At 38.7% G+C, this 62,178-nt stretch overlaps 1 long non-coding RNA gene across 1 annotated transcript; it reads right to left on the bottom strand.

Annotated features, from left to right (window-relative positions):
- Positions 1-10,894: 10,894 nt before the first annotated feature.
- LOC103884722 lies at positions 10,895-24,738 on the bottom strand. Its single transcript, XR_647459.3, has 2 exons — positions 22,605-24,738; positions 10,895-11,068 (listed from the first exon to the last, which is right to left on the bottom strand). It is a non-coding gene; the product is annotated as an uncharacterized LOC103884722 (long non-coding RNA).
- Between the last annotated feature and the right edge of the window lie 37,440 nt (positions 24,739-62,178).

The raw sequence follows: 62,178 nt of genomic DNA, 5'->3' as shown, positions 1-62,178 counted from the left end.
GAGTCACTACTGGCAGAGAGCAGTCCATGGATTAGGACCATTATTTTGGACTGTACATGTGCAAGCAATAACTTTCGTTGTGTCAAGCCACTAAGATTTTCAGTGGTCATTTATTACAGCAGTTGTCATAATCCTGATAAAATAGGAATGTCACCAGATAACACAGGGGGAAAAGGGACAAATTTTTTTGGGGGGAGAAATATATTGGTTCAATGTTTTTGATGTCAGCTGGGAATTCAGATCAGGATCTCCAGAGAGAAAAAAATGAGAAGGACACAAACTTAAAGAATGTCTACTTTTAAGGAGTTAGAAAAGTAGGGGGACCCAACCAGAGAGATTGAGGAGAAACAGAGAGATGAGAAGAAAGCCTAACCAATTAAAGCACTTTAGGAGATGAGGAGGGAAAGAGATTCAGGTGAGAGGTGAATAATATGTCAGTTCCCAGGAGGATGAGGATGAATTTGCAGAGAAATGAATCTGTGGGTGAAGCCCTTGCTCTGAGAAGCTTGGCAGTGGAAGAAATGATACATAGGGAGCAGCACCTTGAGGAAAAACGACTGCCAAGGATTTGTTTGTTTTTTCTTGTTTGTTACAGCAGAGAATACTTGGGCATGTTTATTTATCAGGAAGAAAGAATTATTGGTGGGGACAGGGGTTTGAAATTTTGAGGGAGAAAAGGATTCACAGAGAAAAACAGATTCTTGAGGAGACAGAATTGCCTGCACAATTTCTAGTGAATACTTCCTTACTGAATTTGGAGCCTCTCCGCTTTCACATTTGCAGAAAGGTAAATTTCATCCTACTTATCATCCTTTAATTTTTTTCTAACTCATTCAAATTTGAACAGATGAATCTTTCCTTGCTTCTTTTTCTAAGCAAATAACGGGTTGCTATGAGTGAAAAAATATTTTGTAGGTATATTTCATACTAACTACCATTATTTCTTGTTTTATCTTATTTGAGGCTTATAAATTACTTTGACTAAGTCTGGATTTAGAAGACTGTGTATTTAAATCTGGAGCTTCACTTTATGTGTTTCAAAATATGAGTAGTATAACTTGTTCCTCTATGTCCAGATTTTTAGAACTTTATCTGCTTTTTTATTGTTCAAAGGTCAGAGAAAGAATGACTGTAACATCTACTGTCTATTGGAAAGAGAAGGAGAGCAGAAGAGAGTGATGGCAGAAAGAGCAGTGAGAGAGAGAGAGAGAGAGAGAGAGAGAGAGAGAGCGAGCTAGAGAACTTCTGAAGATTTCAACTCTATTATTTCAAGTGTAACACCCACTGTTGAAGAGAAAATTAGCAAGCAGTGGCTTGGGGTCAATCAGGCCTATCTTGAATTACCTATTTCTGTAAAAATGGGGGGAAAATGAGATGTAGGTCTCTGTGAGAATTAGGAGTGAAAAATTATGTGAGATAACATAAACATTGTATGTGAAACTTCTTAATAGCAGAGCACATTGTAGGGGGATCAATAGGCATTAAGTTGTAGATATTAATAGACTTTTTCATAATTTTAAATTCTATTTTTCTAAGTCCATGATTAAAAAATATTTTCCAGTGTTTTGCATATTAACTACTGCTTTTTAATCCTAATGTCCTTTGAAAAATGGTTGGTCATTGAAGTAAATGTACTAGTATCTCTAACTTCTGGTCTGAAGATATGCTTAAAATAAATCCCATGTTGTAAGAATAGTCTTAATACTTCAGTGAATCAGCACCTTTAGAAGTTATGATAGGGGAACAATGAACTATCAATAATTTCACATTTAATTGTCTGTTTTTTTTAAGAAAAAAAACAGTAATAGCCTAATTTTGATAGCTATCTGATAGCTATTTATTATGATAACCAAATTTAACCAATTTAGTTTCACAATGCCAGATTTCAATCTTACAAAATGATAGAATGTCTGTTCATGGGATCAATAGGTTTTCACATGATTGAGTCTTAATATAAAGATTAGATATAAATTTTCAAAATGGCTTTTAATCTTTGCAGTTAGATACATATCTATCTCCATCTCCATCTTCATCTCTATCTTTACATGTAGATCTTCCTATTATAGATCTCACATGTATCTGTGGCATTAATATAAGAGATATGACCTAGCAACTTTCAGAAAAGGGAAATGTTAGCAGAGAATTGTATTTAAAACAAAAATGAGCTAACATTAACCTTTTCAGAATGATATGTATTTTTTGGTGAGAAATAAAACAAAACAAGAGAAATGACCACATCACTAAAATTTAATTTCATCAAAGACATACAGGCAAAGACCAAGGTCATGATCAATTCAGTTGTTTTCTTTGCATTAGGAATATGCCCACTTGAAAAGGAGATTTAAACGGACTACTTTAGTTTAAAACAAAAGAAATATCTGGCACAAATCTATTTTTCAACATTTCCATGTGAAAATTTTCTGCTAAGTTGCACTCTAATAAATATTCAAAGGATTTAGGATTCATTTACCATTAGGAAGGTCACTAATTTTTCAAATTTTTTAAATATCTTGAAGCATTTCTGTTTCAGTTTTGAAAGCAACAGCTGTGTATTTTCTCCCTAGATACTCACTTTAATGATTCCCTGAACACCCACCCTAATGAATGTACTAAGTCTCTCTAGGTTTCTTGTTTCTTCACTTTGGCCTCCTCCTGATGTTTAATGACTCATAACACATAGTTTGGTGATATGACTAAATAAGCATATTATCAAGGGGTGACATTTGGATGACTTCTGAAAGGACACTGAAACCAAGATACATTTATAGTGAAGGCACCCTTGGGAAACCCAGGCATTTAAGTTTCTGTGAACATTGTTAAGTCTCCTTTGTTCGTTTCAGGTTGTATTTGTAGAACCAGTTGAAGTCATTCAACCCAATACTTTGATGGAACTAGACTTCCTGGGAAAGAGTTTAGGACAGATGATCACAATTCCTTTGAAGTCCTACAGATAAGCTGTGCAAGGTTTCCTGGATTTTCCTTACATCCTGCATTCGGTTCTGAATCCTGACACCATGATCAGAGTAACAGAGAAATGACAACTTGGGTGAAGTTACTTGCAAAATCTAAAATGAGTGATGGAATAATATTTATAATAAACAAGGAATACTTCCAAATTACTGAGAAGGAGAGAGAAAAAAAAAAAAGAATGTTAATGAGCGATTAAGAGAAGATGAAACCCAAAAGAGAAATTCTCACATAGATCCACAAAGGAACATGTTTACAGATGTTCACCATAGGCGCATTTATGATAACAGTGAGCTGAAGGTAATCTAGTATCCATTCAGGGGATGGAGTGGGTAGATGAGTAATCAAAAGCTGGGAGCTTCCCACTAGGAACTACTATGCTACAGTTTGAAGCTAGGTTTTCATATAGCAACATGAATTGATGGTAATAACAGAATTATTTGAAAAATTATGTAAGAATCAGGATACAACATGTACCTTAAGAGTATTTATGAAAACTTAAAATATATATTCATGGAGCAGCACTGCATGTTTTGCAAGAGGTGGAATGGGAAGAAAGTAAATAGTTAATAATTATATAGAGCATCTCTGAAGCTTTCCTAAAATAAGGTACACAGGACTGTGTTGGCTGTATTCTAGCTCTTTGGGGTGGAGAAGTTAAATTTGATGCCATATTGGAATACAGCTCCTCACCAGCTGAACTGGAAATGAAAATAATTGTGTTTTCCCCAATTATCTGAAATTGAAATGCTATGGCATGAAATCTACCTTTGTAACAAGCAGCATGGAAACCCAAAGGCATTCCTGGTAAAAATATGGGTGGTATCAGTGGTGGCCACAATGGCATTGTAAGTAGAGGACCCTAACTCTGTGGTTACACTAGTCAGTCATATAGAGTGATAGCTGATAACTCCATAGCCATTTCATTAAGCCCTGGACCAATTGGAGAAGTAGAACAAATAGCTTTTAAGAAATTCTTCCGGGTTATCACTTTGTATTTTATCCTCCAAAACTTCCTAGCATGGAATCCCCTTGGGGATTTAGAGGCATTGAATGGTACTGTAGTCTAGGTCCTAATTCAGGGGACCCAGTTTTTTAAGGTTTTTACTGTCACAAATCTACCAGTAGACCAGTTATAGGGTGAGACCATCCTCTCCATACACCACTTGGGCAAACATGTCAAAAAGCTGGTACTGCCTCTCATAACTTCTTTGGCTAAAAATTAAAAATATCACGACCTGTATCTTATATCATAATCCTATTACCAATACTGCCAATGCCATTCTCTTCCTTCCTTTCTTACTGGACAAGTCCATTAACTTTAAGGAGACAGGGAAGAAGGTAAGTTTTCCCATCATCACATGTCAGGTCTGTGCTTGGCTAGTACCCAGGTTGCAGCAGAGTTTTATTAGGTTACCTCTTTTGGTATAGGGTTCTTTATAAAGCATAAAAATGGAGATACATCTAACTTTTTCTCAGTGTTATCAGAATTTCAAAGCAGACATTATCATGTTAGACTGCTTTTAGATATCTCTGATAGATAGCCAATCTTATCAATTTCTTGGGGGCATGAGTATGAAAATAGACTTCTTATGAGCCTACAATCTGGTCTCGTAGATGTTCCTCAATCAGTTCTAATATTCTATGGTGTCATTAGGCATGTGAAAAGATTAGTAAACTAGAAAACACAGCACAAGAGATTATTCAAAAGTACACAGAGAAGAAAAGAATAAAAAAAAAAAAAAGAAAAAGAACCAAGCATTGGAAAAATTCAATTGTCCTAATGTATATAATGACATTGAAGAAATATCTTTATAATACTGAAAGAAAACATCTGTCAACCTAGAATTCTATAACCAAGAAAAATATCTGCAAAAACAAAACCAAATGAAGTTTAAAATCCCCTCCTTTAGCCTTTTTCTTTCTCATAACTTCCTGTTTCATAGACCCTCTGCCAATTAGCATACGCAAATAGGTACTCGGGTGTATCAACTTTGATGTTCACTTAACAACAACATCCAACCTGAAAGTGCTGCCATATGAATTATCCCCCAGAACTTAATTGGGTGGTTACTTAATTTTTATTTTGCATAACCAAAAGAGCCTACTGTTGTAGTGCTTCTTCAAACAAAGGGAGAGTATGCTCCAAAGGCAAATTCCAGTCTCTATTTAAGAAGATAGTGAAGCTTAGGCAGGTGATCACTTGAGCCCAGCAGTTTAAGAGCAGCGTGGGCAACAAGGTGAAACCCTGTCTCTACAAAAAAATACAAAAATTAGCTGTGCATGGTGGTGTGCACTTGTAATTCCAGCTACCTTAGAGGCTGACATGAGAGAATTGCTTGAGCCTAGGAGGCAGAGGTTGCAGTGAGCCAAGATTATGTCACAATACTCCAGCCTCAGTGACAGAATGAGACCCTATCTCAAAAAAGTGTGTGTGTGTGTGTGTGTGTGTGTGTGTATGCTAGCAAGTACATTCCTATTTTTTGGTTAGAAATGTTTCTAGGATCAAAAACTTTAAAAAATTGTTCAGAATAGGCAAATACATAGAAACAAACTATACAAGTGATTACTTAGGGCTGGAAGATGGAGGGATAGAATAGTGAGAGTGAGAGAGAGAAAATGAGAAATAACTAGTAATGATTATGAAGTTTCTTTATTGGATGACAAAAATGTTCTAAAGTTGATCGTGGTGATGGTTGTACAGTTCTGTGAATGTACTACAAGCTACTGGATTGCAATTTTAAATGGGTAAATTGTACAATATATGAACTATGTCCCAATAAAGCTGAAAAAAATTTATATGGTTTTGGGAAAACATTTATAGTAAAAAAGGGTGAACAACAACAACAAAAATTTTATTCATTCTCCACTGGGCCCTTGGTTTGTTTGTCAACTCTGTTGTACTTTTTTCTGACTTTCCATGGCATATTAGTCCATTTTCACACTGCTGATAAAGACGTACTTGAGACTGGGCAATTTACAAAAGAAAGAGATTTATTGGACTTACAGTTCCATCTGGTTGGGAGGCTCACAATCATGGTGGAAGGTGAAAGGCATGTCTCACATGGTGGCAGAAAAAAGAAGAGAACTTTTGCAGGGAAATTCCTCTTTTGAAACCATCATATCTCATACGTCTCATCAGTCTTATTCACTATCATGAGAACAGCATGGGAAAGACTTGCTGCCATGATTCAATTACCTCCCACTGGGTCCCTCCCACAACACGTGGGAATTCAAAATGAGATTTGGGTAGGGACACATCCAAACCTTATCATTCTGCCCCTGGCCTATCCTAAATCTCATGCACTCACATTTCAGAACCAATTATGCCTTCCCAACAGTCCCCCAAAGTCTTAACTCATTTCAGCATTAACTCAAAACTCCAGAGTTCCAAAGTCTCATCCAAGACAAGGCAAGCCTCTTCTACCTATGAGCCTGTAAAATAAAAAACAGGTTAGTTACTTCCTAAATAAAATGGGGGTACAGACATTGGGTAAATAAAGCTGTTCCAAATGGGAGAAATTGGTCAAAACAAAGGGGATACAGGCCTCATGCAAGTCCAAAATCCAGCAGGGCAGTCAAATCTTAAAGCTCCAAAATGATCTCCTTTGACTCCATGTCTCACATCCAGGTCATGCTGATGCCAGAGGTAGTTTCCTATGGTCTTGGACAACTCCGCCCCTGTGGCTTTGCAGGGTACAGCCCTCCTTCCCTGTTGCTTTCATGGATTGGCTTTGCTTCTCTGTGGCTTTTCCAGGTGCATGATGTAAGCTGTCAGTGGACGTACCATTCTGGGGTCTGAAGGACTGTGGTCCTCTTCTCACAGCTCCACTAAGCAGTGCCCCAGTAGGGACTTTGTATGGGGGCTCCAACCCCACATTTCCCTTCTGTATTGCCCTAGCAGAGGTTCTCCACGCAAGTCTTGCCTCTGCAGCAAACATCTGCCTATACATTCAGGTGTTTCCATTCGTTTTCTAAAATCTAGGCAGAGGTTCCCAAACCCCAGTTCTTGACTTTTGTGTACAGGCAGGCTCAACACCAAATGCAAGCTGCCCAGGCTTGAGTCTTGCACCCTCTGAAGCCATGGCCTGAGCTCTACATTGACCCCTTTCAGCCACAACTGGAGTGGCTGGGACACAGGTCACCAAGTCTCTAGGCTGCACACAGCATGGGGACCCTGGGCCCAGCCCATGAAACCACTTTTTTGTCTTAGGTGTCCACTGCTGTGAAGACCTCTGACATTCCCTGAAGATATTTTCCCCATTGTCTTAGGGATTAGCATTATTTGGCTCCTCATTACTTATGCAAATTTCTGCAGCCAGCTTGAATTTCTCCTCAGAAAATGAGTTTTTCTTTTCTATCACATAGTCAGGCTGTAAGTTTTCTAAACTTTTTTTTTTTTTTTTTTTTTTTTGAGACGGAGTCTCGCTCTGTAGCCCAGGCTGGAGTGCAGTGGCCGGATCTCAGCTCACTGCAAGCTCCGCCTCCCAGGTTCACGCCATTCTCTGGCCTCAGCCTCCCGAGTAGCTGGGACTACAGGCGCCCGCCACCTCACCCGGCTATTTTTTGTATTTCTTAGTAGAGACGGGGTTTCACCGTGTTAGCCAGGATGGTCTCGATCTCCTGACCTCGTGATCCGCCCATCTCGGCCTCCCAAAGTGCTGGGATTACAGGCTTGAGCCACCGCGCCCGGCCAGTTTTCTAAACTTTTATGCTTTGATTCCCTTATAAAACTGAGTGCCTTTAACAGCACCCAAGTCACCTCTTAAATGCTTTGCTGTTCAAAAATTTCTTCTGCCAGATACCCTAAATCATCTCTCCCAAGTTCAAAGTTCCACAAATCTCTAGGGCAGGGGCAAAATGCTGCCAGTCTCTTTGCTAAAACATAACAAGAGTCATCTTTGCTCCAGTTCCCAACAAGTTCTTCATCTCCATCTCAGACCACCTCAGCCTGGATTTCATTGCCCATTTTGGGCAAAGCTACTCAACAAGTCTCTAGGAAGTTCCAAACTTTCCAACATTTTTCTTTCTTCTTCTGAGCCCTCCAAACTGTTCCAACCTGCCTGTTAACCAGTTCCAAAGTCACTTCCACATTTTTGAGTATCTTTTCAACAACACCCACATTCTACAGGAACCAGTTTACTGTATTAGTTCATTTTCATGCTGCTGATAAAGATGTACTTGAGACTGGACAATTTACAAAAGAAAGAGTTTTATTGGACTTACAGTTCCACTCACAATCATGGCAGAAGGTGAAAGGCAAGTTTCAAGTGGCAGCAGACAAGAGAAGAGAACTTTTGCAGGGGAACTTCTCTTTTTGAAACCATCAGACCTCATGAGACTTATTCACTACCATGAGAACAGCATAGGAAAGGCTTGCCCCCATGATTCAATTACCTCCCACTGGGTCCCTCCCAGAACATGTGGGAATTCAAGATAAAATTGATAAAATTTGGGTGGGGACACAGCCAAACCATATCAGATGGCATCGCTCTATTGTTGCACTGTCTCCTTTTCCCCATTTTTCTGCCTGATTTTTATGACTGGAAATCTTGTTCCTGCATTTAACTTCCTATTACCATGTTTTTGTTTTTCTGTATTGATCCACATGTACTCACTGGCTTTGTGTGTGCTGTAAATTTAAGACTTGTTTAAATTATGAGGGAGAGAGTGGGCTTGATAGGGTGGGGAAGCAAGACTACCTGGGATTTCTTCCTTCCCCTTGGAGATATTTAAACCACATTCCAACAATCATTTGTCTGGTTTCTTTGATCCTTCCATTACTTCTAATGAATGTATTTATTTTGCAGTACCAAGGATTAGCAATCATTCTGCAAAGGACTCAAGGTAACATTTGAATTACATTTGGTCTAAATGCATAAATTTATCTTCATTCTCTTTCTCTCCCCAGTTTTGTTTACTTTTACTGTTTACTCTTTCAATAATGTCGTGTTTTTGAGGCAAGGGATTTTCAAGCTCATTGAAATTTGATTTGGCATTTTTCTGCTTTGATGATGACCATTAGCTTCTGAAGATGGGACTCTGTGCTTTCATTTCACTTACAATGCCTAGTCTTATTTTTCTCTTCTTTCTTTCCTCCTCAGGCCTCAGATTGGCAGCATAATGGAGTGTGTAATGTTCTTTTTATGTTGTAAGTGTCCAAAGGCAACTTGTAGTCATTCAAATTGACCAATACATCCTGTGAAGGCAGGAACCCTCAAGGTCCAAATTTTCACTCTGAATTTCATAGTAGACAATTTTGAATGAAGCATTAGTTGCCAGCTGGGCAATAAAATCTATGTTTATGAACATTGGTCATAATTAACTAGTATTTAATTGAATACAATATTAAAGTTTAGGTGATGGGGAGAAAGAACAATGCATGTATTTATTTTGCATTGTATTATATTTATGTATCTGTTTGCCTTATTTGTCTGTGAGTTTTCTGATATGCTCAAAGCCTTCTATGGTGTGTGGCAAATAGTAAGTGCTAAATAAATATTTGTTGAATGAAAATGAACAGGCAAGACTATAGGAACTTCAGGCATAGAGGTTTTCAGTGAACTTGTGGGTAGTAACTATTGCCTTCTTTTGCTAGTTTTTTGAAAAGCCACATTAAAGAAAGTGATGAAAGTGCCTGGCTTTTTCTAGTTCTGATGTTGAGTTTTATATAAATTCTTATTTTTTTCTTCAATGATGGAATTCTTTACCTTGCCTTTGTTTTAATGTAATACCCTATCAAGTTTTAACAATTCCAGAAATAGAAGGTTGTTCAATTCCAGTAACAGTATGTATCTGCTTGGCCATACTATTTACAGGTCTTTACTTTGCTGCAGTAATATAGGTGAATAGTCTGAAAACTGATGAAAAGTGATTCATATGAGACCTTTTCTAAGTAATTTGTTTACTGTATCTGCCAGATGAAGACATTTCCATTTTAAGCAAGCTTCAGTCACTCAATGTATGCTGTAGTTTAAATGGCAAAAACAAACAAAAAATCATATTTTCTCTCGTTTCTATATTTTTTAGAATGATTTTCATATCTTAACACATAGGTATCTAATGTCAGTGTAACTCATCCATTCATTTGTTGATCTCTTCATTCAGCACTGGGAATATAAGAGATGAATAAGACAGAGTCCCTTGCTCTTGAAATGTTTCTTAATTAGTTCCTGTATTTCAAAGTTAATTTAACTGTTAACCATTTTGTTTTATAAAAGGAGTCTTTTACTGTGGAATTAAAGGACTCAAGCCCACTGGTTTGCCACTGGGCAAATAACACTCACTACTTATGTAGGATGATTGATTTGGGTAAATCCAGACTGGAATTATCCCAGTGAGGTACACATTTGAATTCCACTACAAAGCAGAAGGAACCTACAATTTATTTGACTTTCAATTTCATCAGACAGGACATCCCGATTGTCTATTCCACTGACAATGACTAAAATACTGGATTAAATAATTTAAACTAATCTTTTCAAGTACATCAACCAGCTGGTTAGCTCGTTAGGAGTGTAGAGAAGTAAGCATTGAAACCCCATTAACTTAAAATTTGTTTTACTTTTCCTGAAGGACTCAACATTTGCTTAAAGTGAGAATCGAGTACAATGTTTAAGAAGAAGTTTCTATTTGCAAAACCCCTACCCAGGAGAAATCAAAACTGAACGCTGATGTATATATATATCTTTGTTTGTTTTTACCACAATAGTTTTAAGCAGTTGATGTTGATAACACTTAGAGCAACCCACCAGCCAAAGCTAATAAATGCTTGGGAATATTAGCAACCCCAATAAGCCAAAGTAAAAACTCATTCCTGAATGCACACAACAAATCAACTGGCTAAAATTTATGGACTCATCCTGCCTAATCTAGGACACAACTTCACCCACAATTGGCATAAGTACAATTGACCTTCTAGAATATATAAACTTCAGACTTTCATCTTTTATGGAGCCATTCGCTGAAGGTTTTCTCTTGTCATTGTCTACTTGTGTGGTATAATAAACTCAGAACTCATTTTGTAGGTAGCTGTGTTGGTCTTTTTCTTTCTTTGATCACAGAGACCTCATACATAAAGCCAGGATGTTGAAAAAGCAGCCTGTAAGTGCAAAGATGAAGTAGAAATAAATTTGCATGTTCAACCCTCTCCATGTTAAGTTGGGAAAGACTTGCATGTCTCAAACATGGTTGTTGGATGGAAGTAAAACAATATTCCATGAGATTTTGTAAACACACATTGGCTTTTCCATGGATTTACAATCCAAATTTATACTATCTGGGTAGTACAAAATCTTCAAGATAGATATTAAAATGGTCCTAGGTTGCCGTGGCTCTAGGTACATAGGAGAAGAAAACACCAATCCTCTCTGAAATACTGGCCCTAAAAAAATTCTACAGATAAAGAAATTGTCTATAGTACTGGCTGCAAAAATATCCTATAGATAAAGTTACGAGAAGCATGAACCCATGTCATCCTCTTAAAGAAATAAAGAAAACAAAACACAGAATTCCCCCCAAAACATGGCAACATTAGTGACATCCAGGAAAAAAATTAGGTAGCAAAACAGATTCACAAAAAACCTTCAAAAAGTACACTTAAACCTAGAATAAAAGTATGATTAATATATTCAGAGAAATGAAAGAAAGGATTGAAAACATAGTTGACCCTTGAACAATGTGGGAGTTTGGAGTACCAACTCTCACACAGCCAAAAATCTGCGTATAACTTTTGACTCTCCAGTATATAGCTACTAATAGCCTCCTGTTGACTGGAAGTCTTACCAATAACAGAAACAGTTGGTTAACACATATTTTGTATGTTATATGTATTATATACTGTATTCTTACAGTAAAGTATGCTAGAGAAAGGGAAATATTATTAAGAAAACCATAAGGAGGAGAAAATATATTTACTATTCATTAAGTGGAAGTGAATCATAAAGGTCTTCATCCTTATCTTCACATTGAGAAAGTTGAAAAGGAGGAACAAGATGAGGGGTTTGTCTTGCTGTCTCAGGGGTGGCAGAAACAGAAGAAAATCTGTGTATAAGTAGACCTATGTAGTTCAAATCTGTATTGTTCAAGGGTCCACTATATGAAGAAGGAGCAAGAGATGACCCAAATGACAAGCAAATGTGAAAAAGAAACAAATAGAAATTCTAGAAAGAACAACAATATAATCAAAACGAAGAACTCAATGGATAAACTTAATAGCAAATTAGACCCAGCAAATACACTATTCAGAGAACAGTAGAAGGGAAAAGGTAGAGTGAAAATATGAAATAGAGATTAAAAGACATAGCAGAGAGAGAAGATCTAACTTTAGGTGGCCTCAGGGGTTGGTACGTCTCTTTCTCTTTCGTAGTCCTTATCTCTTACTGGACCTGATTTACTCAGCCTTTCTCCTTACTAGTTGCTCTCTGGATGCATTTGGCCAGTTTAGGTTCTCACACTTCCCTAACATGCCTTGGGGTATAGTATCTCTCCATTGGCCAAAAAAACCTTTTTTTTTTTTTTTTCTTTACCACATATCAATCTCATAAATATTTTTCTTTATCTCTCACTTCCACCCATTTGAGCAAAAATCAGGGAGTCAGGCAAATAAATTTTCATTTGCTTTGTTAATTGGAACAACTATTGACTAATCTACTTTTTCCTGTGTACCATTAAGTGAGTGAATGTCGATTATGTTTATCTAGAAGAGCAAGCAAGGACATCTCAAATTAAATGTGTACTTATAGCATCCTGCTCTCCTGGTTTCATTTCCACCCCAATCTTTGATACTATAGGGACTGTGCTGCTATTAGGATCCACAAAATCTTTCGTGATTAGACAGCCCTCACAATGCAGGCATGCTTTCATTTCTTTTATTTTTAAAAGTGTTTCTCTGTTAACATATATAATGCAAAATCACTATGGAAAACTAAGAAAGTACTAATATGCACAAAGGAGGCAATAAAAATGAATGGTGGTCCTGCCTCCCAGACATAACAATTACTACTATTTTGTTGTATATTTTTTCAAAATTTTCTCTAAGCATCCAGGTGCATGTAATATACTCCTTTCTTTCTATTTTTTTTTTTTTAACAAAAATGTCATATCTTTCAGTAACCTGTTTTTTCCATTGTATACCTTATTGTTATCTTTTATATCAACTGTCTACTATAAATCACTTTTAGTAGCTGCATGCTACTTCATCCAGTGTTCCATACATGCCAATGGCCCTTTTCTGCAAGAAACTGCTACTCCCTGCTTTCTCTGTCAGCAGGTGTGTGCTTAGCCCTTCAGGACAGGCAGGAAAAGTAAAGCCTTGGGAACAAATTTCAATGAGTGACCAAATAGGATTTGACAGGTAAGTATTCCAGCTTACCTGCCCCTCTGGTGCGACAACCCTGAGGTAGGTTCTAAACATTTTCTCAGAGGTCTCTCACAGCAGTAACCTGTTCATGAATGCTTCTTGTATTGGCTTCTACCTTTCTTGATCTCACCTCCTAATGGTTCATGAGATCACCCTCATATAAACTACTTTCTCTTCTAGGGAAATCCAAACTAAGATGATATTTAAGCAGGCCCTTGCAATTATAGCTTATTTTCCTTAACATTCATATATTTTTAAATTAATTAATTAATTAATTTTTTGAGACAGGATCTTGCTTTGTTGCCCAGGCTAGAGTGCAGTGGTGTGATCTCAGCTCACTGCAACCTCTGCCTCCCAAACTCAGGTGATCCTCATGCCTCAGCCCCCTGGGACTACAGTTTGCACCACCACACCTGGCTAATTTTTACATTTTTGGAAGAAATGGGGTTTCACCATGTTGTCCAGGCTGGTCTTGAACTCCCAGGCTCAAGGGATCCACCCACCCTGGCCTCCCAAAGTGCTGGGATTACAGGTGTGAGCCACCATGCCCAGCCTAACATTGGTATTTTTTATTTGATTGCTCTGACATCTAGGCAGCCCTATCAGTTTTCATTTAGGTGTCACTAGAGTAGTTCTAAAATCACTGTACAAAGTAAAACTCCACATAGTCAAAATTATCCTTAAGAATTACTTCAGGATTTCAGTTCTATGTTTTTCAGCTTAAGAAAAATCCTTTTGGAGAGCTGGCAAGAAGGCGGAATAAGAATAGCTCTGATCTGTAGCTCCCAGCGAGACCAGTGCAGAAGGCAGGTGAGTTCTGCATTCCCAACTGAGGTACCCAGTTCATCTCATTAAGACTGGTTAGACAGTGGGTGCAGACCATGGTGGGCAAGCAGAAGCAGGGTGGGGCGTTGCCTCACCTGGGAAATGCAAGGGACTAGGGTATTCCCTTCCCTAGCCAAGTGAAGCTGTGAGGGACTGTGCCATGAGGGATTGTGCTATCTGGCCCAGGTACTACACTTTTCTCATGGTTTTTGCAACTCACAGACTAGGAGATTCCCTTGGTGCCTCACTACCAGGGCCCTTTGTTTCAAGCACAAAACTGGGCAGCTGTTTGGGCAGACACTGAGCTAGCTGCAGGAGTTTTGTTTTTGATACCTCAGTGGCACCTGGAACCCCAGTTAGACAGCATCCCTTGGTAAGGGGGCTGAAGTTCACTCCCCTGGTAAGGGCGCTGAAGCAAGGGAGCCAAGTGGTCTTGCTCAGTGGGTCCGACTACCATGGAGCCCAGCAAGCAAAGAAAAACTGGCTTGAAATTCTCGCTGCTGCCAGCACAGCAGTTTGAAGTTGACCTGGGATGCTTGAGCTTGTTGGGGGAGAGGCATCCACCATTACTGAGGCTTGAGTAGGCGGTTTTCCCCTCACGGTGTTAACTCTGACTGTGCAGATCTCACTACAGCACAGCAAGGCGCCTGGGGCCAGACTGTCTCTCTAGATTCCTCCTCTCTGGGCAGGGCATCTCTGGAAGAAAGGCAGCAGCCCCAGTCAGGGGCTTATAGATAAAACTCCCACCTCCCTGGGACAGAGCATCTTGGAGAAGGGGTGGCTGTGGGAGCAGCTTCAGCAGACTTAAATGTTCCTGCCTGCTGTGGATCTCCTGCACAGGGCTTGAGCTCTGCTAAGGGACAGACTGCCTCCCCAAGTGTGTCACTGATCCCCATGCCTCCTGATTAGGAGACACCTCCCTGCAGGAGTCAACAGACACCTCATATAGGAAAGTTCCGACTGGCATTAGGTGGGTGCCCCTCTGGGACAAAGTTTCCAGAGGAAGGAACAGGCAGCAATCTTTGCTGTTCTGCAGCCTCCACTGGTGATACCCAGGAAAACAGGGTCTGGAGTGGACCTCCAGCAAATTCCAGCAGATCTGCAGAAGAGGGGCCTGACTATTAGAAGTAAAACTAACAAACAGAAAACAATAACATCAACATCAACAAAAAGGACTCCCGCAGAAAAACCCCATCCAAAGGTCATCAGCATCAAAGATCAAGGGTAGATAATTCCATGAAGATGAGGAAAAAACAGTGCAAAAATGCTGAAAATTCCAAAAGCCAGAATACCTCTTCTCCTCCAAATGATTGCAGCTCCTCTCCAGCAAGGGCACAAAACTGGACAGAGAATGAGTTTGACAAATTGACAGAACTAGGCTTCAGAAGGTAGGTAATAACAAACTCCTCTGAGCTAAAGGTGCATGTTCCAACTCAATGCAAGGAAGCTAAGAACCTTGATAAAAGGTTACAGGAATTGCTAACTAGAATAACTAGTTTAGAGAAAAATATAAATGACCTGATGGAGCTGAAAAACACAGCATGAGAACTTCATGAAGCATACGCAACTATCAATAGTCAAATCAACAAGTTCAAGAAAGGATATCAGAGATTGAAGATCAACTTAAAGAAATAAGGCATGAAGACAAGATTAGAGAGAAAAAAAAAAAAGAATGAAAAGGAATGAACAAAGCCTCCAAGAAATATGGGACTATGTAAATAGACCAAACCTACCTTTGATTGGTGTACGTGAAAGTGACAGGGAGAATGGAACCAAGTTGGAAAACACACTCCAGGATATTATCAAGGAGAACATCCCTAACCCAGCAAGACAGGCCAACATTCAAATTCAGGAAATACAGAGAACACCACTAAGATACTCCTTGAGAAGAGCAATCTCAAGACACATAATCTTCAGATTCTCCAAGGTTGAAACAAAGGTCAAAATGTTAAGGGCAGCCAGAGAGAAAGGCCAGGTTGCCTACAAAGGCATCAGACTCACAGCGGATTTCTCGGCAGAAACCCCACAAGCCAGTAGAGAGTGGGGGCCAATTTGCAACATTCTTAAAGAAAAGAATTTTCAACCCAGAATTTCATATCCAGCCAAACTAAGCTTCATTAAGTGAAGGAGAAATAAAATCCTTTACAAACAAGCAAATGCTGAGATATTTTGTCACCACCAGGCCTGCCTTACAAGAGCTCCTGAAGGAACCACTAAATATGGAAAGGAAAAACTGGTACCAGCCACTGCAAAAACATACCAAAATATGAAGACCAATGACACTGTGAAGAAACTGCATCAACTAATGAGCAAATTAACCAGCTAGCATTATGATGACAGAATCAAATTCACATATAACAATATTAACCTTAAATGTAAATGGGCTAAATGCCCCAATTAAAAGACACAGACTGGCAAATTGGTTAAAGAGTCAAGACCTATTGGTGTGCTGTATTCAGGAGACCCATATCATGTGCAAAGACACACATAGTTTCAAAATAAAGGGATGGAGGAATATTTACCAAGCAAATTGAAAGAAAAAAATAGCAGGGGTTGCAATGCTAGTCTCTGATAAAACAGACTTTAAACCAACAAAGATCAAAAAAGACAAAGAAGGGCATTACATTATGGTAAAGGGATCAATGCAACAAGAAGAGCTAACTATACTAAATATATATGCACCCAATACAGGAGCACACATTCATAAAACAAATTCTTAGAGACCAACAAAGAGACTTGGACTCTCACACAATAATAGTCAGAGACTTTAACACCCCACTGTCAATATTAGACAGAAAAATGAGACAGAAAATTAACAAAGACATTCAGGACTTGAACTCAGTTCTGAACCAAGTGGACCTCATAGATGTCTATAGGACACTCCACCCCATATCAACCCAATATACATTCTTCTCAGTACCACATAGCACTTACTCTAAAATCGACCATATAGTTGGAAGTAAAACACTCTTCAGCAAATGCAAAAGAATGGAAATCAAAACAAACAGTATCTTAGACCACAGTGCAATCAAATTACAACTCAGGATTAAGAAACTCACTCAAAACTCCACAACTACACAGAAACTGAACAACCTCCTCCTGAATGACTTCTGGGTAAATAATGAAATTGAGGTAGAAATCAAGAAGTTCTTTGAAAACAATGAGAACAAAGACACAATGTACCAGAATCTCTGGGACACAGCTAAAGCAGTGTGTAGAGGGAAATTTATAGCACTAAATGCCCACATCACAAAGTGAGAAAGACCTAAAATTGGCATCCTAACATAGCAATTAGAAGAACTACAGAAACAAGAGCAAACATATTCAAAAGCTAGCAGAAGACAAGAAATAATTAAGATCAGAGCAGAACTGAAGAAGAGAAATGAAAAATCCTTCAAAAAATCAATGAATCCAGGAGCTGTTTTTATGAAAAGATTAACAAAATAGATAAACTGCTAGCCAGACTAATAAAGAAGAAAAGAGAGAAGACTCAAATAGACACAATAAGGAATGATAAAGGGGATATCACCACTGGTCCCACAGAAATACAAACTACCATCACAGAATACTATAAACACCTCTACTCAAATAAACTAGAAAATCTAGAAGAAATGGATAAATTCCTGAACACATACACCCTCCCAAGACTAAATCAGGAAGAAGTTGAATCCCTGAATAGACCAATAACAAGTTCTGAAATTGAGGCAGTAATTAATAGCCTACCAACCAAAAAAAAAAGCACAGGACCAAATGGATTCACAACCAAATTCTACCAGAAGTACAAAGAGGAGCTGGTACCATTCCTTCTGAAACTATTCCAAACAATAGAAAGAGAAGGAATCCTCCCTAACTCATCTTATGAGGCCAGAATTATCCTGGCACCAAAACCTGACAGAGATACGAAAAAAAAAAATTCAGGCCAATATCCCTGATGAACATAGATGTGAAAATCCTCAATAAAATACTGGCAAACTGAATCCAGCAGCACATCAAAAAGCTTATCCATCACCATCAAGTCAGCTTCACTCCTGGGATGCAACGCTGGTTCAATATATGCCAATCAAGAAACATAATCCATCACATAAACAGAACCAATGACAAAAAACACATGATTATCTCAATAGATGCAGAAAAGGCCTTTGATAAAATTCAACACCCCTTCATGGTAAAAACACTCAATAAACTAGGTACTGACGGAACATATCTCAAAATAATGTGAGCTATTTATGTCAAAGCCATAGCCAATATCATACTGAATGGGCAAGAGCTGGAAGCATTCCCTTAGAAAACCAGCACAAGACAAGGATGCCCTCTTTTATCACTCCTACTCAACATAGTATTGAAAGTTCTGGCCAGGGCAATCAGGCAAGAGAAAGAAGTAAAGGATATTCAATTAGGAAAAGAGGAGTCAAATTGCCTCTGTTTGCTGATGACATGAGTGTATATTTAGAAAACCCCATCATCTTAGCCCAAAAACTCCTTAAGCTGATCAGAAACTTCAGCAAAGTCCTAGGATACAAAATCAATGTGCAAAAATCACAAGCATTCCTATACACCAATGGACAAACAGAGAGCCAAATTATGAGTGAACTGGCATTCACAATTGCTACATAGAGAATAAAATACCTAGGACTGCAAATTACAAGGGATGTGAAGGATGTCTTCAAGAGGAACTACAAACCACTGCTTAAGGAAATAAGACAGGACACACAAACAAATGGAAAAACATTCCATTATCATGGATGGGAAGAATTGATATTGTGAAAATGGCCGTACTGCCTAAAGTAATTTATAGATTCGATGCTATTCCCATCAAGCTACCATTGACTTTCTTCAAAGAACTAGAAAAAACTACTTTAAATTTCATATGGAACCCAAAAAGAGCCCATATGGGCAAGACAATCCTAAGCAAAAAGAACAAAGCTAGAGGCATTACACTACCTGACTTCAAACTATACTACAAGGCTACAGTAAACAAAACAGCATGATACTGGTACCAAAACAGATATATAGAGCAATGGAACAAAATAGAGGCTGCAGAAATAGCACCACACATCTACAATCATCTGATACTTGACAAACCTGACAAAAACAAGCAGTGGGGAAAGGATTCCCTATTTAATAAATGGTGCTGGGAAAACTGGCTAGCCATATGCAAGAAACTGAAACTGGACCCCTTCCTTACACCTTATACAAAAATTAACTCAAGATGGATTAAAGACTTAAATGCAAAACCTAAGACCATAAAAACCCTAGAAGAAAACATAGGCAATACCATTCAGGACATAGGCATGAGCAAGACTTCATGATTAAAACAGCAAAAGCAATTGCAACAAAAGCCAAAATTGACAAATGAGATCTAATTAAACTGAAGAGCTTCTGCATAGCAAAAGAAACTATCATCAAAGTGAACAGGCAACATATAGAATGGGAGAACATTTTTGCAATCCATCTGTCTGACAAAGGTCTAATATCCAGAATCTACAAGGAACTAAACAAATTTATAAGAAAAAAAAAACAAAAACAAATAACTCTATCATAAAGTGGGTGAAGGATATGAACAGACATTTCTCAAAAGAAGACATCTATGTGGCCAACAAACATATGAAAAAAAGCTCATTGTCTCTGGTCATTAGAGAAATGCAAATCAAAACCACAATGAGATACCATCTCACACCAGTTAGAATGGTGACCATTAAAAAGTCAGGAAGCAACAGATGCTGGCAAGGATGTGGAGAAACAGGAACACTTTTACACTGTTGGTGGGAGTGTAAATTAGTTCAACCATTGTGGAAGACAGTGTGGCAATTACTAAAGGATTTAGAACCAGAAATACTATTTGACCCAGCAATCCCATTACTGGATATATACCCCAAGGATTATAAATCATTCTACTATAAAGACACATGGACACATATGTTTATTGCAGCACTATTCACAATAGCAAAGACTTGGAACCAACCCAAATGCCCATCAATTATAGACTGGATAAAGAAAATCTGGCACATATATACCATGGCATACTATGCAGCCATAAAAAAGGATGAGTTCGTGTCCTTTGCAGGGACATGGATGAAGCTGGAAAGCATCATTCTCAGCAAACTAACACGGAAACAGAAAACCAAACACTGCATATTCTCACTCATAAGTGGGGGTTGAATAATGAGAACACATGGACACAGGGATGGGAACATCACATACCGGGGCCTGTGGGGGAATAGGGGGCAAGGGGAGAGAGAGCATTAGGACAAATACCTATTGCATGAGGGCTTAAAACCTAGATGACAGGTTGATGGGTGCAGCAAAATACTATGGCAAATGTACATCTATGTAACAAACCTGCAAGTTCTGCACATGTATCCCAGAACTTAAAGTTTAATTTAAAAAAAAAAAAAAGAAAAATCCTCTTTCAGATCTTGATGCTAGGTTGAATGTGGCCATGTTCTATGCCATGATGGGGAGTGGTTGGGTGAGCAGGTGACAGGGGCGGTGCATGTGTAACTCCACCAGAAGGCCTCCTCTCTGGGCTCCATCTACCTAATTGGGCATCAACTCACCATCTCTCAGTGAGTCCAACACACCTAGGTTCCTCTTGGACCAGATTGTTGCTTCATAGGAAAGACACCAAAGACAGTCATTGTGCTTGTGTGTAGTGAAAATGGGGTAAAAGATACACACATTTAGACTTTAGCTTCATATACAAGTGGAGAGGAGCTGCTTATTTCTTATTCCACAAGAGAGATGGGGGCCTGAGACAGTGAGGGCAGATCGAAGGACTCCATTTCCTGTTCATGCTTGTGCACATGCTCATTGAGTGTATTGGCAAGCTAGCAGCCCATGCTATTTCAGAAGAATCTTCCCTTTCTCATTTGGCTAAATTTTACCTGTTGAACTTCAGTATATGCCTAGGCTGTAATTTAACCATACTGAATTTATCTGAGTTCCATTTTCCTAGTCTGAATAATGAAAATAATAATTTGTTTTCATCTCATGGATAAGGTTTTGGGAGACTCAGACAAGATAAAATGTGAACGTCCTTAGTGAAATACAAAGTTCTATATAAAGGTTATAGTTTATTTTTTATTATTTTTAAAAGACTGAATAGATTGTTGTGGGGTATGGCTTAAGTTGCTGCTATCTGTGGATGATGATGAAATTCTCAGAGCACATCCACATACTACCCTGCAGCCTGGAAGGCTCTATTGATCAAACACTGGTTCCTATTTCATGTTCACACTGTGTGTTCCAGGCTTTGGGTAGGAAGGACCTCATGTGGGAACTCTGGCCTTGGGGTTAGGAGACCTTTGCTAGTAATCACCAACTAAACTGGCAAGCACCAAATTCTCTCGACTTTGCTTTCATCATTTGTAGAACACGCCAGTTTGATTTTACAAGATGATCTCTAGGGTCCTTAAAACTTCAAGTTCATGAGTCAAAACAAATGTTTCCTAAAGTATGGTGTAGAGGAAAGTCAGCTTCATTAGAATTATCTGGAGAGCTTGTTAAAAATGCAGATGAGATTCCTTCCTAGATCTCATCCTGGATTTAATGATTCAGAGTCCCCTTATTTGCGGTCCCAGTATCTACATTTTAATTAAATATGGGAAAAGAGCATTTTAAGTACTATATTTTTTACTTCAGTTTTGACTATAAAATGTAATTGAGGCTAGTCTTAATGAGCAACTTAATCGGAAAGCTTGAAAGGAATGTGAACGTTCGTGACACTGGTTCTTTAGAAAGCAAAACAACAGATAGCCACTATCTTGTTAGACGGATGTGGAAAATATGAGTGATTTCCTACATTCCTATTACCATAAAAGTATACTTATTTGGGGCCAGGCGCGGTGGCTCACGCCTGTAATCCCAGCACTTTGGGAGACCAAGGCAGGCAGATCACGAGGTCAGGAGATTGAGACCATCCTGGCTAACATGGTGAAACCCTGTCTCTACTAAAAATACACACACACACACACACACACACACACACACACACACACAAATTAACCGGGCGTGCTGGCAGGTGCCTGTAGTCTCAGCTACGCGTGAGGCCTGAGGCAGGAGAATGGCATGAACCTGGGAGGCAGAGCTTGCAGTGAGCTAAGATCACGCCACTGCACTCCAGCCTGGGCGACAGAGCGAGACTCTGTCTCAAAAAAAAAAAAAAAAAATATATATATATATATATATATGTGTGTGTGTGTGTATGTACACACACACATACTTATTCTATAGTATATGGTGTCATAAAATGGATCTTACTTTACGCAAAACTTTTACTTAAAGGGGCTAATAGTCTTTCTTTAATAATGAAATGTTTGTTTCAATAAGTTCAAAGGCTGTTGCCTTATCACTTTGGAGCTATAAGTTGGAAAAATACAACTTACCCAAACTGAAAATACACCCCAAAAGAATGAAAAACCTCCATTTGACAAGAAAATACACTGGCCCTGACCTTTCTATTTCATGCCTCCATCTAAGTGAATCACCGCCGTTCTTCTCATCAATTGATCTCCAGGGATAATCTGTGTTCTCTCCTCACAAATGAACCTTATAGAAACTTTTGTTATTCTCTCATGTTTTCTCTCACTCGTTGCATGGAGATGGGAAGATGAATTTTCACTTGCTCTGTTATTTGGAAAAACTCTACGTGAATCCTGTTGGTCACCAGTGTTGCACTGACTAGCACTGCTTTTTCTTTTCATCACTATGAAGTGGGTGAAATTTGATCACATTTGTCTACAACATCAGGCAAGTGCATCATAAAGGAAGTGCAACACAGGCCCAGAGCTGTTGTTCCATCAGTCTCCAGTCATCTCCAAGTCTCTCTCTCCATCCTTGACCTTTCAGTTAGATTTAATTTCCCTACTGAACTGCCTACTGTACCACATTTGTGGAGGAAAACAGTGTTTATTCACTTAAGCTATAGACTATGTACGTCATGGGAAGTAGGATTTTACCCAGTGACCTTAAGATAATTAACTCACCATCTCTGTCTGTATTGACCAAATTATGTAACCTCATTTGTGTAACTGGTTGTAGATTGGCTTCACATAATATTTGGAAAGCCTCAATATTCTTGATAAATTACTAAATTTGATGATAATAAAAATTAAAAATACACATTAAATATAGTTATTGTAATTGATGCATTAATTCAACCAACATTTCTTTTATCTTGTCTAATCTAAGTTCTATAGTAAGTGTTGGTGATACAAGACTAACTTTATTCTGATTCTTAGTATGTAAGTTATATTAAGACTTTTTTTACACTTTTCTGGGAAAAAGGAGAAGTACTATAAAAAATAAGAAACAGTAAATTCAGGCAAATTAATAGACTCAGGAAGGTACTAATACTAATGCACCAGTGAAAATTAAGAGACCCTTCAGTTTCAGGCATCCAACATAATTTGCATTCTTCTTCTCATATCCAAGGACATCTATGTGGGCAGGTGAGTACAAGGGAAACGTCAATTGTGCATCATTTCTAAAGAAATTCCATTAATGGGTTTGGGCAGAAGATTAACAGAAAACAATCAGAGTATTTGCCAAATAGCTGTAGAAAGTAGTGTACATTTTTGGAAATGAACTGCAAATCATATATGCTTCAGGGTGCTATACTCATTTGACTAACTGTTTACTCCTTATCTTTACCTGTTTAACAGCTCACTAACACTTAGAACACTAAAAGTGGAATTCTTGATCTCCTCCCTCTCCAAATATGCTCCTTTCATAGTCTTCTCCTTCTCAGTGAATGACATCACCATTTACCCAGTTGTTAGGCCAGGGCCCCTTACATCTATCCCTTACACAAGATTAGAAATCTCCCAGATCTGATCACTCCTCACCATGTCCATTGCTTCTACCCATATCCAAGTCACCATCACATCTTGCTGAAATACAACCTCCTAATTACTTCTATTCCTGCTTTTCCTTCATTCTATTCTCTTTCCATACAATATTCAAAGTTCTCCTTTAAAACAGTATATAGATTATATACACTCTATTTAAAACTTTTAGTGATTTCTGGTTATAATTAAAATGCTGTACAATGGAAATTTATTCCCACGGCCAACATGGGGCAGTGCATAACTTCATTACTCCTCACCCCTCACACTCCACTCCTTATGATTCTCCCTCTCACCCAGTCTGCACCAGCTACATTGGCCTCCAAGCTTATTCTTGATCAAAGGCTGCTGCATTTGCTTTTCTCCTAGCCTGGAATGCCCTCCTCCCAGATCTTTGCTGGCTGACTCTTCTTGTCATTTAGACTGACTTTCTCCTCAGCTGCCCTCTCTGTAATAGTGATCAGCCAGTCACTTCCCTTCCCATCACCCCTCTCAATTTTCCCTTTAGTGTTTGTCCCTCTTTGAAATTATTCTTTTCATTCATTTGCTTTTTTATTTTCTGTCTTCTGCAAATAGAATGTGGGCTTCATCAGAGTTGTGATTTTCTCTGTGTTGTTCTCTACCACATCCTAAAAAGGGCGTGAAGTGGGTTCTCAATACATATTTATTGACTGAATCTCAGCATATTAATAAGACAAAAAATGTATTGGTTTGGGGGTAATGCATAAAATCACGTAAATAAAGAGCTTCCCTATTATTGAATTGTAATAGTAAACCAAATTATGTAGTTTAATTTTACTTTTACATAGCCTTAGCATACATGAGAAATACTTTTAAAAGTATGATGAGAGAAAATGTGTAAAGAAAAAAATTTTAAATGTATATTTTCCCTTTCTACATTTTTAATAATTAAATTTAAACTTAATCATTCTCTGGATCAGTCATCTATAAAATAGGTGATTAATGTAGAAAAATACCTCATGGATTTTTTCTGGCAAAGCAGTAATTTACTGATCCATTATTATATACCTTTCTGTTTCTTCAGAGGGCTATAAATCATCAAATCAAAACTCCTAAAGAAATCTAATAATATTGGAAGCATTGGTTGAATATTAAGAATATTCTGGTTTATTGAAGGAAGTGGAAGGAAGCACAAATATCAAATAAACCTTTGATATTCAGTTGTGCTGTAGATTATGTAGACCAGCGTTATGTTTACCAAATAGACCATCTCAACATCAAAGAAGGTATATAATTCAGTGGTTAGACATCTATCAACAATTTTAAGAACTGGCAAGTCTTTAATTTTAGCAAGTGATATTTTGCTCCACATGTCATGATTTTATAAACGTGTAATACTATTAAATGACCTCATATTTGGGATTCAGGTGATATACCAAAGAAAATCAGGACTCCAATTATTCCTGTCTTTGTGATGTTGAGTTCTTTTATGGCTGTGATTTTTCCATAAGGAAGTTGAGAGGCACAGGGGGAGAAAAACAAACAACCCAAATTAGCTGTCATCTTTCTTTGAGCACAAAATATGAATGATGATCATAATTTAAGGCAAGCAGTACATACCTGTGTTAGTCTGTTTTAACACTGCTATAAAGAAATACCAGAGACTGGATAATTCATAAAGGAAAGAGGTTTAATTGATTCACAGTTCTGCATGGCTGAGGAGGCCTAAGAAAACTTACAATCATGGCGGAAGGTGAAGGAGAAGCAAGTACCTTTGTCACAGGTGGCAGGAAAGACAGAGAGTGCAGAGGAAACTGTGAGGGAGAATCATCAGGTCCCATGATAACTCCCTCACTATCACAAGAACAGCATGGGGGAACCACCTGCACGATCCAATCACCTCCCACCAGGTCTCTCCCTTGCCACATGGGTATTACGATTAGAAACGAGATTTGGGTGTAGAGACAGAGCCAAACCATATCAAGCACCATGCATACGTAAGAGGTGGGGACCTTTATGTCTTGATCTCTTGCATGGACAAAGCCTTGGTTACTTCCTTCTTGGCCTGAAGCGGCTCCTTAGGGCACTCCTGTACTTCCTTGGTCTTAACCCTGAGGCCCTATCTGGTCAGCCAACGGCTTCTTGCAGGCCTTCTCTGCCTTCAGCTTGTGGATGTGTTCCAGGAGAATCTGCTTGATTCTCATTCACCTAAAAGGGCACCAAGTCCTAAGGCTGGGTGTGGTGGCTTAAGCCTGGATGCGTGACACCCAGCACTTTGGGTGGCTGAGGTGGGAGGATCACTTGAGTCCAGGAGTTCAACACCAGCTTTGGCAACATAGAGAGAACTCATCTATATACAAAATAAAAAAAAAATTAGTTGAGCATGGTGGCTTGTACCTGTTGTCCCAGCTACTCAAGAAGCTGAGGGGGAAGAATAGCTTAAAGCCTGGGAGTTTGAGGCTGCAGTGACCTGTGATCATGTCACTGAACTCCAGCCTGGGTGACAGAGTGAAGCCTTGTCTCAAAAATAAATAAATAAATAACAGAACAAAATAAAGAAAAATTCACATGGAAAGAGAGACTTAGGGGTGATTTCAGAGTAATTGAGATGTCAGATATGGGTTGCTAGGGTTTCAGATTCACTCATAACAATTTTCCAAGTTGCTCCATTGAAATTCTACTCCCCTCCTTCGCTGGAAGCCCATCACATATCCATCCTCTTTTGCTCCTTGTAAAGGCCAATTCTGAGGCCTTCATTCTGAATTGCATACAAGGCTCTAAGCTGCTAAGTAATCAATGAAAGAGAAAGCTCTTCAAATGAGTAGACATGCAAAACTTTTTCGTTTCGATGTGCTACTTCTTGTGACTGCCATCATTGCAACACTCTCTGAAGGGGGCAGAGCCAAGCAAAAGCACAAACACCTGGAACGAGCACAAAAGCACATCTTTTTTTGTAGCAAACAGACCACTTGACTTGAACCAATACGTGCATACAAAGAGACAAAATACAGAATTAAAATCATAGTATCAAGAACATCAAAGGGACCTAGACAGCATCTTGCTAATGCCCATTATTTTATGCTGAAATGAACTGAGACCTAGAAAGGGTAAATAACTTGCTTAAGGTCACAGAGCTAATCAATGCATACACAGGACTACAAAACTCAGTAGGTTTCTCTCAGGACAGTGGTATCAGTTACACTGGGCTTTCGGTTATTTTGTAACCAAAAAAAAGTGGGTATATACCCACGAATTAGGAAATCATATGCAAAATACTTACACTTACTTTTAAGGCATTAATTATATTATTAAAATGAAAACCAATGTAAAAATTCGGCATAGGTGGGCAGTTGTATGAGCCATTTACAGAATTATCTCTATCAGGGAGAGAAAGGAAGGCCCCATGGTTTTAGCAAAAGCTTATGGATTTTGTTATTTCAGAGTAAAATGGGATTTTCCAAGCAGTAACAGTGAAAAGAGCCTGAAGAAGATATATATTCCTTTTGCCTCTAAAGACGGACTGACACCGCATGTACTTGATCAGATATGGGTTGCTGTTTCTGCAGGCTCCTTCATTGTTCTGGCCAGAACTGAGGAAAATGGGAAATTCTCCGAAGACTGGGTATTTCAGTTCAAATTGAGGGTTTTTTAAAAAGTAGTTTGATAGTTCGATTTGAGAAAGTGGATCAAACTTTTGGAAAGGACAAGCTTTCTATTAAAGTGCCCAGTGCTGTTTACTTCTGCTGGGAAGCATGAGCCACAGTCATAGCCCTTGGAGTGGTGGATAACTTCTCCACCTCATTCCTGACTGCTGGTGAAAGTGGCTCAAGAGCCTTAGGGCTCTTTAGCCCTGTAAGCAACATTTTCTATGGCAAATCTGCTATTTTGTCTTCAGTGACTCAAGATTGAGTTTTGCATTTTTTAAAAAATTGAATTCATGTCAGTATGACCCTGAAATCTTTGAGTATTATTCATCTTTTGGTCCCCTTTAAGAAGAGAGCATTAAACAAAACGGAAATCTTAACATCTCCATATCATTCCCTAGTTGTATTGATTAACAGCCTTAGAAATATTTTGTTGGAGTTTAGGTGAGTGATTCATGTTCTGAGTCTTTTTTATCCTTCCCAAATCATTTCTATATTTAAATATTTTCAAATGCATACCATCCTTAAAGAGGGCAAGTACAATAGACAATAATGTTTTACAAAGTAACAGGTTTAGTCTGGGTGCTGTGGCTCATGCCTATATTTCCAGTACTTTGGGAGACTGAGGGGAGGGGATCACTTGAACCCAGGAGCTGGAGACCAACCTGGGCAACATAGTGGAACTCCATCTCTAAAACAATTTTAAAAAAATTAGCCAAGTGTGGTGGTGCGTGCCTGTAGGCTGTGCTACTAGGGAGACTGAAGCAGAAAAATTGCTTGAGTCTGGGAATTTGAGGCTGCAGTGAGCTGTGACCATGCCACTGCACTCCAGTCTGGGTAACAGAGTGAGAACCTGTCTCAAAGAAAGTAATAAGTGTATTACAGTAAAAATTCCTGCTTTTAGGTGTGCAATTCAGGGTTTTCAGAGTATTCACAGAGTTATGCATTCATCATCATCATCTAATTTCACAACACTTTCATCACTCCAAAAACAAACCTCATGTTCATTACCAGCCACTCCCAATTCCTTCCTCTCTCCAGCCCCTGGTAACCACAAATCCACTTTCTGTCTTCATATATTTGCCTATTCTGAACATTTCATATAACTGGAATCAAGTAATAATGCTCTTTTGTTTCTGGCTTAGTGTTCTCAAGGTTCATCCGTGTTGTAGCATGTATCAGAACTCCGTTCCTTTTAATAGCTGAATAATACTCTGCTGTATGGATATGTCACATTTTGTTTATCCATTCATTCATCCATTAGTGGACATTTGGGTTGCTTCTGCCTTTTGACTATTATAATAACACTGCTACAAATACTTATGTCCAAGTTTTTGTGTTGATGTATTTTTTTCAATTATTTTGGGTATATACCTAGGAGCGGATTGCTTTTTAATGGTACTAGTCATTTTTGGCACAAATGGCTCTCACTGTAACCAAAAGTTGGTTCTAAAATGGACATATGTCCTTTTATTTTCTTATGAGTGAAATCCATTTGCTTGAAAATTATTGCCATGAAGTTTAGTTCTTCTGTATCAAATCAAGGTAAGTTTTATAATGGACACAAATGTGGGTCTCACAATATGTGAAAATTACTCAAGTGTGTTGTTTCCTATGAGCAAAGAGGCTGAGGAAAAAAATCTGATTAGGTCAACAAGTCAGGAATGACTAAAATATCAATTACTGGATACCATTTCTTTATCAAATCTTTCCTGGTTGAATACCTAGCTACCTTTCTTGCCGGTCTCCTTTTGCATTGCCAGGGCCGGCATAGAATGTAAACAAATAGCATGGTCAGCAATAATACACATGCTAGGGGCCCTTTTAAATTACTCACGTGCCAGGCTCTTCACATAGTTGGGTAATATTATTCCTATTTTATAAAAGAGGAAACTGAGACCCAGAGATGTTATTTAACCCAAAGTTGCACAATGGATACATGGTAGGGCTAGGGTTCAAATCCCAAAAGAGTAAAATGTGTAGTTAGGAGCAAAGGCTTGGAGTCATATAGACCTGAGTTTTCTTCCTGCCTCTGTGCTAGCTGAGATCTTAGGCATGTTTCTTAGACTTCCTAAGATTTGATTTCCCTATCTGTAAAATGGAAAAGATAATATTTAATGCAGAGAGACGATTGTAGGGTCCAGCCCTACGGGGCTTAGTGGGTGTTCTCCCCGTGTGCGGAGACGAGAGATTGTAATAAATAAAGACATAAGGCAAAGAGATAAGGAGAAAGCAACTGGGCCCAGGGGACCACTACCATCAAGACACGGAGACGGGGGCCCTTCCCTTTTAAGTAGCTGAAGCAGAGAGAGAAGGCAGCATACGTCAGTGTTTCCTTCTATGCACTTATAAGAAAGATCAAAGACTCTAAGGCTTTCACTATTTCTTCTACCACTATCTACTACGAACTTCAAAGAGGAACCAGAGGTACGGGAGGAACATGAAAGTGGACAAGGAGCGTGACCACTGAAGCACTGCACCACAAGGAGGGGTTTAGGCCTCCAGATAACTGCAGACAGGCCTGGATAATATCCAGCCTTCTGCAAGAAGCTGGTGGAGCAGAGTGTTCCCTGACTCCTCCAAGGAAAGGAGACTCCCTTTTGCGGTCTGCTAAGGAATGGGTGTCTTCCCAGACACTAGCATTACCGCTTGACCAAGGAGCCCTCAAGCGGCCCTTATGCGGGTGTGACAGAGGGCTGACCTCTTGCCTTCTAAGTCACTTCTCACAATGTCCCTTCGGTACCTGACCCTACACCTGCTGGTTATTTCTAGGCTATATTAGTAATGCAACAAAGAGTAATATTAAAAGCTAATGATTAAATAATGTTTATAACAATGATTGATAATTGTCCATGATCATCTCTATATCTAATTTGTATTATGACTATTCTTATTCTAACTATTTTCTTGATTATACTGAAACAGTGTGTACCTTCAGTCTCTTTGCCTCAGCACCTAGGCAATCTTTCGCCCACAGAGGATTAAGAGATAATGTACATATTATCTCTTCACAAGAGTGAAGCATGTGCCTACAATATTTGCCGAGTGAATAAATCTAGGAGTGTCTCACTCCAAACGCTATGCTCTAACACTGTGTCACACCACTTTGGCTTGCCCACCAGTATAATAAAGCCACAAGAAGCTCTGATTCAGGAAAACAGGGCAGGGCTACTACATGGATTCAGAAGCTCTGATTACAATAAAAACTACAGTGGGTGCAGCTTGGTTTTCTCTTTCTTACCAAGGACCTCTAAGGCTGCTAGAGAACTGTGGTTGTGGGTAAAAATAATTTGAGACATCTGGTTTTCTCCGTGTCACTGATGTTGAAGCAGTGATGGGGGCCAGCATTGGAAGCGTCCCTCACTATTGTGTATCCACTGACCATGCTCAGGTCATTCAGGTCACCAAGAGAGAAGTCCAGTATTATGGCATCCCAACCAGATAATTTCTTCATACCTAGCTGGAGTCTGGGTTCTGAACTCATATTTCCTTTGTATCCTGATGAGCTGGGCTGTAAGGTTCTTAGCTAAAACATTTGTATTTGCTAAATCTGGTGACCCCAGCTGGAAGGCACAGTCTAGAATTGGGCCTGAGAGTACCTTTTCCCTTTCTGTCCTTTAACCATAAAGTGAATACCAGAGCTCAGCTCCCTACTTCATTTCCTCTTGGTCTTCCAATGGCTTCTCTCATGCAGAATCAAAGTCCTTGCTGAAGCAGAGGTGCTGTCCCTCACTGCCAGCCTAGTTAAATGGGACACCCACTTGCTTTTAGGTGATGCCCTTGCTTCATACTTCATTGAGAAAGTAGGAGCAATCAGCGGGAAACTCCATGAACTTTACCCACAAAAGTCTCCTTGCACTTTTCCTGTTACTTCTGTGTAGCCAAGGCTGAGACTCACCTATTACAATGGAAACTCCATGAAGGCAGGAATTGGGTCAGTTTTTAAGATGTCTCTCAAGAGTATAGACTAGAGCCTTGAACATTATAGCTGCTTTATAAATACTTGGGAAACATTAATTTCAGTTAAATGATTTTAGTTAGAGAGAGAAGCAGGGGCAAGGGAAGAAGTCTGATATCCTCTTAAATATAGAATGGGATGTTATTATAAGTCTTTTTGGTGTCCTGCTGTTTCCCTCTGCTTTGTGAGTCTGTGATGTTCGCCATGAGGAGCTTGGTGTGGGGTAGGGTTATATATTGGCCAACAGGTATTTAGAGAAGAGTTTAGAAGATGGAGCTGTCTTTAGCTTCACAGTGCCTGCCTATATAGAAAGCTGATTACCAGATTCTTATCTTTGTATTTCATTTGTTAATTTCTTAGGCAAAGAAGTTTAAATTGTATATTTTGTACATTTACTATAAGATGATTTTATTATCATTTACTACTCTTTTTTAGTACCAAAAGCTTAGGTAATGAATGAAAATTAAAACCATCTCTCTCTTCTGTCAGTCTTTAGAGTTTATTTCTTTTCAGTACTTATTACCCCTTTTTAGCAGGAGTCAAGTATTCTGGAGGGAACTCCAGGCAGAAGGCAAAGGGTACCCAGCCTTAGTTCTGCCTACCCTGTCTCATTTTTTTCCTCACTCCTAAAGATGACTCAGTGGCTCTGACTGGGTCTTGGGCTTCATTGTCTCAGTTCTGTCCAGTTAAATAAATATTTGCTAGTAGATGTTAGGAATCTATTATTCATTACGTACAGGGCTAGACCCTGGGGACAGAAAAAAGATCCTTGCCCTTTAGATGGTCATGTCCTAGTAGATGAGGGTTCTTGTAAGCAAGAACATTTCAATAAGTGTTGGTCAGTGCTCTGATAGATGTTAGTATGACAGGTCTGCTCCTAACATTTGCAGGGCCTAGGGCAAAGATGAAGCCCATATATCATATGTCTAGAGATTTGGCATTGATAAATCAAGCCAGCAGACCATTGCTAAATAAGATATGTTGTATCCCTCTGCCTTGATAAAGATAGTTGTTCAGCCAAATGTGAATTTAGAATTATGGAACCCCTTGGAGTTCTACACAGAAACATAGCAGTGAGGGGAAAACCAGTTGCTGACCTGTAGCCTGACTTCTTCTCTTTCCTTTTCTGGCTGCCTCCACACTGTGAGGGGCCTCACAAGCACACATGTGGATACTCCAGCCTGAATATTCAGAATGCATCCACATGGACACAAACACTCTTTGGTGTTTCAGGGACCATTTTGTAACCTGTTGTGCTTTTATTATATTTCTTACTCTTCTCTTTCTTTCCAAGACAATTTCTGGCACCATCCATCCGTCTATTCATCGTGATTTCCTCTTGGCAGCCTAGGCATGCATACCCTGAGGCTTTGGAAGTGAATTGTGAGCTATTTGAACAGAAAATTCTGGGTCCAGGGAACCTGGAGCATAATCTGAAAGGGATAGATAGGGCCCTGGGGGGCATTTTACTTGGCCCTGAGAATTCTCCATGAAGTGAAGGATCATGGCCCTACATAGTTCAGAGCCCAGGGCAGAGGTTTCCTGGCCTGGGTCATAGGACAGCAGGCAGCACTGATATTCAGCACAAGGATAAGTGGGTGTGTAGAGGTGGGCACTTAAACTCCCCTCCCCCAATAAAAAGAGATCAGAAAGATTTCAAGACTTCTGAGAGGAAATAATATCTGAGTTAAAATTTGGAAGAGGAGGCTAGGCAGCTAAGCAAAGGTAGAGAGATCATTGTAAGGTGAGAGATCAGCAGGGGCATATTTGCAGACAGATGACATGACATCGTGACATCGTGTGTGTGAGGAACGACATGCAAATTCCTCATTACCACAGTGAGGATAGGTAGGAGTTGATGCCTAAATCATGGGTGGAGTCTTGGTATTGAGGACATTGTCTGCCTTTCTAAAAGGCCTGAATTTAATCTGTAGGTGACAGAGAACTCTTATATACCTCCACTTCTGCCCCCATTTTTGGCTAATAGTGTGATCTCCTTAGGTCCTTTAGGTCCAAAAGCATCGTCCACTGCAGAGTTTCTGATCTAGGCTATAATTCGAAAGCACTAAGGAGCTATCTTGCTGACTTTCAGAGCCCTGAAACCAACTCTCTGTTGCCCCCTCTTGGCAGCTAGAATTTCACTCTTTGGTGTTTCAGCGACCATTTTGCAACCTGTTGTGCTTTTATTATTTCTTACTCTTTCTTTCCAAGACAATTTCTGGCACCATCTATCCATCTATTCATTATCATTTCAGGTGTTTAACAATGCTCATGTGCTCATGGGTTTGCAGTTATTTAATTTCTTTAAGATGTTTATTTTGAGTTATTAGACAGTTCACAGATCTCTGTTTCTTTAGCGCTGAATAGAGATTCATTAGTCTCCCTAGGTGGTGTCATATTTACCTGATTCTTCTTGATCCTTGTGGACTTGCACTGGTGCTGGTGCATTTGAAGGAGCAGCCACCTCTTTTAATCTTTACAGACTGATTTCAGCAGGAAAAGACCTTCTCTTGCCAGATCTCAGACAAACCGCCTCTGAGACTGTGTTTGAGAGGGACTGGAACTGGATCATAAGGCTGCTCTGAGTCTGCATTTGAGTCTGTGGTTGTTGGGTCTACCACTGGGAGTGTGAATGGGCATGGCTCCTGCTGCTTCCACAGGCAGGCAGGGCTGGTGGCAGGACTGTGGATCAGTGGGGCTGGGGCCCCAACTACAGGGGATGGGTCTGTTTCCTGTTCTGCAGCTGGCTCTGTGGTCAGTAAGCCTACTAGCAAGACACAGGCCTGTCTTTTCTAAGTGGCTTTTCTCAGTTTTGGGCTTCACTAGTGTGTGGAAATTTCCTATCTGGATTCTGAAGTTCCCTTAAAGGCACTTTTGTCTGTGGATAGTTGCCAAATCCATGTTTCTATGGGAGATGAGGATTGTAGATGTTCTATTCTGCCATCTTGTTGATGTCACTCCTCTGGAATTATTATTTTTTGCAGGTATAGAAAGTATTGTGGATAACAGTTTGGGGCTCAATTTAAGCTACTGACCAAGTTGTCAATTGCTTTGTGAGGAGGCAGCATGACGCAGCTCCAGGTTTCTCAAATTTCAGACATTCTGATGCTGCCTTTTAAATTTTTGCCATGGCAACATATAGAAACATATCTGCAAACCAATTGTATTATTATTGGTAATATTTTACATTTTCCTTTAAATTGAACATTTAAGAAACTTCAATATATTTTATTTTAAAGACATTTTGTATCATGCCCTGAAAAACTGTTTTATTCCCACCAAATTCACACTAAACTAACACAGAGAATGTCTATCTTTTTACACCAAAAATTATCACATGTACTGCCAGGGGTATCCATAGCACATTTTTGGGAAAAACTAATAATGTAGAAAAAGCACTGATTTTGGAGTTATCAACATTTGGTTTAGTATCTCAGGTCTCCCATGAAGGCAAGTTATCTCTCTAAGACTTACATTCTTTATCTGTAAAATGCAGATCTGGACTTCTAGGAGAGGGCAGTGAGAGGATGAACAGAACACAGTGACACCAGGGTCGAGCAGAGTGCAGGTGCTCCATAGATTCTTCTTCCATTTACTACTGGCCTTTATAACAGGCTCAACCATCTGTTTTTGGATATTACTAAACTGTATTTTTATTGAGGAACAATTTACACACAGTGAAATGCACGGATATTAAGCATAGAGAGCAACATTTTTTTTTTTTTGACTCTGGTTCTAGGTTTACTGTTTGAACCAGCATCTGAAATACCTGGACTCTGATATCAGATTTGGTATTCACTAAATGTTTGATTTTAGAAATGTCACAACTTCTGTGAATCTCTATTCATACAAAGAATGCTGTGTGAATCTGGGTTAAAAGTACTGAATGTTTATAATTGCAAAGGACTTCCCGAGATTCTTGTTAGTAATATTCTTTCTGTTATTCTTAATGTCAATGTGAAGACTTGGATTTTCGAACTTAGACAAATCTATAGGTTCTTGTCCACACCTTGCATGGGCATACACAGGAACCTTGATCAGTATAAACCACTTAGCAATCAGAAACTTGCAATTCAAAATCAGCAGCTCATTGGAGGCAAACTCAGAAGCGTGGAACCATCACTTAAGGCTTGCGAAATCTGTGTTTCTGTCTCATACTGTGAGAAATTGGCAATTTCCCTCTTTGGAGAGCATTTCCACAGCTAGATCTTCATCAATCAGAGCAGGAGTCAGGAATTCTGATAAATGGAACCATGTCTAGACATCAGGCAGCCTAATATCCACCATCATTAATTCATTCACCCGTTTTTTTTTTTCGTTTGTTTGTGTTCTATGAACCTACTCATTCTGGCAATGCCTCTGCCAAAACCCTCACTGAGCACAGCAGTCCTTACTGACCTCTCTTCTCTGACTCCTGTATTCATGAGCTTGCTGAATCTTTATCCCTGTCACAATAAACTTTTCCACACCCTTCATGAGGGCAGCATGCAACACTGGGGAAACACCATGTCTTTGTTACTGTCTTGTGTGAGGCATATCTTGTTTCCATAAATTTGACCCTTTACTGGTCATATGGAACTATGATCAATTCAGTGGATGCTTATAAAAAAAAAATTCTTGCTTCATACAAGAAGGAACTTTCCAATAGTCAGAAATGAGTACCAACACGATGGTGGCCCCAAGAGAGTGAGTACCCTCAAATGGGTACGCTAAAGCAAAAGCTACATCATCATCTGACAGTGGTGATGTAAATGGGAAATTGAAAAGTTCAGAAGGGCTCAAGACTCAAGATCTGCAAGTCTAGTTGACTGCAGTGGTGCAGGCCTGTGGTCCCAGCTACTCCGGAGACTGAGGTGGGAGGATCGCATGAGCCCAAGATTTTGAGGCCACAGTGAGCTATGATCACGCTACTGCACTCTAGCCTTGGCAACAGAGCAAGAATCTGTTCTGAGAAAAATAAAAATTAAAAAAGTTAAAATTAAAGATCTACAGGTCTAAATAGTTAGTGAGTATGCTGTTGTAAAACCTAGCCTTCTCTGCTGAAATACTAACAAAGGACAGAGCTAATTAGTGTTGTGTTGGTTATTCACTTTAAATACTTTAATATAAAGAGCGGGAAATTATGGCTATCTTTATTAGTCAGGTTAAGCCACAATCCAGATAGTCCTAGTTTTCCAATTGGGCCAGCTAGCATTCTAATAAGGAAGCCTATATTGTAGAGGCAACTTTTACAGACACTTCTGTGATCAGGGAACTTGTGAAGACCATGAACCCTGGAATCAGACTGCCTCAGTTCAAATTCTGGCTCAGCTATTTACTAGTTAAAACATCTCAGTAACTTAACTTACCTGCATGCCAGTTCCTGAATCTGTAGAGTGGGGATAATATTAGTGCATACTTTATAGGCTGCTATGAGGTTTAAATGTATTAATATGTGCACAGTGTTTAGATTAGTATCTGCAACATAATAGATGTTATGCAAGTGTTTGTTAAGCAAACAGTGTCAATTTACATGTGATACTTTGCTTAAAAACATACCAAATATAAGAAATGAGTTCTTATTGGTGAAATTCAAGGTATTCAAATGTATGAATTGGTTAACATAACTGCAATACTCCTCACTCTTCTACCTTTACATCAACAAAATTTAAGAATCTGATGAGGCCAGTAGGGATGGCATCCAAGATTTAATCCTCCCCTGGGTCCAGCAATTGGGTCAGAAGATCCTGGTTCCTGGTGTGAACTGAAGGAAACAGAATCTATCCTCTAGAATACTCTCATTTTTTCTCAATTAAACATTTTATGTATGGTGGTAATCAGAACACTAAAAGCACAGAGGATGGGAGTTCATGGAGTTTGCAAGCAGACTGTGTGAACACTTGTGTGCCTGCTTACTAATAAATACTTGTTTAGTAAGCATATCCGTGGCTGGTGCAGTGGCTCACGCCTGTAATTGTAGCACTTTTGGAGGCCTCAGCAGGTGGATCACCTGTGCTCAGGAGCTCAAGACCAGCCTGGACAACTAAAATACCTCTCTACTGAAAACGCAAAAATCAGCTGGGCATGGTAGTGCACTCCTCTAGTCCCAGCTACTCGGGAGGCTGAGGCATGAGAATTGCTTGAGCCTGGGAGGTGGAGGTTGCAGTTAGCCGAGATTTCATCACCTCACTCCAGCCTGGGAGGTAGAGGGAGACTCCATCTCAAAAAAAAAAAAAAAAAAAAAAAAAAAAAAGCCTGTAACAGAATTTGGTCAGAGACTTGCTTTTATTATAGTCCAGTAGAGAGATTGTAGGGGAGAAGGTAACCCTCATACACATCACAGTTTTAGAGATTAGGGTTACCTATAAAAATTACCTATTTTAAGAATAGTGTATGTTCAAATTGAATTAGGTTCAGCTCACCACAAAAGGGAAATACCCTAGGATATACTAAGGAGGAGTAGTTCATTATGATCCACTGAATTCAGTAATTCAGAGGGATCCAAAGGATTCCAGCAGAGATAGTGAAATGTGAGCTAAGCCTCTGGGAACGGATGAAATGTAATTAACAGTATTAGGGAAGGTAAGAAACAAAGTATGAGATTGACTGAGATCCTGTGTTGATGAGTAGTTGAAGAAGAAATGTTGGCTAAGAAGGGTAATGTCAAAATGGGGAACAATTAGAGGGTAGACCAGTTTTTATTTTCTTTTTCGGCTGGATAGACAATACATGGCTTCCTAATATGGCTTATCGTGACATTTCATAAACCTGCTCTTCTGCACATCACCTATGACCTCCTAAATCCCACAGCAAGTGACCTTATCTCAGTTCTTCCCCCTGTCCCCCTTTCTGTGGCATTTGAGCTCTGATCTACCGTCCCTTTTGGAAAATGTTATGACCCTTAATAGAGCTAGTCCTGAAGATCAAGATTTGCAATGAGAGAGTACGGATGCTGTGACAAGGCATAATATCACTGGGCAGGTGCTGAGTGCCCAGATGCAGAGAACTGAGATGGAAACTTAGAGGATGGAGGCATTTAGGGGGAATGGAGGAGTGATCAGAGACCGGAAGGGAGTAAGGGGAGCTCAGAGAGAGAAGTCATAGGACACTGTGGGTGTTCATTCATGTGTTAAATGGAGTAAATCCTGGCACTGTTTGTGGGTGGCATTGGAAGTTGTCAGGGATGAAGGCAGTATCTAGGTGTGTTTGTGGAAATACTAAGGAGGACAGTAAATTAACCATGGTAGGCAGTGGGAGAATAGGAGATATGTTAGACTGCCTACCAACTTATTAACTCCATGGATGCATCCACCTAGAAAATATTGATGATTCACTGAGATAATGATTGTCCTTGTTTTCCTTTGTTTTATTTTTTACCTCTTCCTTCAGTTCCTCTTCCTTGCTTCCTGGGTAAATCAAATCACAAAATGATGAAACCTGCGTGTCTCATCTTGACAAAGCATAGGCCCTGTTGCCATGGGACTTCTGTGGTTTTCCATTATAAGAATTATTACAAAGATATGTGAGCAAGAAGAACAGATAAAAGATCTCTTTAAAATGAATGTGTAACTACATACATAGTTTTTACAATGCTGTCTTTTTACCTGTGGGAAATGTTTGCACTTAAAGCACTTAGAATAAAAAACAATTAGTTTAAGCAATGTTGCATTTTTTTTTCCCTTGCAGGCTCTAGACATAATGATAAGCTTTTTTCAATTTATGAATAGAATTTGAAAGAGAATTATATAGTAGATGCAGTCACTTATGTACCTGAAATATATTTACTGAATTCATTTCATGTGCTAGTGACTGTCCTAGACACTGGAGATACAAGCCGAATATAACAAAAATGTTCATCGAACTTGCATTCTAGATCTTCTGCAAAGGTGACACAGACAACAAATTCTGATTTATTATATCAGCTGTTTTACTTAGGTAAGTTTTTAAATCTGCTTCTGTTTCCTCATCTGTGAAACAGGATTGTTGTGAAGATAAAAAAATAGAGCACAGTTACTCAACAAATGTGTTAAAGTCGGAGGCTAAGGTATGCAACGGTGACCTGAAAACTATAAAGCAGCATCAGTAATGTAATTTATTACTTACTATGGGTTGGACCACCTTAGAGGGTCATTTGGCCTATGACTTCTAGACTGTCTGCACTTGGCAGTGGCTGGAGGAGGTTAATTGTGTCTGACTGATAAACTCCTATTTCTAGTTCCCCTGCTGGGGATTCACCAGTCATTGCAAGTCCCTGGAAACCTATCACCTGCAGCTTGCTCACTGGGCATTGATTTGACTTGCTGTGTATAAAGGGTCTGAGTGAATTTTAAAACTCTTGACTCTACCCTATATAATGTTTATGAAAAGCTAAAATTCCTTCTGAACATTTACGAAAAGATTTGTTACTATTATGTTTAACCCTTTCTGCTAGAACAAAAATAAATGGAAGTTTGCTGCTATCTCACTCTGCTAAGTTTATCAGGTCCTGCTGGAGAGGGCACATATAGATGAGGACTATAGGAGCTATACAACAATAAAAGAGAAATCATTAGGTTGGTTTTCTCCCTTGCACATTGTCCTATTATGTTCTGGGCGGAGGCTGGGGGAGTTAGATATCCTGCCTGTTCTTGCTAGAATTATTGCTTTGGGGCTGCAAAGTCTGGGGACACAGTGACCCTATGCATGATACTTTCTCATATTTGTGAATAATAGTCATATAAAATCTAACGAATATGTTGGTTTCTATAGTGAAATCAAGTCCAAACAAAGGATGCAGTGAAGCTTGAATAGAGTATGTGGAAGGTAGTGTAATATTGCAGTCATAAATCCAACATCAAAAGCAGCGTCAGGCTGGGCACAGCAGTGAGTGAGGGCCGAGATGGGAGGATTACTTGATGCCAGGAGTTCAAGACCAGCCTGAGCAACAAAGCAAGACCCCCATCTCTAAAAAAAATTTAAAAAAATTAGCTGGGTGTGGTGATGCATCTGTAGTCCCAGCTATTCGGGAATCTGAGACAGGAGGATCCCTTGAGTCCAGTAGTTCGAGGTTGCAGTGAGCTATGATCAAGCCACTGCACTCCAGCCTGGGAAACAAAGCAAGACTTTGTATCAAAAATAAACAAAGAAATAAAGCAGCATCAGCATTAGTATCATCAGCCCACATCTTCTTATGGGAGGGAAATATGGAAAGCACTCACATATTTAGGACTTTTTTCTTATGACCTTAATCTAAGTGAGGCAAGCATTATTTGTGGCCTGCTGACTCTTTAGTGTAAAAACCTTTAAAACAATTTTGTAATATTAAAACTTTAAAAATACTGCAAAAACTTAAAAATATTTAATATGTAAGGAAAGAAATGAAAGCCATTTAAATTTCTACCACCTGAGATAACTATTAATATTTTATGACTACATACCTCCTGCCGTAAATTTTACTTAAATAGTATATTAAATAACACCTTTTTTTTTTTTTTTTTTTGCATGACATCTGAGATCTTTGTTTTTAGGTCCTCCTTGCCCTATCATTATTACCTTCCAGGTGTGCACATCTCCATATCTTTCTCAATGTATATAATTACATATAAATACACATTTTAGGGCATTTAAAAACTCATTGTTTACAAAAGTAGAATTCATTATATATACATCTCTGTACATTGCTTTCATAAGTCAACAATATGTTGTGGGAATTCTTTCAAATTAGTTGGTATGGATTGAACTGATTCTTTTCAAAGGCTGCATACCACTTTAGGACATAGATATGCCATAACCTACTCATTCATTCTCCATTGATGACTTTGTTTGTTTGTTTTAGCTTTTGCCTTGTTTAGGCTGCAATCCATTTTTCTTATATGTATCTCTTTGCATATAAAACTTTTCTTTTCAGAGAAAGAGTTATGATACGAGATTTACTGTACTGCTTAGGCTTTGGATAGGAGAGGTAATTTACCAAAATGGAATTGAATTGCTTTCTGAAAATGGGATATGGGTGATAAAACTAATGACAAAAAGGCCAAGTGAACATTAGACAGTATTTGCATGCTCTCAACATTGTATGTGCTCTTAAAATGCAGATTTATTAAAAGGGTGATTGAATGAAAGATTGATTGCAGAACTCCTTGTCCTCTTACTGTTTTAATCCATTTTGCTGAAGTGATTAAAACAGATTGTTCTGGTTCTTCTGCTATAAAAACTCTGTTCTAGTTGTCTTTTGAGTTTAGTAATCTCGGGATAAGCAGCCCACTACGTTGTCATTATTTCTTGTCGCATCTTACATATTTTAATGCTTATTCATGTTGCATGAGCCCAGGATTTCCTCACGAAGCCAGGATGTCCAAGTCCTCCAGACATTGCATCTTCAACCATTAGTATTCTCTCCATGAGTTCTACTCAGGACACCTATCACAATATTTTGGTGTTGTTGTTTGTAATAAATTTTCCCTCTAGCCCTTTTTCTTTTACTCCTGTTATGTTCCATTCTAATTCTGAATGTAAACTTGACAGACAGCTGCCAGAAGTGAACAAGGTTGGGTGCTCTAGTTATCTCATGGTCACTTTCCATATTTTTGCTTCAAGTATTTGCATCTTTAAGTCAATAAATCTCCCTTCGTGAGGGAGTTTATATACCTAGTTCGGATTTGGATTGATCACTCAGGATGCGTTATTCACAAAACGTAAGCATGTTCTAGTTTGAAAGAATGAAATCTTTGCACTTAGATGTTTATCACTGAGAAAGTTAAGGCCCATTATTTCATGTACTTGCTAATTTCTAAAGGCCCTTGGTGTGCCAACTAGAAAACTTGAATGACTTAATCATCCCTGACTTACTTGACACAAAAAGCAGCAGAATTTTATTTTGAAAAAATGCGTCGATTGATATACTTTTCCATATGTTAAATTTTTTATGAATAACATAAATGTTTTTTGCCTGAGATCCATTGGTAAATTTGTCAATGGAGTCTTCAAATTTGTGAACAACAGTGTATGAAAATCACAGGTAATTAAAGTTAAAAAAACAATATTTTGTTAAAAAGATATTTTTTGAGACAAGGTCTCACTCTACTGTCCAGGCTGGAGGGTAGTGGTGTGATCATGGCTTAGTGCAACCTTGACCTCCCAGGGCTCAAGTGATCTTCCCACTTCAGCATCCTGAGTAGGTAGGACTACAAGTGTGTGATACTGTGCCTGGCTAATTTTTAAATTTTTCATAGAGGCAGAGTTTTGACATGTTGCCTAGCCTGGTCTTGAACTCCTGGGCTCAAGCCATTCTCCTGCCTCAGCCTCCCAAAGTGCTAGGATTACAGGAGTGAGCCAACCGTGCCTGGTCTTTATTTTTAAGTTTAACTGATCTATCCTCAGTTAACCCTCAAGCACCCCTCAGTATGTCTTTAAGTCACAAATATCCCATTCAAAGCTGAGATTGAGTGCTCTTAGGGGCATGAAGAAAGTAAGGTTTAATTGACAAAACACGTGAGGGTTCTTTTTATCTTATAGAGTGTTAAGGAGAGGACGAGAATGAAAACAATTAGGGAGAAGAGAGCAACTACATTAACAAGGACAACTAATACCTACTGAATGCTTACTACCTTGTAGCAATTTACATGCCTATTTTATTTATCTGTACAATAACTTTGCAAAGTTGTATTGTATTACCATTTCTGTGACGAAACCGAGGCACTGACATATAAAGGAAACCTCCTGGCTACTCAATTGGTAAGTGACAATGGTAGACTGGAATTCAGTTCTCTCTGACCCAAAAGTCCATTATGTGATAGTCTCTTTCTGTAGAAGTAAACCTCATCAGAACCTCATCAGACCTCATCAGGTTGTTTTCTGACCAATGATCTTAGGGAACTGTGATGAGAAGCAGGTAAAAGCTCCCTGTTTCTACGATCCATCATCTTGCTCTCCTCGTTTTAAGTATCTGGGTACCTGTCCTGGACTACCTGCTGACTGGGGTCTTAGTTGGCCCTAATTCTTACACTGCTCCCTACCCTTGCTGTGGCTTGCTTGGCTTCAACTTTGTCCAGTTTCCTCCTGAATCTGTCCAGGGATCATTCCCCTTGCCGTACCTTCATCTCAAAGGCTAATTTGACAACCAGGTTCTATAAAGCTTGGGTTAGCCCACTTGTGGGATGGAGGAAGACACAGGGGAAGGGCCAATGCAGGAGACCCAACCCAAGCAGCACCTGCACCTGGCATGGCCAAGTACCTCTGGCAGCCTTGTTTCTGGCACAGTGAGGAGCACTTACCTGTGGGCCTAAGTTAAGGTTACATGTGTGGACTCCCAGATCCAGAACTGGCATGTAGCTTTTTGATAGAAAGAAATTTCTAATCTAAGTGTATAACACACTTAGAATACAAGGCTTAATGATTCTTGATTCATACTCTCTGCAGCTTATTTTAAAGTACTTTAGCATAAATAGTGTAAGCATATATGGGTATATATTAATTTTAACTCCTGCAAAGAGTTAACATTAGAAATAACCTAATCAGGCTTCAACACCTAAGGGGGTTTAGTTAGCATTTAACGACCCATATAATGAATCTACATTCCAAAAATGGCTACAGCGAATACTTCATATATTGTTACTAGATCCATATTGAGGGCCTCTTAAATAGCACAAGGATTGTGAGGAATTTGTTTTCACTGGAGAAATATAAAATATGTAATTGGCTGAAAAACTGTACAGGCACTCCTAGCCTTGCATGATCAAAGAATAGGAATGCAGCAAACCTTAAGGGAGGGTGCTTCAGGTTCCATGTTACCCTCCTTAATTGAAGACTTTGTCACTTAATCCTGCTAGAGAGTTAGATGGGCCCATCATCAGAATATTGTTGCATAGATCCTGGAATTGCTCTTACAAATAACTTGTAGAATTGCTTCAGGTAGGAGAGCAGGGACTTTGCTGACCTCGTAGGTACACTTACGTATTTGCTTTAGTGACTGTGAACTCATAAATGTTTGTTCCCTTCCTAGATAGTGTGACTTTAAGTTACCCAACTTAATCTAGATGAAGAATTTTTAGATGAAGAAACTGAGTCTCCGTTTCTTCATCTAAAAAATGGGGATAATAATGTCTAATGTGGTTTTATGAGAATTAGATAATATGTGTCAGATTTTTAGCTTGAGTATATATTCAATGAAGTTTTCTTTCCTGCTCCCTTTTAGAGTTTTGTGTAGAAATTGTGAAAGAATCAAAATGCTAGGATGTCTTTTATCAGTTCCTACCAGCCCTCTTTAGCTTCTTTCTCATGTACCTCAATGATGTCAGGATATGAGGGAACAGTGGAGTTGCGTCTTGCATGGAGATTATATTTTAATATTAAGGCATACACAAAAATAATATATGATCAAAGTAATCTTATAAACCTCTTAATTCACCCGTAAAACACAATATTTATGCTTTTGTGTCTACAGCTCTGATATCATAAAATGTATCTAGAAATGTATAAAGTATAATACATAGCATGTAATTTCATAAAAGAGTCATACTCAGAAATTAAATCAGTCAAGAGTTTTACTTTATGTAGTTTCTAACTTGTTGGTTCTTTGCATTCCTATTCATTGCCTATGATTTTATCACTTCTGAAAGTTTATTTTTTCTTAAAAAAATTTTTTTCCTTCAAGTTTTAAGTTCAGGGGCACATGTGCAGGATGCCCAGGTTTGTTACATAGGTAAATGTGTGCCATGGTGGTTCGCAGCACGGATCATCCCATCACAGAGGTATTAAGCCCAGCATCCATTAGCTCTTCTTCCTGATGCTCTCCCTCCTCCAACACCAACAGGCCCCAGTGTGTGTTGTTCCACCCATGTGTCCATGTGTTCTCATCATTCAGATCCCATTAATAAGTGAGAACACGTGGTGTTTGGTTTTCTGTTCCTGCCTTAGTTTACTGAGGATAATCCAACTCTATTCATGTCCCTGCAAAAGACATGATCTCATTTCTTTTTATGGCTGCATAGTATTACATGGGGCATATATGCCACATTTTCTTTATCCAGTCTATCATTGATAGGCATTTAGGTTGATTCCATGTCTTTGCTATTGTGAATAGGGCTGCAAGGAACATACACAGCATGTATCTTTATAATAGAATGATTTCTATTCCTCTGAGTATTTACCCAGTAATGGAATTGCTGGGTCAAATGGTACTTCTGCCTCTAGGTTTTTGAGGAATCACCACACTGTCTTCCACAATGATTGAACTCATTTACATTCCCACCAACAGTGTAAAAGTGCTCCTTATTCTCTGCAACCCCACCAGCATCTGTTGTTTTTTGACTTTTTAGTAATAGCCATTCTGACTGGTATGAGATGGTATCTCATTGTGGTTTTAATTTGCATTTCTCTAATGATAAGTGATGCTGAACTTTTTTTCGTACATTTGTTGGCTGTGTGTGTGTCTTCTTTTGAGAAGTGTCTGTTCATGTCATTTGCCCACTTTTAATGGGGTCATTTGTTTTTCTTTGTAAATTCGTTTAAGTTCCTTTGTAGACTCTGGATATTATACCTTTGTCAGATGGATAGATTGCAAAAGTTTTCTCCTGTTTTGTAAGTTGTCTGTTCACTCTGATGATGGTTTCTTTTGCTGCGCAGAAGCTGTTTAGTTTAATTAGATCCATTTGTCAATTTTTTATTTTGTTGCAATTGCTTTCTGCATCTTTGTCATGAAATCTTTGCCTGCGCCTATGTCCTGAAAGGTATTGCTTAGATTTTCTTCTAGGGTTTTTATAGTTTTGGGTTTTACATTTAAGTATTTAATCCATCTTGAGTTAATTTTTTATAAGGTGTAAAAAAGGGGTCCAGTTTAAGTTTTCTTCATATGGCTAGCCAGCACTTTCAGCACCATTTATTAAATAGGGAGTCCTTTCCCCATTGCTTGTTTTTGTCAAGTTTGTCAAAGATCAGATGGTTGTAGGTGTGGTCTGATTTCTGAGTTCTCTATTCTGTTCCATTGGTCTATGTGTCTGTTCTTGTACCAATATCATGCTGTTTTGGTTACTGCAGCTTTGTTATAGTATACTACAAATCAATCAGTTTGAAGTCAGTTAGTGTGATGCCTCTAGCTTTCTTCTTTTTGCTTAGGATTGTCTTGGCTATTCGGGCTCTTTTTTTCTTGCATATGAATTTTAAAATAGTTTTTATCCAATTCTGTGAAGAATGTCTATGGTAGTTTAATGGGAGTAGCATTGATTCTGTAAATTACTCTGGGCAGTATGGCCATTTTCTTGATACTGATTCTTCCTATCAATGAGAATGGAATGTTCCTCATTTGTTTGTGTCCTCTATGATTTCTTTGAGCAGTAGTTTGTAGCTCTTCTTGAAGAGGTTCTTCACTTCCTTTGTTAGCTGTATTCCTAGGTATTTTATTCCGTGGGATTTCATTCAGGATTTTGCTCTCTGCTTGCCTGTTGTTGGTGTATAGGAATGAAAGACATTTTTGCACATTGATTTTATATTCTGAGACTTTGCTGATCTTGATTATCAGCTTAAGAAGCTTTTGGGTTGACATGATGGGGTTTGCTAGATATAGAATCATGTCATCTGCAAAGAAAAATAATTTGCATTCCTCTCTTCCTATTTGAATACCTTTATTTCTTTCTCTTGCCTGATTGCCCTGGCCAGAACTTCCAACAGTATGTTGAATAGAAGTGGTGAGAGAGGCCATTCTTGTCTTGTGCTGGTTTTCAAGGGGAATGCTTCCAGTTTTTGCCCATTCAGTATGATATTGGCTGTAGGTTTGTCATGTACAACTTTTATTATTTTGAGGTATGTTCCTTCAATTTGTAGTTTATTGACAGTTTTTAACATAAAGGCATGTTAAATTTTATTGAAGGCTTTTTCTGTGTCTATTAAGATAATCATGTGATTTTTGTCTTTAGTTCTGTTTATGTGATGAATCACATTTATTGATTTGCATATGTTGAATCTAGCTTGCATCCTGGGAATGAAGCCAACTTGATCGTAGTGGATAAGCTTTTTCATTTGCTGTTAGATTCAGTTTGCCAGTATTTTATTGAGGATTTTTGCATCAATGTTCATTAGAGATACTGGCCTGAAATTTTCTTTTTTTTGTTGTATCTCTTCCAGGTTTTGATATTAGGATAATACTGGCCTCATAGAATGAGATAGGGAGGAGTTTCTCCTTTTCATTATTTTGGGGGATAGTTTCAGTTGAAATGATACCAGTGCTTCTTTGTATCTCTGGTAGAATTCAGCTGTAAATCTTTCCTGTCCTGGACTTGTTTTGGTTGGTAGGCTATTTATTACTGCCTCAATTTCAGAACTCATTATTGGTCTATTCAGAGATTCAATTTCTTCCTGGTTCAGTCTTGGGAGGGTGTTTGTGTCCAGGAATACACCCAGTTTTTTCTAGTTTTCTAGTTTATGTGCATAGAGGTGTTTATAGTATTCTCTGATGGCTGTTTGTATTTCTGTGGGGTCAGGGGTGATATCTCCCTTATCATTTCTGATTGTGTTTATTTGATTCTTCTCTCCTTTCTTCTTTATTAGTTTACTTAGTCATCTATTTTATTAATATTTCCAAAAATCCAGCTCCTGGGTTCCTTGATTTTTTTGAAGGGTTTTTCGTCTCTGTCTCCTTCAGTTCAGCTCTGACTGTGGTTATTTCTTGTCTTCTTCTAGCTTTGTGGTTTGTTTGCCCTTGGTTCTCTATTTCTGTTAGTTGGAAATTTAGATTGTTAACTTGAGATTTTTCTAGCTTTTTGATGTGGGCATTTAGTCCTTTAAATTTCCCTCTTAACGCTGCTTTAGCTGTGTTCCAGAGATTCTGGTATGTTGTTGTTGTCTCTTTGTTTTCATTAGTTTCAAAGAACTTCTTGATTTTTCCCTTAATTTCATTGTTGACCCAAGAGTCATTCAGGAGCAGGTTGTTCAATTTCCACGTAGTTGTGGGGTTTTGAGTGAATTTCTTAATCTTGAGTTCTAATTTGATTGAGCTGTGGCCTGAGAGACTGTTTGTTATGATTTCAGTTCTTTTGCATTTGTTGAGGAGTATTTTACTTCTGATTATGTGATCAGTTTTAGAGGAATTGTTGTGTGGTGATAAGAGGAGTGTATATTCTGTTGAATTTGGGTGGAGAGTTCTGTAGATATCTACTCAAGGTCCACTTGATCCAGAGCTGAGTTCAGGTCCTGAATATCTTTGTTAATTTTCTCCCTCTATGATCTGTCTACTATTGTCAATGGGGAGTTAAAGTCTCCCATTATTATTGTGTGGGAGTCTAAGTCTTTTTGTAGTTCTCTAAGCATTTGATTTATGCATCTGGGTGATCCTGTGTTTGACGCATGTATACTTAGGATAACTAGCTCTCCTTCTTGAATTGAACCCTTTACCATACCCTTCTTTGTCTTTTTTCCTTTGTTGGTTTAAAGTCTGTTTTGTCAGAAACTAGGACTGCAATCCTGATTTTTTTTTCCATTTGCTTGGTAAATTTTTCCTCCATCCCTTTATTTTAAGCCTATGTGTGTCTTTGCACATGAGATGGGACTCTTAAAGATGGCATACTGACGGGTCTTGACTCTATCCAGTGTGCCACTCTGTGTCTTTTAATTGGGGCATTTAGTCCACTTACATTTAATGTTAGTATTGTCACGTGTGAATTTGATCCTGTCATCATGATGCTAGCTGGTTATTTTGCAGACTTGATTATATGGTAGCTTCATAGTGTCACTGGTCTGTGTACTTCAGTGTGTGTTTTTGTAGTGGCTGGTAATGGCTTTTCCTTTCCATATTCAGTGTCTCCTTCAGGAGTTCTTGCAAGGGGGGCCTGATGGTGATGAATTCCCTAAGAATTTGCTTGTCTGAAAAGGATCTTATATCTCCTTCACTTATGAAAAGTTTGGTTTGGCTAGATATGAAATTCTGGGTTGTTAATTTTTTTCTTTGAGAATGTTGAATATTGGCCCCTAAACTCTTCTGGCTTGTAGGGTTTTCACTGAGAGTTCCACTGTTAGTCTGATGGAATTCCCTTTGTAGGTGACCTGACTTTTCTCTCTGGCTGCCCTTAACATTTTTTCTTTTATTTCGACCGTGGAGAATCTGATGATTATATGTCTTCTGGTTGATCTTCTTGTGAAGTATCTTACTAGGGTTCTCTGCATTTCCTGAATTTGAATGTTGACCTGTCTTGCCAGGTTGTGGAAGGTTTTCTGGATGATATCCTGAGGCATGTTTTCCAGCTTGGTTCCATTCTCCCTGTCTCTTTCATGTACCATAATCAGTGGTAGGTTCAGTCTCTTTATGTAATCCCATATTTCTTGGAGGTTTTTTTCATTCTTTTTTCTCTATTGTTGTCCGCCTGTCTTATTTTAGAAAGACAGTCTTCAAGCTCTGATATTCTTTCCTGCACTTGGTCTATTCTGCTATTGATACTTGTGACTGCATTGTGAAGTTCTCATGTTGTGTTTCTCATCTCTATGAGGTTGATAATGTTCCCTTCTAAACTGGCTATTCTGGCTATCAGCTCCTGTGTTGTTTTATCATGATTCTTAGCTTCTTTGTATTGGGTTACAATACGCTCCTTTAGCTCAGCAAAGTTCATTATTACCCACCTTCTGAAGCCTATTTCTGTCAGTTCAGCCATCTCAGTCTCAGCCCAGTCCTGTGTCCTTGCTGGAGAGGTGTTGCAGTCATTTGGAGGAGAAGAGGGACTGTGGCTTTTTGAGTTTTCAGCATTTTTACATTAATTCTTTCTCATCTTTGTGGGCTTATCTACCTTTGATTTTTGAGGATGCTGACTTTTTAATGAGGTTTTTTGGGGTCTTTTTTGTTGATGTTGTTTTTTTTGTTTTTTTTTTGTTTTTTTTTTTTCTTTTAACAGTCAGGCCACTCTACCATAGGGCTTCTGCCGTCTGCTGGGGATCTGCTCCAGACCCCAGTTGCCTCAGTTTCTCTGGTACCTGGAGGTATCACTAGTAATGGCAGCAAAACAGAAAAAAATGGCAGCCAGCTCCTTCCTCTGGAAGCCGCATCCCAGGGGGCTACTGACCTGTTGTGAGCCTGCAAACACGTGTAGGAGGTGGTTAGAGACCCCCATGGAAGGTCTCACCCTGTCTAGAGGAATGGGATCAGGGACACATCCAAAGAAGAAGTCTGACTGCTTTTTGGTAGAGAAGGTGTGCTGTATTTAGAGGGGACCCTTCCTTATCCATCCACCTATATTCTCCAAAGTCAGCATTTTGGAGCAGCTGAGTAGATTGAACTGCAGAGATGGCAGTTCCCTCTCACTTTGGGAGGTCCATCCCAGGAGAGATCAAAGCTGTCCATAGAACCTGGGCTGGAGTGGTCAAAGCCCCTGCAGGGAGGTCCCTCCCAGTGAGGAGAAAGGGATCAGGGTCCTGCTTAAAGAACCAGTCTGGCCACGATTTGGAAATTGTGGGGGACCTTTCCTTGTCAGGATCTTCTGTCTTCTCCACGGCTGGCAGGCTGGAACAACTGAGTCTACAAACCGGAGAGATGGTGGCCATCTCCCTACCTTGCCGAACTCAGACAGTCTCAGGCAGACTCCAACCCACTGCTGTTGGCTGACTGGGATTTCAAGCCAATGGGTCTTAACTTGTGAAGTGTGTAGAAGTGAGGCCCACAGAACTTCTCTGCCTAGCTACCTGGATTCAGCTCCCTTTCTAGGGATATGTACAGACGAATTTCCTACCTTGCCAGGGACCCTGGGGCTGCAGTATATAAAACTCTTGGGTCTCTGTGTGCGCTTGAGTGGCTGCTCTGCCAAGACTCCACAGAGCTCTGTGTATCGGACCTAAGGCCCTGATGGTGTGGGCTCAGGGAATCTCCTCATCCGTGGGTTCCAAAGATCCATGGGAGAAGTGTGGTTTTCTGAGCAGTGTTGTATAATCACTCACTGCTTCCTTTGGCTGGGTGGGAATTCCTTTGGCTCCTTGCCACTCCTGGGTGGGCTGTTGCCCTTCTATGCTTTTATTCGTTCTCTATGGGTGGGGCTGTTTGCCTAGCCAGTCCCAGTGTGAGAATGTGGATGTTTCAGTTGAAGGTGCTGAATTCACTCACCTGTTTTCACTCCTCTCTGTGAGCGCTGCTGACCACAGCTGCTTTTAATTGGCCATCTTGGATCCCTCCCGGAGTTTGTATTAATCCTTCAGTTTATTCCTTCAACACCACCTACTCACCTGAAAAACTAGGCAAAGTCTTCAACTTCTTTGTCATTAGTCAGAAAACTCCTAAAATTATTCATGCTTTTTTCTGAAGGTTTCTGGAACATGTAGTTACTCTTTCAGGCTTGACTGCATTAGATACTCACAGGAAAGGTTTATTTTGTGGAATGGCAGGCAGAATCACCAGGTTGTTTAAGTTGTTCTCTCTCACTTTTTCTTCTCAATGTGCATAACTGAATTTGCTTAGATTGAAAGTATAGTGATTCTATTGCTTATGAAATTATGTTGAAAGTTATAATGTCCTGCATACAGGTAAATGTTATTATTGTCGATGCTATTATGAAAAAGTCTTCCTCTGAAAAAAGAAAAGTGTGTAGAGACCCCAGAAAGGCATCTTTGGGGTTCAGACTTTTAGGATGAGAAAGTGCTTCTACTTTATGTGTAGCTGATATGTACCCAGAAAATGCTATAGTATGGTTGCTTTCCACTAGCCTGAACCAATAAGCATCAGCCCCTGCCAGAGAGAGGCAATAACTAGGGCTAGCAGCTAGAGGGAAGAAGTGGTAAGTGGGTGAGTATGTCAGTTGGGTCCTCTGGAGAGCAGGCATTGAGATGCCAAGTCAAACTCTGCCTGAGGAACTGTTCTGATAACTAAGCACCATGGGGCTATAGGGCGTGACCACTTCTGCTCAGCCTGTCTTCTGTAATGAACAGTCTTTGCTCTGAAGATCCCTATTGGATTATCTGGACTTCACCAGGCCTACATTGTGGTTTGAATCTCTCCAGCTGAGGCCAGATCCTGGAGACACTGCAGCTGGAGGCACTCTGCATACTCTACAGATGAGCAACAAATTCTTTTCTGATGAGAGATGTAAGTGACACACATTCATAGCTGATGTGCCAGGGTCTCTGCCTAGGACTTGGGTCAATGTCAGGGGTTTGGTGTCTGAGGATAATGCAACAATGACTGGATGGCTACTTTAAACTGGGTGGCCTATAGCGTTAATTAAGATGGGGAATAATGGCCATTTGGTAAGCATTTGAGTTAAAGGAAGGATCCCAGTCTCTAGAACTATGGCTCCAATTTAGGACTACATCAGAAATAATTTGTTCTTGAGGCAAATTTACTGCAGTGTGGACCTAGAGCTTCTTTACTTCCCACTGACAATGAAAAAAAATTGTCCCTGGAAACAGAGATAGGGCAGAGACTTTAGCAAGGGGCAACCAAGTTGCCTCACATTTAGAGGGAGGAACATATCAGGCAGGGAGCAGATATATTTAACAGAAAGCTTTCTGCTTGGTTGGAATGCCTTGGCTAAAAGCATTCTTGTACAATCCAACTTCATCAATTCTCCTGTACTACATGACCTCCCAGGGTCAGCATTCATTTATTGGATCAGCAAGATATTTGAGGCTAGCCCGTACTCTGGGACTCTTCTATAACTCCTCAATAATTGCCTTTTATTAAGAGCTAAAGCTGTATCAAGCATTTTTCAAATATTATCCGTGGTGTTCACAACTATCATGATCCACAGTGTTATCTTCATTTGACAGAAGAGAGATCGGGTGACTTGTTCAAGATTACACAGAATATATATATGGTAGAGCCACAAACCTGGGCTTTTTCTATGACTGCTCTGGTTTTCTAATAGTTTATGAGTCACATAAACTATGGCATATGGCATATATTAATCAAGTCATTGCAAAAGTAATGAAGGAGGCGGTTGATGGCCCTTTATTATTCTGGGATTTGTACACCCAAGATAACATAATAGAGACGGAAATGAGGGAAGGGTGTTAAGAGATTGTCACTCTTATATGATACATTTTACAGTTGTCCTGTGATATTGGCCCTTAAATGGCTCTTTAGATAACAGTAGAATCTATTGTTACTTCGACACCATTATATTTTCCACATCTTCTTTGGGAGGCACCAAAACTAAAAATAAGATGATCTATATAGCATCTGTTCTCCTTCATATTACACTGGTCTTCAGGTTAAGTTTTGCTCACTGGGTAGCTTTCCCATCACTGCTGTTTGCCCATGCCTGTGCATCTGAGCATCTGCTCCATGTTCCCATAGCCCACACTAGTGGAAGTCCACAAGTGAACGGACTTCCAGGATTTATATTAAGATTTTGAAAATTATATTCTAGAACATGTTTCTAAATCAAGTGAAAACAAGATTGTGTGACCAAAAGTAATACATTAGTTCTGAAAATTGAAAAATGTAAATAGGGTATTTAAAAAATCTTTATTCTAATATTCATTACTTGATAAATATTACTCTAAAGATATTTCTCCACAAAAGATGCACCTACTATAATTTCTAAGTTACAAATAATAAAAGCCAGTGGCTCTTTAATATCCATATCCTCTTATTTTGCAATATTCTTTAAAATAGGGGCCCTGTTAGTCCTTGTAGCTGCAGTGTCTATCAGCTAACCTGATTCTTAATAGCATAGAGAACAAAATAATTCACCATTGGAGAACGCAAAGAAAATAAACAGTAGTTAGTTCAAAATACTTCTTCACTGTTTCAGCTAGACCTGAAACGCAGGGTAAAAAAGTCACAGTCTGTAAATTTCCCCATGGATCAAATGTTTGATTTCTTGCTTTGAAAGGGTAACTAATACCCTATGAAAAATGGAGAGTGTCACTGTAAAATGGCACACATCTGCTTTCATCTAGATAATGACTTTTTATATTTACTCTTCTAAGTGAATGGCCTTCAGAATTGGTTGTTTTAGAAGAACGTCATGCAGAACCGAAGTGTTTTCTCTGTTTATACTTTTATCTTGATTGGACTGAAAATATCTTCTTTGTGGTCATTTAGCTTATCAAACTTCTGTGAAGTTTTGTAATCTGTTTTTTGAAAATGAACTAATAAGTCCCCAGGGCTCAGTGGGCAGTGCCTATGTCACCTTTCCAGGAAAGGGAATGCCCTAAGTGAGGACTGGTGTCCAAAAAGCTCCCAACATCTGGGGTCCATTTATCAGGGACCTCATTTGATGTGTTATTACTGAATGTTAAATATTTGAATATTACCTCTGTCCTAAACCAGCACACACACTCATTCCCTCAGTTGCTGAGAGATTGGTGGTTCAATGTTCTCAACTGAGTCCCTCTCCAGGACGTTGACGAGAATAGCCTGGTCTAAAGTTATACCTCACCTGCTTCCCAGTTAGCCGGAGTCTAATAACTGGCCCAAGACAGAATATAAAGACTTGATTCCTTGCCTCAACTTGAGGTTAAGCTGAAGGGCTATCCCAGCCCTGGAGCTCCCAGCAGGATCATCTGGAGCCTCTGCGTGACTATAGTGCAGTTCATCTACCCGCTCTGTCCAGTTCTAATTCCTTCCTCCTCTTCAGCTGTTGAGCCCAAGAGCCCTTTCCAATAAACTTCCTCAGTATATGTTTCCCAGAGAACTCAAACTGCAACATTCACAGTATAATTTTGGGCAAATATAACAGTAGTATGCATGTAAAGGACTCAGTTGGACACAATAAGGCTTTATAACTACACAAAACAAATGAATTGATGTAGGGAGCTGAAGGCCTGTGGGACTGGACCAACTCAGCATTCCACTGGAGGCTATATGATCAAACGGCAAACTGTTTATCATGAATGCAGAATGTGGGCAAATTCATGACTGCACCTGCCACCAGAAGGTTTGCTGAGGGCAGTCACTCCCTGGCATCATGCTCCTTGAGGTTATCTACTGAAATACCTGGAGATGACTGTTCAAAGAATGCAATCGTGCAGGCCTGCACTGAGTCAAGCAGCTGACCACAACCACCCCTTTCTCCCTATCTCCTTTACTCAATAAATATGAAGGGCTATCGAAGCTCAGGGCTCTTGTTCACTAGAAACACAGAGCTTCCTGACCCCTTCTTCCAAATATATTCTTTTGTCTTTGTCTTTATTCCCACATTTGTCCTCCTTTGTTCAGTCCAGCAAGGTCTGTGGCAAATTGATAATTCATATGAGAACATTTGCCACCCTGTATCTGAAGCAGGTTGAAGGGAAAGTGAAAGGGAAGCTCCTTTTTTTTTTTTTTTTTTTTTTGAGACTGAGTCTCACTCTGTTGCCCAGGCTGGAGGGCAGTGACATGATCACAGCTGAGTGCAACCTCTGCCTCCTGGGTTCAAGCATTGTTCCTGCCTCGGTCTTCCCAGTAGCTGGGATTACAGGCACATGCCACCATGCCCGGCTAATTTTTGTATTTTTAGTAGATACGGGGTTTTACCATGTTGCCCAAGCTGGTCTCAAACTCCTGACCTCAAGTGTGAGAAGCTCCCAAAGTGCATGGAGCTACATTTAACACATACACAACTACTTTTTCCCCTCTCATCTTTACTGAGGTATGATCGACAAAAGTAAACTGTATATATCTAATGTGTACAATGTGAAGTTTTGATATATGTATACATTGTAAAATGATTACCACTATCAAGTTAATTGACATAACCATCACCTCACGGAGCTACCTTTGGTAGTGTGGTTAGAACATTTATGATCTACTCTCTTACAAAATTTGAAGTCTATAATTTGATGTTATTAATGATAGTCACCATGCTGTACATTAGGTCTCCAGAACTTATTCATCCTTTATAAATAAAACTTCATACACTTTGACCAACATCTCTTCATTTCCCTCTCTGCTCTATGGGTTCCACTTTTTTAGATTCCACATATAAGTGAGATCACGCAGTACTTGTCTTTTTGGGTCTGGCTTATTTCACTTAGCATAATGTCCTCTAGGTTAATCCATGCTGTCGCAAATGACAGATTTTTAAAAAAAATTTTTAGGTCTGAATAAAATTCCGTTATAAATATACATCACTGTTTCCTTATCCATTCATCTGTTCATGAGCACTTAGGTTGATTCAGTATCTTGGCTATTGTGAATAATGTTGCAATGAACATGGGAGTGCAGATATCTGTTTGAAATACTGATTTTTTTTCCCTTTGGAAAATATACTCAGAAGTGGAATTGCTTGATCATATGATAGTTCTATTTTTCATTTTTAAAGAAACCTCCATAGTGTTTTCCATAATGGCTGTATCAATTAACATTCTCGCCAACAGTGCAAAAGAGTTCCCTTTTCCTTACATCTTCACCAACACTATCTTTTTTCTTTTTGGTAAGAGTTATTTGAATTAACGTGAGGTGATACCTCATTGTGATTTTGGTTTTTATTTCCCTGATGATTAGGGATGTTGAACATTGTTTCACCTACTTGATGGCTGTTTCTGTGTCTTTTGAGAAATACCTATTCAGATCCTTTGCCCGTTTTGAAATCAGTTTATTTGTTTTCTTGCTGTCAAGCTGTTTGAACTCTTTATGTTTCAAATATTAACCTCTTTTTGAATATATGCCTTGCAAATATTTTCTCTCTTCACTCTGTTGATTGTATCTTTTTCTGTGCAGAAGGTTTTTATTCTCATACAATTCCATTTGTCTATTTTTGCCCATGTTTTTGGCATCATATCCAAAAACTCATTGCCCAGATCAATGTCAAGAATGCTTTCCCCTGCTTTCTTCCAGCAATTTAAAAATTTCAGGTCTTATGTTTACGTCTTTAGTTGATTTTGGGTTGATTTTTTAACATGGTGTGAGATAAGTTTCAATTTCTCAATAAGGTGAAATATGGTTCAATTTCATTCTTCTGCATGTGGTTATCCAGTGTTCTCTATGCCATTTTTCAAGAGACTATCATTTCCCCATTGTGTGCCCTTGGTAACTCTGTCAAGAATTAATTGACTAAAAATAAGTGGAATTATTTCTGGACTACTTTGTTCCATTGGTCTATGTGTCTATATTTATGCCAATACCATACTGCTTTGATTACTATAGCTTTGTAGCAATTTTGAAATCTGGCGGTGTGATACCTTAAGCTTTATTCATTTTTCTCAGGATTGCTTTGGCTATTTGAAGTCTTTCAGTATTCCACATGAATTTTAGAATTTTTTTTATCTCTGTGAAAAATGTCATTGGGATTGCATTGAATCTGTAGATTGCTTTGTGTAATATGAGCATTTTAACATTATTAAAAATTCTAATTAATGAACATGGAATATCTTTCCATTTATTTGTGTCTTCATCAATTTCTTTTATCAATATGTTATAGTTTTCAGTATATTGATCTTTCACTTCTTTGGCTAAATTTATTCCTTGGTATTTTTATGGTACTATAATTAGGATTGCTTTCTTAAGGTTTTTCAAGTAGTTTGTTGTTAGTGAAGAGAAATACAACTCATTTTTGTGTGCTTATTTTATATTCTAAAGTTTTATTGAATTTGCTGATTAGTTATAAAGATCTTTTGTGGAGTCTTTAGGGTTTCCTATCTGCAAGATCATGTCACCTAGAAACAGAGACAATTTTACCTTTTTTTTTTTTTTTTCCAATTTGTATACCTTTGTGTTTTTGTTTGTTTGTTTGTTTGTTTGTTTTCTTGCCTAATTGTCCTGGCTAGGACTTCTAGTACTATACTGAATAGAAGTGGCAAGAGTGAGTATCTTTGTCTTATTCCTGATCTTAGATGAAAAGCTTTCAACTTTCCAGCACTGTGTATGATGTTAGCTGTGGGCTTGTCATACATTGATCTCTATTATGTTGAGGTACATTCCTTCTATAACTAATTGGTTGAGAGGTTTTATCATCAAAGGATGTTGAATTTTGTCAAATGAGTTTTCTGCTTCTGTTGAGATGATCATGTGGTTTTTGTTCTTCATTTTGTTAATGTAGTGTATCACATGTATTTATTTGTGTATATTGAACCATACTTGCACTCTGGGGATAAATCCTACTTGAGCATGGTGTGTGCTTCTTTTAGTGTGCTGTTGAATTTGGTTTGCTAGTATTTTCTTGAGGATTTTTTCATGAAAATTCCATGAACAGTATCAGGGATACTGGCCTGTAATTTTATTTTTTTGTAGTGCCCTTTCTGGCTTGATATCAGTGTAATGCTGGCTTTTTAAGATGAGTTAAAAGCATTTTCTCCTCTTCAATTTTTTGGAAGAATTTGAAAAGGATGGGTGTCAATCCTTCTTTAAATGTTTAGTAGAATTCAACAATGAAGCTATCAGATCCTGGGCTTTGTTGGGATTACACTGTGTTCTAATGTTTATATGAATAACTAGATTAAATATGTTGATTCAATCTATCTATTCATTATTGTATATTCAGATTTTGTATTTCTTCATGATTCAGTCTTGGTACATAGTATATTTCTAGAAATTTATCCATTTTTTCTAGTTTATCCAATTGTTAGTGTATAGCTGTTCATAGTATTATCTAATAATTCTTTATATTTGTGTGATTTTTTTTGTTGCCTCTTTCATTTATAATTTGCTAAATTTGAGTTTTCTCTTTTTCTGTTTTTATTCTAGCTAAAGTTTTGTTAATTTTGTTTGTCTTTTGTTTGTTCTTAGTTTCATCAATCATTTCTATTTTGTAAGTATCTGTTTCGTTTGTTTCTGCTCTGCTCTTTATTATCTCCTTCCTTTTGCTAACTTTGGGATTAGTTTGTTCTTTTTTTAGGTTTTTGAGGTGCAATGGTAGGTAGACTTGAGATCTGTCTCATTTATTTATTTATTATTTGTCTCATTTATTTATTTGTCTGTCTCATGGGGATCCTACTATGTTGTCCAGGCTGAAGCATAATGGCTATTCATAGGGGCACATAGTACACTACAGCCTTAAACTCCTGGGCACAAGTGATCCTCCCACTTCAACCTCCAGGTAGCTGGGACTACAGGCACATACAACTGTGCCTGGCTTTCTGTCTTTTTTTAATGTAGGCTATGAACTTTTTTCTTATTACTATTTTTGCTGCATTCCACCTTCGTTTGTCTCAAAATGTTTTAATATTCTTTTTAGTTTCTTCTTTGGCCCATTGATTATTCAAGAGCGTGTGGTTTGATTTCCAAATATTTTCAAATTTTCTAGGTTTCCTTCCTCTTATTGATTTCTAATTTCATATCATTGTGGCACAAAAGGTACTTGATATGATTTCAATCTTCTTAAAGCTGCTCAGACTTAATTGGAGAATTTAATGTATTTACATTTAAAGTAATTATTGATAGGTAATGAATTACTATTGCCATTTTGTTAATTGTTTTCTGACTATTTTGTAGCTCTTTTGTTTCTGTCATCCTATGTGATTTGATAATATTTTGGGCAGGTTTGCTTTTATTCCTTTTGATTTTTTGCTGTATTTGCCATCTGTTTTTTTTTTTCTTTGTGGTTATCATGGGATTTACATAAAACTTCTTATAACAGTCTGTTTTAAACTGATAAGTTTGATGGCATACATAAAAACACTTTAACTTATCTTCCTCATTTTATACTATTGATATCACAATTTTCATCTTTTATATTATGTATCACTTCACAAATTATTATAACTATAATTATTTTTAGCAGAAACCATAACATTTTCACTTCCATACTATCTTTTAATCTTATACTAGAGTGAAAAGTGATTTATGCATCACTATTACAGTATAGAGTATTCCGAGTTTGACTATATTCTTATCTTTACCACAAATTTTGTACTTATATATGCTTTCATGTTGGTAGCATTCTTTTATTTCAACCTGAAGAATTGAAATTTAGCACTTCTTGTGAGGCAGGCCTAATGGTGATGAGCTGTCTCAGCTTTTGTTTATCTGAGAGGCTTTATATCTCATTCATTTCTGAAGGATAGCTTTACTGGGTATAGTATTATTCTTGCTTGGTCATTTATTTATTTTTCCAGTACTTTGAATATATATCATCTTGCTCTATCCTGGTCTGCTGAAAAACCTGCTGATAGTCTATGGAGGTTCACTTGTATGTGATGATTTACTCTTCTTTTACTGATTCAAACTTTTTTCTTTGACTTTTGAGAATTTGATTATAATGTTATGTTGCTCTTTTTATGTTTAATCCATTTGGGGTTCTTTGGGACTCATGGAGCTGTATTTTCATTTCCGTCTCTACATTTGGGAACTGTTCTATTATTATTTCTTTAAATAAGTTACATTTCTCTTTCTCTTTCTCTAATCCCTGTTGGAATGTTATAATTCACATATTGGTGCACTTGATGGTGTTCAAGAAGTCCCACTTTCCTCACTCTTTTTCTCTCTCTCTTTTTTTTTTTTTTTTTTTTACTTCTCTGACTGGATTATTTCAAATGGCCACTGATTGTTTCTTCTGCTTGGTTGAGGCTGCTGTTTAAGTTTTCTAAATTTTTAAGTCCAGTTGTGTTATTTAGCTTCAGAACTTTGTTTCTCTTTTATGGTTTCCTTCTCTTTGTTAAACTTCTAGTTTTTTTCATGTATTATTTTTCCAATTTTGTTTACTTATCTATCGGTGTTCTCTTGTAGCTCATAGAGTTCCTTTAAGACAATTATTTTGAATTATTTGTCAGAAAGTTTGTAGATCTTCACTTCTTTAGAGTCATTTACTGGTGCTTTATTTGGTTCCTCTGGTATATCATGTTTCCATCATTATTTGTGATTCTCGTGACCTTTTATTGGTATCTGCAAATTTGAAGAAGTAGACACTTCTTCCAATCTTTACAGACTGCCTTCAGCAGGGAAAGCCCTTCACCACTCAGCTTGACCAGAGTCTGTGTGGGCTGGTTGGTATGGTCCATGTGCAGGCCTTGCTACTAATGTCCTCAGGCAAATTAGCCTGGTGCCTTGCTCAGTGGATGGACTTGGTGTCTGAGTCCATGGGTATGGGGTTGGAGCCTGCTTCTATGGGTGTGGTCCTGGATCCTGAGTTTTAGGGAGTTGGTCTGGCATGGAGGACCATTGGGATGGGACTTCCAGCTGATTTTCAGGGGTGGTCCTGGAGCACTGGTCTATATAGGTGAGCCTGAATCCTGGGTCCACAGGGGATTGCCCAAATCCTGAGTCCATGGGGGCTGAGCAGGCACTGGGTCAGGTCTGGAGCCTGGGACCATAGGGGCTGGCCTGGCGCTAAGTTAAGCTTAAAGTCTGGGTTCCCAGGGGCTGGTCTCAAGGTTGAAGTGGGCCTGACTCTAAGGTAAGCCTAGAGCGTGTGTTCCCTGCAGTCGGCCTGGTGCCAGGGTTCACTGAGGGCAGGTTGGTGCTGAGGTCCATGAAACTGAGTGCTTACTTTACTCTCCTTTTTCCTTGCAGAAGGTATCTCCTTCTGTGTTCTACACTACACAACAATGCAGAAGGTATCTGTTTCTGTGCTGTGCTTTGCAGGCTGAGGGGAGGGCTGACTTGGGTCATGTGAAACTGTCCTTTTGTACCCTCTTCAAGGCATTTTTTTTTCTTATTTCTGTGCCTCAACTCAGGTGACTAATCTGTCGCCTGGATTTCTTAGCTCTTGCGAAAGTATTTTTTTGTTTGTGGATAGCTGTCCAAATTGATGTTTGTGTGAGGGAGTACTGGAAACTCCTATTCTTCCATCTTGCTGCTCTCACTCCATGCTTTGCTATATCTTCAAATTATGACCAATG

This window comes from Papio anubis, chromosome 3 (genome assembly GCF_008728515.1).
Source record: "Papio anubis isolate 15944 chromosome 3, Panubis1.0, whole genome shotgun sequence".
Lineage (NCBI taxonomy): Eukaryota > Metazoa > Chordata > Mammalia > Primates > Cercopithecidae > Papio > Papio anubis.
Note: the sequence above shows the minus strand (reverse complement) of the source record. Positions and strands in the feature narration are given on the sequence as shown.